This window comes from Grampus griseus (genome assembly GCF_964374135.1).
Source record: "Grampus griseus genome assembly, chromosome: 4".
In the NCBI taxonomy this organism is placed as follows: Eukaryota; Metazoa; Chordata; class Mammalia; order Artiodactyla; family Delphinidae; genus Grampus; species Grampus griseus.
In genome coordinates this window covers 12,786,021-12,858,109 of record NC_138997.1, presented here as the reverse complement: position 1 = coordinate 12,858,109, position 72,089 = coordinate 12,786,021, and the positions used below count along the sequence as shown (strand labels likewise).

Here is a 72,089-nt window from a genome sequence, read left to right as displayed (position 1 = left end):
AGAAACACCCCTAGGAAAATCAAAATCCTATCTATTTCACAGATAGTTTATCTGTTTCACAGATAGCTCAATGTGATCCACAGGAGCAAACAAGTACGAACCCCTCCTGGAAGAGAAATGAGTTGGTTCATTCCACCTTGAGCCAAAGTATCACCTGTTACACACAAATCCAAATATAGTACCTCCTGGCAAAGAAAGAGCAGAGGCAAATCTGGTGGACACCTGAGAGCACTGCCCCAGCAACTTGAGCTCAAGTTTTGCTTGTTATGGAGACAGATACACTGAAAATCCAGGCAGTGAAGAAATCATGTTACCTCAATTTTACAGAGTTCTTTGAAGATGAATTTTAAATCTCCTGATATGTCTTTTTGTTTGTCTTTGTTTTACTTTTTATTGTAGAATATTCAAACATGCACAAAATAGAAAGAATAATATAAAAAACTCCCAGTGTATCCATTACCCGGCCTCAGTGATTACCAACAAGAATATAATTTTAAAGTTTTACATATAGTTTTAAACAAAAATAAGTTTCATACATGACAAGATTCCCCAAACTATTTTTCAGGTTCAGTGAAATAATGTGAATTTTAGTTCATCCATGTTACTCGTAAAGAGTTAGTAAAAAAAAAAGAAAACAATTGGCAGGTTTTTTCAGAATGAAACTCTCAGGGTAAATAAATCTTCGTGAGGTGGCCAACGATGAAACTGAGCATGTTCAGAATTCACTTTTATTAGTCCAACTATGGAATGGACAGACTTTCAGGAACACATTAGTGCTATAAGTAATCTCACTAGAAGCTGATGAAAAACCCAGAAGTTCAGTTTATTAATTTATAATAAAGGATACTTGTGAAGCAATCTGGAAGGTTCTGGTCATTTCACTTCTAGGAAAGTCTAATTGAAAACTAAAATTTAGGTTAGAAGTTTGCTCAGCAAGAATAGAATCAGAGTAAAATGAGGTGAATGAAGTTAAGGAGAGCCTCACCCTATTGGGGTGATCAGATGGACTTTTCCCTTGCTGGGGACTACTTCAGTAGGTCACTTATGATGCTCAGAACACACCTTCCCCAGTCCAGGGCGGGAGAACACTAACAAGGGCTTTCTTTCAAACTTTTCCTAAAGCGGAAAGTTACTAATTTCCGCTTTTTTCCCATTACTATAACACTTCACTATGAAGATATCCAATTTCTAAGCTTGTAGCTTACCTACCTGAGTAGCATTTTAAATGAATGTCTTCCAGTGGAAGGAAACTCCTAGCCCCGTTGCTGACGTTTAGGAAGCAATCTACTTAGAAACTATTGTTGCTGACGTTTAGGAAGCAATCTACTTAGAAACTATTGATTCCTGGGTGCGCCACCTACCATCCCTCAGGTCATTTAGACTTGACTACAGGCAAAACACAAATACAGATTTTTCCTGTTTTTCCAGCTTTCAGAGAAAGGACTCTGGCGGTTTTTTTCTGGGATTGTTAAAGAAAGACTAGCCTACAACTCAATCTCTATGGGATGGCTTCCCAAAGAATCAAAGTTCTCGCTTAGATTTTCAACTTGAACACCAAAAAAAATTTTTTTCTCATCTTTTTACAAGCTTATTGATTCTATTAATATTTGTTTCTCTATAACATTAATAAAACATACTCTTTGTTTCTCCTTTGTGCATGCACTTGCTACCAATTTGTTATTCCTATCTTAGCTTTTCCTTATCAAAGGGTTGAGAATTTAAACAATTTCAAAGAGCTCTCAGATAATAGGTTTAGAATTTCTGTTTCATTAGCTCTCTGTCTCTCACAGTAAGTAACAAATGAGACACTTTAGTTAACAGAGCCAGAAGTTTTGGACTTCTTTCATTTGTTCTAAGTGGCTTCCTTTCTAACCCAACCCTAGCCAATCAATAAGAATTTGACTAGATCAAACAGCCTGTCCACTGACTTTTATTTATTTATTTTTTGGCTGTGCCCCGTGGCATGTGGGATTGTAGTTCCCCGACCAGAGAGTGAACTCGTGCCCCCTGCATTGGAAGTACTGAACCGCCAGGGAAGTTCCTGACATGAATTCTTAAAAATCAATTCCAACCCAAAGAATAATATTGGAGAGCACTCCATCGTACCCTTAAGGGCTGCCAACACATTCTGTCTGGCATTTATAAAGAGCAGTTTCCTTTTCTGCTAGTCTATTCCAAGACGGTTGGCTAGTAGACCATGTAGTAACAAATGGTAGAGATGCTGAGGAATTTCTTGGGCTATAGCATTATCAGTAAGAGCTCCAAAATAATGACATTTGGTTATCTTTATGCAAATATAATGTTGGATGTAAATAATTTCACCAAAAATAATTCACTTCTTAGTTTTGAAGATAAAAAAATACCCTGGTGAGTTCCACAAAATCTAAGGCAATCTATTCTTTTTTTTCCTTCAGGTTTATTTACCTGTGTTTATTTTCTTATCTATATAACTATAACCACTATTTGGATTGGATTGACAAATAATTTCATTGAAGAGCCCACCTGCAAAATAACAATAACATTATCTGACAATACCAGAGCATAATATGTTTAGCTCAGACTGGCTTACACATTGAGCGTAAATGTAGAGCTTACTCTTCACGTTTTTTCCCCTTAAAAAACATTAAGTGCCGCCTTGTGAGTGGGAGGATACTATCTTGCAAATGAAACCTTGCAAGTAGTACTGGGCAACATGAGGAATGACCTTTCTATGTTATTTGTTTGACAAGTTTGCTATTGTTCTATGTAGTTATAACAACTGATTATAACTGTTAAGGTTTTTATTGAAATGCATTTTTGCTTCAGGGAATTTTAATTAACGATTGTGTTTTTGTGGGATGAAGCAATAGAAAGCGGACAGTAGAAGGAACAGGGAAAAGAGTCCGCGAGAGAGAAAGCAAAGAAAACAAAGGAGAAGAGACAAGGAAACTGAAAAAGAAAGAGTGGAATGGGGGAAAGCAGAAATTTGCTTAGGAAAAAGAGCAAGATGGAGAAAAAAACATTCTGAGAGAATGGGAGTAGTTTGGTTGGTTCTCATGGTAGTAAGATTATTTCTGGCAACAGGACCCCAAGCACGCTCGAAGATAAAAGGCCGCCATGTAGCTGCAGTGATACATTTTCAATTCCCATCATATCCTCTTTACACTTGTTAACTTTTGCTCGTATTAATTTTTTCCATTGCTGCTACCCAAAGCTGCTGGTCTTTTCTTTTCTCTCACTTTCCTTTCAGTCTTAAGATAATGAGACACCTGATCCTGTACTGTCATAAAGCCAGAAAAGAGGAGAAAACAGATGTTTAGGTGAAAGAACGAGGTTTCAGGAACATAATCCGGACCATCAGGTCATCTCCTAAGCTAACAGTACTGCGCTGCTAGGCTTCTGTCATGCAAGGCCTTTGTAAGTAATATCTCCAAGGAAGCAGTAGTTTAAATGCCTTGCCTATGGCTCCCCAGTGAGCAAATAAGTCAGAAATAGAACCCAGACCTCCTGACGTCAGATTCAATGTTCTTTCCACTTCACGATGCCTAAAAATACAAACAAATAAAAAACTCCCCAAAGCAAATAAAACCTTATCCACTTGCAAGTTGCACCTTAGAAGCCTGGCAAATAAAACCTTATCCACTTGTAAGTTGCACCTTAGAAGCCCGAAGTTTAGTAAGATTGATTTTTAAAATTCTAGCTTTTTAAATATAAGACACCTGACTTTGTAACAAATCAATCCATTTAAATGTATTTTCCTAAATAAAATGTTCTTAATATTCATGTTTAGTCTAATAACCTAGTAATACCCTATAATAATAGTTTCCAACTGTAAGGACCCTGAGGAAATTTTCTTCTATCACTTTTAAATAAAAATCTCTTCAGCTGAAATGAGATCTTTTTTGTGGCTTTATTTATACATTTGAATGACTTCACTATATTCTGTCAGTGCCACCCCTCCAAATCTGTCTTGTTGACTCTAGATCTCATTTTAAATCTCACTTTCCTGGGGCAGCATTCTCTGACTCTTCCGAGTAAGTTATCCACCTCCACCCACTGCATTTATTACTTCTAAAGCACCTGCACTTTCCATTCACAGCCCTTGTTATGATAGTAGTTACACAATAATATGAGTAATTATTGTTTAATGTCACCCTTGCCTTCCAGACCATAAGCACCATGAGGGCAGAATTTGTCTTGTTCACCAATATATCCCTAGCACCTATCAGAGTGATTGACACATAGTAGGTGTTCAATAAATATTTATGTAATAAGTGAATTTCTCTTGTGGGATGGAGCAATAGAAAAGGGATAAGTGTGTTTCTCGGTATAACTGCATGAAGTTTTTGCTTACCTAGTTTAAGAAGAATAACAAATAATAATAGTCCTCTTTTTTCTGTGCCTACTGTTTACAATTCACTAGGTTAGATGTTTTGTGTGCATATTCTCACAACAACCCTAAGAGGCAGCAACAATTTTAAATCATACTTCTGATGAGGCCACAGATGTTCAGAAAGATTAAGTAACTTGTCCAAGGTTACCTAGCTAGTGGTTGAAGTTTGGCTGATATACGAACTTAGGAAATAAAAATGCAAAGAAAACATTATGCCTTTTTTTTTTAAAGAGTAATCTCTTCTTCTGTTTTTGTTTTGTTTTGTTTTTGATTGAAGTATAGTTGATTTCTCTCCTGTTTTTTCATTAACGTTATACCAACACTGGGGAGGTGGTGGGAAAGGGAAATGCCTACCTCCATTAATAATCATTCAATGTCAGATTTTTGCCCTTTGCTTCCTGTTTAACAGGTTCCAAATTTGTCATTCCTACCTCCATGTATTACCTATATAACTATTCAAAATGGTATCTGAGGGAATTCCCTGGAAGTCCAGTGGTTAGGACTCAGTGCTTTCACTGTCATGGCCCGGGTTCAATCCCTGGTCAGGAAACTAAGATCCCGCAGGCCACTCAGGGCGGCCAAAAAAAAAAAAAAGAAATGGTATCTGAAAGAAGATGTGGTACATATATACAATGGAATAATACTCAACCATAAAGAAGAATGAAATAATGCCATTTGCAGCAACATGGACAGACCTAGAGATTATTATACTAAGTGAAGTAAGTCAGAAAGAGAAAGACAAATACCGTATGATATCACTTATATGTGGAATCTAAAATATGACACAAATAAACTTGTTTATGAAACAGAGACTCACAGACATAGAGGACAGATTTGTGGTTGCCCCAGGGGGTGGGGGAGGGAGGAATTGGAAGTTTGGGATAAGCAGATGCAAACTATTATATATAGGATGGATAAAGAACAAGGTCCTACTGCAGAGCATAGGGGTCTACATTCAATATCCTGTAATAAACCATAATGGAAAAGAATATGAAAAATAATATATCTATGTATCTATATTTATATCTATATCTAAATCTATCAACCCCCAGACATGGGAGTGAAGGGGCTTCCAGATGATTCCAGTGTGCAGCCAACAAGCTTTCCCAGCTGAGGCCACAGACATGGTAGAGAAATGACAAGCCAACCCCACTGTGCCCTGTCTGAATTCCTAACTCACAGAATCTATGAGCATTACAAAATAGCTCTATGGTAAGTCACTAAGTTTTGAAGAGCTTGTTATACAACAATAACTAAAACAGATGGATTGCTAGATGGATAGAGGCCTGGAGAAATGACCAGATAGATATGTGATAAAGCAAGTATAGTAAAATATTAATCGTAGCATCTAGGTGGAACATGCATGGGTGTTCACTGTACAATTTTTTCAATTTTTCTGTATATTTGAAAATTTTTACAATAGAATATTGGTAAGGGAGAAAAGAATAGGAACCGCTGTAAATAATAGAAAAACCACTAGCTAGCATTTATCATGTATTATGTGTGTGAGGACCTGTGCCACGCACTTTTATATTCATTATCTCACTTAATTTTCTCAGCCCCATATTACTACTTTCTGGTGCTATTATTTCCTCCATCTTATAGATAATAAATCCGAGGCTCAGAGAGGTTAAGTCACTTTTCTGTTGTAACAATGCTTGTAAATAGTAGAGGTGGAATTCCAGTTTGGGTACCTGTGATTCCATAAATGATGCTCTTAACTCCCTCAGATTTAGAGCACTGTCATTCCAGTCTACCCTCCATCCATTTCTTTGATACAAAGATAAAGTTAAAACTACTCAAAACAAACAAACAAATAAAATGGTATCTGAATTTCTACAAAGAGATAAATACTTTTGTTGCTGTTTGTTTTTTCCTAAGAGTACGAAGAAAAATAGGGAAGGAATTAATAATAGTGAATGAGGTTATAGGGAGAACCAAGAAGGCGGTTAGGAACAACGGAAAGTGTTGTGTATCTTTTAACAGTAATATACCACATTATAACAATGGTGATTGGTTTATAAAATTAGTTTATAGTGTAATTACTTTTACTCACACGGAAGAAGAAGCATTTTCATATTTGCCCATAGGTACCTAAATAAACAACAATAAATACAGTCATGAATAGACTCAACCAAACTTTTCTTTACCTTTCATACTGATTCCTTTTTTTGAGGCCTGCCCAAGAATTCCAAGTCATCCCCACTACTTGATCTCTATAAACTGTGAGATCCCTTGAGATACGAAGAACAGTATAACCTTGTTGAAAGAGAGGTAACGTATTATATGGTGGAAAGTAGCTATTTATTTGGCCAAACGTGAGTGCTTTTCTGTATGGAATTACTTTTTATTTTTGGTTTGGAATTATTTTTATTCTTCAAAATAACATTGCTGAGAATCTCTTAAACTCTACCACTCACTACTCACTGAGTAATTTTTCCTTTTATTTCCTTTGAAAGTTATAAACAAGTTCTTAATGAAAGCTATATATGCAGTAACAGATACTCAAGGATAAAAGCTTTTCTACATGTTCTATTTATTTCATGGCCCTGTCTAGCAAATATAAGACAATACAATATAGAATCCAAACCTGAATACAAGCATCATTTCAGAAATTAGACAACACGGCATAAAAATGAAAGAAAATCGAATTTATTGAATGCCTATTGCATGCTTAGCTCAGGGAGAAGCCCTTAATTTTGTTACAGTTTCATCAAAGCCCTAGAACATTTTCCCGTTTAAAGAACAGTCTACATAGGTCACTACCAGGAGAAAGATGATTAAAGAAGACCTCCAAGCTGACCTCACTACAAATGAGAGGACTAAAGAAGTACAATAGAACTTAGCTTTAATAAGGCCTATTATTACATGGATCAATTGACAATTCCACAAATATAACAACTATATCTGGAAAGCAGTCTGGTATTTTTTTTATTGACTTTTAAGGCGATTATGGGTAATCCCCATGGATTTTCAACCATGTCACCTTCTTTCCCATCAGTACCATCACAATCGCCACTTTAGACAGATTTCATTATATTTTAAACTCAAGATAAGTTTATAATCCAGTATTTGGTAAGTCCATTCTTTCTGTTCTAGTCCCTTCCTCTCTAAGGGTTTCAAATATTATGGATTTATGTCAATACCTGATTACTAGATTAAATTACTAGCCTATTGGAGACTTGATTATTTTCCTGATTAAATGAGGACCACTTAAGTGTGTGAAACCTACAAGCAACCTTCAAATCAAGACATCTTTTCATTAAGGCAGCCTTAGCAATATTTCAGACTAACATCCTAAATTTATTTTACCATCATCTGTATTTCACTGGAAACCACGAACAGAGTAAAATTTTCCCCTTTAATTGGCTGTTTTACTTAATTACTAGATGCTCTCTTGCCAGATGTATGATGGGACCAGAGAAATGGATTAAATTGTTACATATGCTGGGGGAGCAAAGTGAGTGTGCTTTGGATCTCATTTGTTTAAGCTGGGGGATGTAAAGAGTGATTCAAATTTTCCTTTTAGTTGTGTTGTGTATTCTTGTAGATATAAATAGATAGAAACCATCTATTAACAATGTTGTCCAAAGTTAAGAAAGATCATCATCTCAGTCATGAAGAACACAAATTCTCAGAGAATACAGTTCTACCCTGCAATTTTAAAAAGGCCTTTGAAGATGTCCCTAGCTTTGGCAGTATTCCAGAACCAGCTGGATCAGAGTGATCCAGCTTAATATAGAACACTGCAGCCCTGAAGACTCATGAAAGCCAGTATAGTGTCTGGAGCAAATGAACGTGTGATTAATGCTGATGAATCCAACCTTCGCTGGGAGACATCTGTCAAGATTTCTTGAGGAATGAGATTGTGTGTCTAAAAAGAATAGATCAAATAACTAGCCTCTGAAATACATAAGCATTAACACTATTTTTAAATTTTTTTTCTTTACCTTGAGGCAAAGATCCTAAGACATAATTAATCACCAGTCTGTGTGTTTGATTATTGATAATATATTAAAACCCAGCAATGGACTTAGTTCAGTTATTTTTGGTTAGCTCTTTTTTTGCATCTCAGATAGAGAAAAACAACAGATACTTCTAACTGATCTGTGCTTGGTGATCACAGTTATGATTATATTTTAATGAAGTAGGAAGCATTTCATTAAACAATCTAGATAGCTAAAATGCTAAAGGTTCATTAATTCATTCAAAAAACATTTATTGAGTGTCTGTTCTATGACAGACACCGTTCCAGGTAGAGATGTAACTACTGTTAAAAGTAAACTGTTTCCTCATGGAGTTAACGTTTTAGTGTATCTGATGGGCAATAAAACAGGTACATACAGTATTTCAAGTGGTGATAAATGCCATAGAGATTGATAAAGCAGGTAAGGATAAGGGAGTAATGACATGATGGGATGGGGTAAGAGCTTTTGGAGGGGGTGACATTTAAGTAGACTGCTGAGTGATACAAAAGAGTGAGCCACACAAACATCTGAGGAAGAGAATTTCAGGTAGAATAAAAAGCGAAAAATGAACAAAAAAGATCTTGAGACGGAAATGCATTGAATTTGTTTTCAGAGCAGCAAGGAGGCAGGTTTTACTGGAGTGAGATGAGCTAGAAGGAGAGAAGTCTGATGTCAGATCAGGGAAGTAGCCAAAGACAAGATGACAGGCTCTGTAGCCCACAAAGAAGTCTGGCTTTCATTCCAGTATCCAGAAAGTCATTGGAAGGTTTCTAATATGGGTAGGACATAATTCCACAAGTTACCCAAACTTTAAAAGGTAAAAGTAGAATCAGGGAAGCCAGTTAGGAGAAGATGGTGGCTTGAATCTAGGTGTGGTAATGGTAGATACAGTAGGAAGTTGTAGAATGCTACAATAATTTAGGAGTGGATCTGAAGGTATTTGCTTGTGGCTTAAATATGGAGTGTCATTTTTAAGATAAAGAGGAATCAAGAAGGATCCCAAGATTTTTGCCTTAAGCATATGAGTGAAGATGCTGTTAACTGAGATGCAGAGGGGGTCAAGGTAAACAGGAGAGCAAAGGTTCTTAAGGAAAATCAGAGTGACGCTTGATGATGTAAATATGTATAGCATGAGAAATAAGAAATCTCTAAATCTTAAGTGCCACAGCGTAAAGATCACATTTATACAAAATCGGGACACTTTAACATTACTTATGTTTCTAGAAGGGAATAGACATGGGTAATGGGAAGAGATGCTTTCATTTTCTAAAATACATTTCTGGGCATGTTCAAGGCTTTTTAAAAAATCTTGTTCATGTATTATTTTTATTTAAAAATTTTAATATGTCAAAAATTAATAAGAATTAAGTAGTTAATGAGAGATTATATGGTAAACAGAATGAAAATTCAATTGCATTTACCTGCTTAGAGAGATTTTAAAACTATCCAACCTCTAAACACTTTAATGAGCCTCAGAAGCAGACAGGTGCATCTTTGGCTCTCCCTTCTAACTTGACATTTGGCATTAACGTCACATTGCTCCTTAGATTAAAGTTTGTTTCTTTCCCCAGCTATGCCTTCTGCTGTTCCACTTGTAGTATGATATGCCCTGCCTCAGGCTCTAAAATGGTTTATACACATCTATCTCAAAAGCATTTGTCATCTGTCCTAATCCAGTGCCTGCTTAAGACCAAAACCAGCTGGCCTCGATTAGTCAAATGAGGCTTGTTTGTTTGCTCTTTGGAGCTGGGTAGAAAATACGAGGGTATTCCAACGTGCCGTATTACCTGATGCTTCTGACATGAAATCAGTCAGCATAGTAGCTGTTATGAAGTCACTCTTTCTGTTAAGATAAGAGAGTTGCCAAAGCTCTCAGGGACATTTTAGCAGATTTCTATAGAGAAGGGATTAGGGCCTCTATTAATATACTCAGTCCCGGGATTCCTGGAACATGGGTTATTCTGCTAATCTTTTCCACTCACATTCTTCCAATGAGTTACCCTTCTCTCCACAGTGGGGTCTTATTTCAAGGGCGTTCACTAGCTCACTTATAATGTCAACTTACTATTTTTAAAATGTGATTGTCAAATCATTAATTCACTTTAATGCCAGCTTTATTGAGGGGTAGCTTTAAAAGTACAATTCGAGAAGTCTTGACAAATATACACAGTTGTGAAACCACCGTCACGTTCAAGATACAGAACAATTCCATCACCCCCTAAAGGTTCCTCCATTGCCCCTTTGTAGTGAATCTTCTTCCTGACACTCCAGCTTCTGGCAACCACTGATCTGCTCTCTGTTGCTGTATTTTTGCCTTTTCTAGAACTTCATATAAATGGAATCACATAGTGTGTAGTTTTTTTGTGGATGGCTTCTTTCCCTGAGCATAATGTGTTGAGATTCATCCCTGTCTTTGCATGTTTAAGTAGTTTTTTCCTTTTTAGTGCTGTATTTCATCATATGGATATACCATATTCTATTCATTCATTCACCAGTTAATGGGTATTTGAGTTGTTTAGCTTTTATAAACTTATAAAAAGGTGCTTACAAATTTTTGTGTGGACATAGGTTTCTGTTCATTTGGGTGGATACCAAGAGGTAGGATTGCTGAGTTGGATTTAGATCTACTACTTTACTATTTGTTTTCTATTTGTCCCATTTGTTTCCAGCTCTTTCACCCCACCCTGTCCCCTGCCGCTTTCCTGAATTCTTTTGGATTAATTATTTTTAGTATTCCATTTTGTCTCCACTATCGGTTTATTAGCCTAAGCTTTTTGTTTTATTTTCTCACGGTTTCTCAAAGGATCTACAATATGTTTTTCTTGTTTGTTTGTTTGTTTGTTTTTTGCGGTACGCGGGCCTCTCACTGTTGTGGCCTCTCCCGTTGCGGAGCACAGGCTCCGGACGCGCAGGCTCAGCGACCATGGCTCACGGGCCCAGCCGCTCCGCGGCACGTGGGATCTTCCCGGACCGGGGCACGAACCCGCGTCCCCTGCATTGGCAGGCGGACTCTCAACCGCTGCGCCACCAGGGAAGCCCTACAATATGTTTTTAAACTTATCATGGTGTTCATTCAAATACTATTATACCACTTCACACGTAAGAAACTTAAAAACAGTATTCTTCCATTTCCCATCTTTCTTTGTGCTTTTTTTGTCGTATACCTGACTTCTACATATATTATACACTCTGCAATGCACTATTGTTATTTTTGCTTTAAACAGTCAATAGTCTTTTAAAGGGATTTAAAATAAAAGAAAAATACCTTTTATATTCCATCTTTTACCCATGTCTGGGCATCTTTACTTTTTGTGTGAATCCAAATTTCCATCTGGTCTCATTTTATTTTTGTTTTTCCTGTTACTTTTTTTTTGTAGTGTAGGTCTGCTGCTGATGAATTTTCAGTTTTTATTTACCTGTATTTCATCTTCAATTTTAAAGAGATTTTCACTGAATGTCAATTCCAGGTTGGCAGGGTTTTGTTTTGTTTTTTTCCCTTTCAGTACTGTAAAGATATTGTTCCATGTCTTCTGGTTTGCATGGTTTCTGACAACAAGTTCCTGTTGTCTTTATTTTTGTTCCCCTATATTTTCTTTTTTTCTCTCTCTCAGGCTGCCTTTAAGATCTTTGTCTTCATCAGGACTTGTCAGCAATTCATTTATGATGTGCTTTGGTTTTCTTCATGTTTATTTTGCTTGGGTTTTGTTGATGATCTTTGATCCATGGGTTTATATTTTTAATTAATTTTGGAAATTTCTCAGCCATTGCTTTTACAGTTTTATGTGCTTCTCTTACCATTCTGAGACACAAATACGTGTATGTCAGAACACCTGATACTGTCCTTTCTGTCATGATGCTCTCTCTGTTCATTATTTTCTGATCTTCTTTTCCTCCATGTTTGTCATTTTGGATACTTTCTATTGCTGTGTGTTCAAGTTCACAAATCTTTTCTGTGGTGTCTAATCTGCTTTTAATCACACCTAGTATAATTTCTATTCAGATATTATATATGTAATCTCTAGAAAGTTCATGTGGATCTTTAAAAATCTTTTCCATTTCTCTCTGCATCATGTTTTCTTTTACCTCCTTGAACATATAGAAAATATGTTCTGATGTTCTTATCTCCTAATTCCATCATCTCTGTCATTTCTGGGTCTGTTTCTGTTGATTGAATTTTCTCCTGGTTATGGGTCATATTTTCCTGCTTCTTTGCATGCCTAGAAATTTTTGATCGGATGCTGAACTTTGAGAATTTTACACTGATGGGCGCTATATTTTGTTGTATTCTTTTATGTAGTATAGGAATTTGTTCTGAGACACAGTTAAATTACTGGGAATTAGTTTAATCCCTTCAAGCTTGCTTTGAAAGCTTTGTTAGGATGTGTCCAGAGCAGCCTTTAGTCTGAGTTCCAAGTTTTCTCACTCCTAAGGTAATATCTTTCCAATCACTCTATCCTATCTGTATATTAATAGATTTTTCTGCTCTGGCTGGTGGGAACACAAACTATTCTCAGCTCTGTCTGAATCCCAGGAATTATTTGGTTTGCTGATTTCTGATGGTTCTTTCCCAAGCTATGAGTAAGTAGTTTCTTCTCACACATGTGCAGATCAGTAGCCAGCCAAAAGGTCAGGAGAGCCTTCTGCATATCTCTGGAGCTCTCTCTTTCTCTGTGCAGCTGACTCCTGTCTTGTAAATTTAACTGCCTTGACCTCCCAGAACACTGATCTCTGTTTCTTCAGTGCATTGAGAACTCTGGGCTCTCCTTTGGTTTCACTCCCTGTGCTATGGTGTGGAAAATGCCTCCAGACCTCAGGCTGGGGCAGTTATAGTGTTCTCCTTGTTTGTTTTCTTCTATTGGGATGACAGTGTTACACTGCCAGTTGTCCAGTGTTGAAAGGCATTGTTTCATATAGACTGTCCATTTGTTAGTTAAGATGGAAAGTAAACTTGGTCCCTGTTACTCCATCATATCCAGAAGTCTAAATCCCATTCAAACTTTTATTGCTACAAAACAGGTCTCTTTCTGAAGCTCTGACAAACTCAAATATACAAGCCTGTGCACATATACACGGCCCTTGTGCATTTCATTACTTTGAAATTAGTTTGTGGCTCCCTCACAGTATCTAAAAAGCAAAAATTAATTGCTGCAAAAGAGGGGAACATTAACAAGAATAAGTAAAGAAAAGAGAATTAAAGATAATGGTGGCTTCGCTTTGTTATACAGCAGAAACTAACACACCATTGTAAAGCAATTATACTCCAATAAAGATGTTAAAAACAAACAAAAAAAAGAGATAATGGTAGCTTAACTGTGCAACTGGTTAATAGTTTTTCTTTACCAAATAGCTGATGTACTTCCAGAACACCAAGCCATAGCACCAAACTTGGTCTCTGGTCTTTTTTTCTGATCACATGTCTAGACTGTTTCTCAGCCTCCCTTGGAGTTACATGTAACGATGTGACTGAACATTTGCCAGTGAAAAATGAGGAGAAGAGGTAAGTGCCACTACCAGGCCTAGGCCATGCAAACCTCCCATACACAACCCACTGTGTCTTTCCATTTGTTGGGGTGTCCCTGAAAGTCACATATGGAAGATGGCAAAGGTACAAGAAGGACAGAACCAAATTACCACTTGCAGTAAAGCTGTAAGGTTGTCCACTTATCAGAAATCCCTATTTTGACTTTATGTGAGCAAGAAAATTAAAACAAAACACATCATATTAAAGACACTGATTTGGGGGAATTTACCTGGCTTAAAAAGTGTTCTATTATACCTCAGATATGCCATCACTGAAGAGTACCTGTAGTTAAAAATTTTTTATTAATCATTTCTTCCTGAAGATATACCAGAATATTTTCTACACAGATTGTAACAGGGTTAAATTTTAGATGAATCATTAGTAATGTAAAGAAATAAAATCTCCTTTCCATAGAAACCCCTAGGTATTATCAATTTTAAGATAAAGAGGAAAGTTCAGAAGTATTCATAATCCTGTGGTTTGCAATCTGACTTGTGGTTCAAGGCAGAGGATAACTTAAACCCCCAAAAGCCCACCTAATCTTGCCAGAGAAGATATAACCAGAGTGAAGAAGTGTTTTTTTTCTGTGCTGTCACCTTTAAGTTATACTGCTACTAATGTGTCTTATCTTACAGATGGTCTGCTAAACTGCCTAGTATTTAAGATTAAAGTCCTATGGGATGTTTGAAAACTCCAGATTAGAGTTAAATGGTCCTAATATTTTTCTAAACTGTCTCTCCAATTGAGCTTTGTGTCTAGGCCTCCAGTCCCACATTTAAAAAAATGATTTTTATTATCAAGCATATCACTCTGTTCCTATTAATCACATAGTAAAAGGCTCATTTCATTTCAATCCTGGACCCATTCCTCAGTGACTGGAGGAGGCATCAAATTCTAAGCTAATGAACTAGAGTAATTATTTAAGCCACTTTCTTACTTATGCTGAACACCACACAAAACAGCTTAGAAGGAAAATTACAGCTTTGTCCTTGACACACACATACATGTACATAAGTGCTTTTAAATGCTGCTATAAAGTTTTTTTGTTGTTGTTGTTGTTTTGCGGTACGCGGGTCTCTCACTGCTGTGGCCTCTCCCGTTGCGGAGCACAGGCTCCGGACGCGCAGGCTCAGCGGCCATGGCTCACGGGCCCAGCCGCACCGCAACATGTGGGATCTTCCCGGACCGGGGCACGAACTCGTGTCCCCTGCATCGGCAGGCAGACTCTCAACCACTGCGCGACCAGGGAAGCCCTCTAGTTTCTTAATGGCTCTTGAATCTGTCCACTCATCACACTCATCCTATCACCCTGTCATGCAGTTACAGTAAAATATGTATCCCTTCTCCTATTGAAAACTAATCATGTCCTGGATCTCATTCATTTTTGCCTTTTTTGGTTTGTTTGTTTTTATTTTTGTTTTTGCGGTATGCGGGCCTCTCACTGTTGTGGCCTCTCCCGTTGCGGAGCACAGGCTCCGGACGCGCAGGCTCAGCGGCCATGGCTCACGGGCCCAGCCGCTCCGCGGCATGTGGGATCCTCCCGGACCGGAGCACGAACCCGTGTCCCCTGCATCAGCAGGCGGACTCTCAACCACTGCGCCACCAGGGAAGTCCTGCTATAAAGTTTTTATTTAACTATTCCTTGGGACTTACAAGTGAAAAACAACTTAGTTACATAGGTTATAAAGTAAACAAATCGCACCGGAAGGAAAATGCAGTTTTGAAAGGATACGCTCTGAAGATAAGGTCAAATTGAGGATGTGTCTTTTTCTTTTTGGGGCCGTGGGAGGAAAGAGGTTGGAGGGAGAAAATAAGAGAGACTGTGAATGAATTATAAAGGAATCACATCATGAAAATATGTTACTGAAAGAAAATAAGAGCACACTGAAGATTGCATCCTTAATACTGAACACAAATTTCCTATAACTCCCGTATGGAGTGAATGAAATACTAAATTAATCAACTAGTAACAATGGAAAATGATGTAATTTGGATTCCCCTGTAGTACACAATAATTAGCAAGGCTGAATAAGATATCCTTACCCCCAAATAATTGGGGAATCATTCAGATAAATCAGCAGTTAAGTAGATTTTAAAATTTTAATATTACATTTTTATCGGACTGATCTCATCTATTTTCAACTATCAATTAAATAGTTATATATGTTTAAAATTTTATAAAGTAGTTCAGACACGTGAGTATAAGATTAAGAAAACTCACCAATCCAGGGTGGGCCCAACCAACTGTGTAGAATGTTACTGTTTAGCAGCATAGAAACAAGATTTTATTTCTACCTTCTCAGACATTAAAGTAATTAAAACAATTCTGATGACTGATTCTAGTTGTTTTAACCTCTACTTTATAATGTCAAGCAATCCCTTTGCTTTGAACTCCTGTTAGGAGGGGAGGAGAGAATCTAAATGTTTCAAAATCTAAGAAAAAACTTTAATTTGATTTCATTTAAAAAAACACAAAGATGAGAGTAAACAGAGCTAATGAGGTTCCCAATTTATGAGTATTATTGTGTTAAAGGAATAAAAACTTTAGGAAACCATAAGTATATTATCTTATATTCTTTAAGAGTTTTATTTTTAGTGTTTTGATTGGGATTTGTCTAGTCTACATGTTCCAAACAATTTTTAATACGCCATAAAGTAAAGGAAATAACTGGTCTTTTATCTAATTTGGACTTCAGAACGCTCACCGTGAAAGAACAAGTTCCATGTCAAAACTTGCTTATCAGTAGGAGGAACTGAGTACCTTGAAATAACTACAAAAGGAACTAAATCATAGGTTGTTGAAATTGGAGATGCTGTTTCAACCTGAGATTGTAATTTGATCAATTATCTGCATGAATGCACAACTCCCAAGTAAAAGATATCTAATTTGAAAAATTAACTACAAAAGCTCATGTGGCAATCAAACCTGGAAATAAAAACTGCAAAGTGAGTGGGAATAGTTGAGACTTGCTCAAGAAGAAAAAAACTGAGTGCAATATTTCCATTTGGGACAAAGAGCAAAGTCAAAATACAGACAAATAGATTAACTATTTTAGAGGAAGGACATAGTGAGTGAAAAAAGCACTTTTCCTTTTAAAATGGAGTGCTATACATTGACAGCTAAAAATCCTAAATGATTTCTACATTTTAGTAGACGTAGGTCACAACAGATCAGTACTAAAATTGGGTTTCTAGAGTGTTCATTATGTGACTCAATTGAAATATGAATATCCATTGCTCAGCTGCTCAGTATTACATGTAAGTTGACCGCTTGAAAACTAAAGTTCAAAGTTATTGTTCCTGTGAACATTTAAGACCTTTCATCTCAAGCAGTAAGTTATATCATAAGGTAATGTAAATAATGTCTTTACATTTTAAGGGAATGATAATGAAACAGTTTCCTCTTGAGAAAACCTAAGGATCTCAAAAAAGAACCTCATTTCTTCATGGAAGCACATAGATACAGCTTGTGTTAATCAGCGTTCTTCAGAGAAACAAAACTAATAGGATGTGTGTGTGTGTATTTATTATAAGGAAGTGGTTCACATGATTATGGAGGCTAGTAAGTCCCAAGATCTGCAGGGTGAGTGAGCAAGCTGGAGACCCAGGAGAACTCATGGGGTAGTTCCAGTCCAGAAGCCAGCAGGCTGGAGGCTCAGGAAGAGCCAACGTCCCAGTTGAGACAGGAGGAACTCTCTCTTTCTCAAAAAGGGCAGGGGCAGCCTTTTTGTTCTATTAGGCCCATCCATAACAGGTGGGGCAGTCTGCTTTACTCAGTCTATTTAAATGCTAATCTCATCCAAAAATACCCTCACAGAAACAGCCAGAAAAATATTTGACCAAATATTTGGGCACCCTGTGGCCCAGTCAAGTAGAAACATACAATTAAATCATCACAAATATGACGACTGGAGTCATTGGTCACACTTTCTCCACTCAAGGGTCCCCTGCATTGAAGAGGTAGTGCGTGGAGGAGTTATAAGTGTCATGGGCTAAGTGTCAAAGTGCCTGTGTTAGAATCCTGTTTCCATAACTTATTCCCTGTGTGACCTTGAACAAGCTAATGCTATGTGCTTCTGATTTTTGATTAGCAAATTAGGGATAATAAGAGTCCTTACTTCATACTGTTATTATTGTTGTAAAGATTAAATGAAATGAGATATCACATGTGAAGCACCTAGAAGGATAACTAGAACACAGTAGGAATTTGCCAATAATATATTACACAAAATTCCTTGAAATAAAATTCTTCTTAAAAATCATTCCTTCATGTATTTTTCCTTTTCTACTTGACTTTTTCAGCTTCATACATAAACCCATGATTTTCACCTATTCCAACTGTTTTTCCTGTTAAGTGTTCAGTAGCACATATCATAAAACTTTGCTAAACCTTTTGACACAATCATAACACAAGTATATCTTATATGTATATTGATTAACCAGCATTGAACGGTTATTAACTGCCATCAAGAGAATACAAAGAAAAGTAAGAAGAGTAAAATATGTTCCTTTTTCTCAAAGAATCTTTAGCCCAGTTGAAATAAATTAATAAATGGGACTTGAAAAAAGACAAAAAACAATTCTAGATGTTATTATAATACAACAGGGACAAGAATTCCCGTTGTGTTAGAGGGGAACAAGGATTCCCAGCCTTCTCTCTTCCTCTCCATCTCAGAAGAGCAAAACTGTTTGCAAAACTGAATTTTGGGTTTTGTTTATGTACAGTAAGGAGAATGAGTAAAGCAAACAGAAAACTTTAAAAAAAAAAAAGGCAGACAAGTTGGTAGATCAACATAATAAAGAGTAGGGAAAGGGACAAAGAAAGAAAGTGAGGAGAAACAAAATTCTTTGGGCTGAGTGTTCCAGGTGAGTGGGTAGTAGTGAGACAAGGTTTAGAGTTGCTATAAAGTGCAGGGTATTTATATGGATAGGCTGGCTATTCTTTTAAATTTCTTCCCATCTTTTCCTGCTTTTGGTTCACCCCTTGTTTCATCCTACTCTTTGATTTTGCCAAAGCCTGAGCTCAAGTTTTGAGACCTTGCTCTACTCGCATTTGTCCCCTCATTTCTTTGAGCAGGCTCCTGGCCGGACTCCCTCCTGGCCCAGAACTGTCACTGATCTGTGTTATTGAGTGAACCATCTCTGCTGTGACCCCAGAAACAATCTTCTTCTTATGGCTCCTTCTCTAGGGCCAACAGCCTGGGCTGGGAGAGGAGTGCTCAGTCCTCACCTGCCAAGCCGTGGCCTCAGGTCTGTTGAGTGTCAGAAAATAAGAACAAAAGTTAGTTGGTGCTAATTACTTAATACAATTGTACGAAATTTTCTTACGTATTACTATGAGGCAAGTAGCATTTAGGGTGATTAAAGGGGAGAGAAACCGAGGGGCAAGAGATTATAAGAGTCAACTGGCGAATTACAAAGGCTTGTAAAAATAACTGCTCTGAGTCAAAGAGATGCCTAAAAAGAGAACCAGCAAGCTCTGGTAACCACAAAGGTAAGGGAGGCAAAATATAATTGGGACAGTCACAGTGACTTTGAGATCTTATAATAGGATAATGGCAGGACAGTCATGAAACTGTCAAATGTGATGGTAGAGAGTGCTAGATTTGAGTGGTAGACACTGATACAACAGCATTTGTGTTTGCCAAGGTCAGCTTGACTCAGAGATGGTAATATCTTGCTGAATTGGAGTTATGTTGGAGATGGGAAACAAGACAATTTTTCTGAGTATCTTCCTAAATGTTTGCTGAAACTATAGGATGAAAATTGCTCCCTTGGTAGAGAGAAAGTAAAAACAATTTAATCGCATCAATGCAATGCCTCTAAAGAGACATCCAAACAACTCCTGATTTATGAAGACTTTTTTAAAAAGATATGATGGTTTCTACAACTCCCACAAAGAGAAGAAAGTAAAATTAACTCTAAGTTGACCTTTTTGCAGGTACTGTCACATAAATGTATTTCTGGACTTCTTAGTTGAAGGCAGTTTTCTTGTTTGTTTTTTGTTTTTGTTTTTATAAAGGAAATGATTGGCACTTACTGTGTGACTTAATATTTATTTTTATCATATTTCAAGAATAAACTGCTCATGCCTAATAATGTCTCCTACAAAGTTCAATAATCTACGTTGGGGAAGGATCAATTTCACAAACTAAGTCAAAGTTTCTGCCAAGTCAGGACCAACTTTTCTGAAGTGCTGAAAATGATTCAGGGCATCACAGGACTGAGTAAACTGTGTGCTAATTAAGGTAAAAACTGCAACAGTTTAAATCTTGTACTCGGGTTCCAGAGCAATATGACAGTAGCAATTTTATTTTTTTTCTGTTTTTCTGACATATTTATTGGAGTATAATTGCTTTACAATGGTGTGCTAGTTTCTGCTGTATAACAAAGTGAATCAGCTATATGTATACATATATCCCCATATCTCCTCCCTCTTGCATCTCCCTCCCACCCTCCCTATCCCACCCCTCTAGGTGGCACAAAGCCCAAGCTGATCTCCCTGTGCTATGCAGCTGCTTCCCACTAGCTATCTATTTTACATTTGGTAGTGTATATATGCCCATGTCACCCTCTCACTTCTTCCCAGCTTACCCTTACCCTCCCCGTGTCCTCAAGTCCATTCTCTACATCTACGTCTTTATTCCTCTCCTGCCCCTAGGTTCATCAGAACCATTTTCTCTCCTTTTTTTTTGGATTCCATATATATGTGTTAGCATATGGTATTTGTTTTTCTCTTTCTGACTTACTTCCCTCTGTATGAAAGACTCTAGGTCCCTCCACCTCACTACAAATAACTCAATTTCGTTTCTTTTTATGGCTGAGTAATATTACATTGTATATATGTGCCACATCTTCTTTATCCATTCATCTGTGGATGGACACTTAAGTTGCTTCCATGTCCTGCCTATCGTAAACAGAGCTGCAATGAACGTTGTGGTACATGACTCTTTGAATTATGGTTTTCTCAGGGTATATGCCCCATAGTGGGAGTGCTGGGTCATATGGTAGTTCTATTTTTAGTTTTTTAAAGAACCTCCATACTGTTCTCCATAGTGGCTGTAACAATTTACATTCCCACCAACAGCGCAAGAGGGCTCTCTTTTCTCCACACCCTCTCCAGCATTTATTGTTTCTAGATTTTTTGATGATGGCCATTCTGACTGGTGTGAGGTGATACCTCATTATAGTTTTAATTTGCATTTCTCTAATGATTAGTGATGTTGACCATCCTTTCATGTGTTTGTTGGCAATCTGTATATCTTCTCCAGAAAAATGTCTATTTAGGTCTTCTGCCCATATTTAGATTGGGTTGTTTGGTTTTTTTTTGCTACTGGGCTGCATTAGCTGCTTGTAAATTTTGGAGATTAATCCTTTGTCAGTTTCTTCATTTGCAAATATTTTCTCCCATTCTGAGGGTTGTCTTTTCATCTTGTTTATGGTTACCTTTGCTGTGCAAAAGCTTTGAAGTTTCATTAGGTCCTATTTGTTTATTTTTGTTCTTATTTCCATTTCTCTAGGGGGTGGGTCAAAAAGGATCTTGCTGTGATTTATGTCCTAGTGTGTTCTGCCTATGTTTTCCTCTAAGAGTTTGATAGTGTCTGGCCTTATATTTAGGTCTTTAATCCATTTTGAGTTTATTTTTGTTTATGGTGTTAGGGAGTGTTCTAATTTCATTCTTTTACATGTAGCTGTCCAGTTTTCCCAGCACCACTTATTGAAGAGGCTGTCTTTTCTCCATTGTATATTCTTGCCTCCTTTATCAAAGATAAGGTGACCATATATGCATGGGTTTCTCTCTGGGCTTTCTATCCTCTTCCATTGATCTATATTTCTGTTTTTGTCCCAGTACCATACTGTCTTGATCACTGTAGCCTTGTAGTATAGTTTGAAGTCAGGGAGCCTGATTCCTCCAGCTCCGTTTTTCTTTTGCAAGATTGCTTTGGCTCCTCAGGGTCTTTTGTGTTTCCATACAAATTGTGAAATTTTTGTTCTAGTTCTGTGATAAATTGCCATTGGTAGTTTGATAGAGATTGCATTGAATCTGTAGATTGCTTTGGGTAGTATAGTCATTTTCAAATGTTGATTCTTCCAATCCAAGAACATGGTATATCTTTCCATATGTCTGTATTATTAATTTCTTTCATCAATGTCTTATAGCTTTCTGCATACAGGTCTTTTGTCTCCTTAGGTAGGTTTATTCCTAGGTATTTTATTATTTTTGTTGCAGTGGTAAATGTGTGTGTTTCCTTAATTTCTCTTTCAGACTTTTCATCATTAGTATATAGGAATGCCAGATATTTCTGTGCATTAATTTTGTATCCTGCTACTTTACCAAATTCATTGATTAGCTCTAGTAGTTTTCTGGTAGCATCTTTCGGATTCTCTATGTATAGTATCATGTCATCTGCAAACAGTGACAATTTTACTTCTTTTCCGACTTGGATTCCTTTTATTTCTTTTTTGTCTCTGATTGCTGTGGCTAGAACTTCCAAAACTATGTTGAATAATAGTGGTGAGAGTGGAAAACCTTGTCTCGTTCACGGTCTTAGAGGAAATGTTTTCAGTTTTTCACCATTGAGAATGATGTTGGCTGTGCTTTGTCATATATGGCCTTTATTATGTTGAGGTAAGTTCCCTCTATGCCTACGTTCTGAAGGGTTTTTTTCATAAATGGGTGTTGAATTTTGTCAAAAGCTTTTTCTGAATCTACTGAGATGATCATATGGTTTTTCTCCTTCAATTTGCTAATGTGGTTTATCACATCGATTGATTTGCGTATATTGAAGAATCCTTGCATTCCTGGGGTAAATCCTACTTGATCATGGTGTACAATCCTTTTAATGTGCTGTTGGATTCTGTTTGCTAGTATTTTGTTGAGGATTTTTGCATCTATGTTCATCAGTGATATTGGCCTTTAGTTTTCTTTCTTTGTGACATCTTTGTCTGGTTTTGGTATCAGGATGATGGTGGCCGTGTAGAATGAGTTTGGGAGTGTTCCTTCCTCTGCTATATTTTGGAAGAGTTTGAGAAGGATAGGTGTTAGCTCTTCTCTAAATGTTTGATAGAATTCACCTGTGAAGCCATCTGCTCCTGGGCTTTTGTCTGTTGGAAGATTTTTAATCACAGTTTCAATTTCAGTGCTTGTGATTGGTCTGTTTATATTTTCTGTTTCTTCCAGGTTCAGTCCTGGAAGGTTGTGCTTTTCTAAGAATTTGTCCATTTCTTCCAGGTTGTCCATTTTATTGGCCTGTAGTTGCTTGTAGTAATCTCTCATGATCTTTTGTATTTCTGCAGTGTCAGTTGTTACTTCTCCTTTTTTATTTCTAATTCTATCGATTTGAGTCTTCTCCCTTTTTTTTTCTTGATGATTCTGGCAAATGGTTTATCAATTTTGTTTATCTTCTCAAAGAACCAACTTTTAGTTTTCTTGATATTTTCTATTGTTTTCTTCATTTCTTTTTCATTTATGTCTGATCTGATCTTTATGATTTTTTCCTTCTTCTAACTTTGGGGTTTTTTTGTTCTTCTTTCTCTAATTGCTTTAGTTATAAGGTTAAGTTGTTTAATTTGATTTGTTTCTTGTTTTTTGAGGTAAGATTGTATTGCTATAAACTTCCCTCTTAGAACTGTTTTTGCTGCATCCCATAGGTTTTGGGTCATTGTGTTTTCATTGTCTTTTGTTTCTAGGTATTTTTGATGTCGTCTTTGATTTCTTCTGTGATCTCTTGGTTATTTAGTACTGTATTGTTTAGCCTCCACATGTTTGTATTTCTTACGGATTTTCTTCCTGTAATTGATATCTAGTCTCATAGCATTGTAGTCAGAAAAGATACCTGATACAATTTCAATTTTCTTAAATTTACTGAGGCTTGATTTGTGACCCAAGGTATTATCTATCCTGGAGAAGGTTCCATGAGCACTTGAGAAGAAAGTGTATTTTGTTGTTTTTGGATGGAATGTCCTATAGATATCAATTAAGTTCATCTTTTTTAATGTTTCATTTAAAGCTTGTGTTTCCTTATTTATTTTCATTTTGGGTGATCTGTTCATTGGTGAAAGTGGGGTGTTAAAGTCCCCTACTGTTATTGTGTTACTGTCAATTTCCCCTTTTCTGGCTGTTAGCATGTGCCTTATGCATTGAGGTTCTCCTGTGTTGGGTGCATAAATATTTACAATTGTTATATCTTCTTCTTGGATTGATCCCTTGATCACTATGTAGTATCCTTCTTTGTGTCTTGTAGTAGTCTTTATTTTAAAGTATTTTGTCTGAAATGAGAATTGCTACTCCAGCTTTCTTTTGATTTCCATTTGCATGGAATACCTTTCTCCATCCCCTCACTTTCAGTCTGTACGTGTCCCTAGGTCTGAAGTGGGTCTCTTGTAGACTGCATATATACGGGCCTTGTTTTTGCATCCATTCAGCCAGTCTATGTCTTTTTGTTGGAGTATTTAGTCCACTTATATTTAAGGTAATTATCGACATATATGTTCCTATTACCATTTTCTTAATTGTTTTGGGTTTGTTTTTGTAAGTCTTTTCCTTCTCTTGTGTTTCCTTTAGAATTTGGAAGTTCCTTTGGAATTTTGAAGTTCCTTTAGAATTTGTTGTAAAGCTGATTCTGTGGTGCTGAATTCTGTTAACTTTTGCTTGTCTGTAAAGGTTTTAATTTCTCCGTCAAATGTGAATGAGACCCTTGCTGGCTAGAGTAATCCTGGTTGTAGGTTTTTCCCTTTGATCACTTTTAATATGTTCTGCCACTCCCTTCTGGCTTGCAGAGTTTCTGCTAAAAGATCAGCTGTTAACCTTATGGAAATTCCCTTGTATGTTATTTGTTGTTTTTCCCTTGCTGCTTTTAATATTTTTTCTTTGTATTTAATTTTTGATAGTTTGATTAATATGTGTCTTGGCATATTTCTGCTTGGATTTATCCTGTATGGGACTCTCTGTGCTTCCTGAGCTTGATTGACTATTTCCTTTCCCATATTAGGGAAGTTTTCAATTATAATCTCTTCAAATATTTTCTCAGTCCCTTTCTTTTTCTCTTCTTTGTCTGGGACCCCTATAATTCGAATGTTGGTGTGTTTAATGTTGTCCCAGAGGTCTCTGCAACTGTCCTCAAGTCTTTTCATTCTTTTTTCTTTATTCTGCTCTGCAGTAGTTATTTCCACTATTTTATCTTCCAGGTCACTTATGTGTTCTTTTATCTCAGTTATTCTGCTATTGATTCCTTTTAGAGAATTTTTAATTTCATGTATTTTGTTGTTTATCATTGTTTGCTCTTTAGTTCTTCTAGGTCCTTGTTAAATGTTTCTTGTATTTTCTCCATTCTATTTCCAAGATTTTGGATCACCTTCACTATCATTACTCTGAATTCTTTTTCGGGTAGACTGCCTATTTCCTCTTCATTTGTTTGGTTTGGTGGGTTTTACCTTGCTCCTTCATCTGTTGTATGTTTCCCTGTCTTCTCATTTTCCTTATATTCCTGTGTTTGGGGTCTCCATTTCGCAGGCTGCAGGTTCATAGTTCCTGTTGTTTTTGGTGTCTGCCCCCAGTGGCTAAGGTTGCTTCAGTGGCTTGTGTAGGCTTTCCGTTGGAGGGGACTGGTGCCTGCATTCTGGAGGATGAGGTTGAGTCTTGTCTTTCTGGTGGGCAGGACCGCATCCAGTGGTGTGTTTTGTGTGTCTGTGAACTTATTATGATTTTTGGCAGCCTCTCTCCTAATGGGTGGGGTTGTGTTCCTGTCTTACTAGTTGTTTGGCATAGGGTGTCCAGCACTGGAACTTGCTAGTCGTTTAGTAGAGCTGGGTTTTAGCATTGAGACAGAGATCTCTGGGAGAGCTTTCGCCATTTGATATTACGTGGAGCTGGGAGGTCCCTGGTGGACCAATGTCCTGAACTTGGCTCTCCCACCTTAGAGGCACAGGCCTGACACCCAGCCAGAGCACCAAGACCCTGTCAGCCACACAGCTAGTTGGGCCCCAAAGTCTCCGGTCAGGACTCGGTGGCATGGCAGTAACTTCCACTCACTCCCCCACCCCACCTCCCTGCGGCAGCAGCGGGGGCGGCTCCTTGGTTCCTTTCAATTATGAGCAATTTTATAATGGAGAGTCCGTTGCTGGGTTTAGCTTTGAGTTATTTCTTTTCATGATCTATGACATTCATAAAAGAATATCCATTTTAAAAGATTTTCAAAATGACCTTTATTACATGTCCCTATGTGCAAAGCTTTGTTGGGTACTTTTGCTAAGGGGTGTTTTTTTAAATACCGTTCTTTCACAGTGTAAACAGGAAATATTTGGAGTGGGTACATTAGTCAGAGGATGGAACTGGGGAAAGTATTTGGGGATGGAGGCTTATCATGGAAGTATAAAGTGAGAGAAATGACATTTCTTGGCTCAGTTCCCAGTATTGTTTGCCAGACACGTTTTGCCTGTGAAACAAGCAGCATTCACACCCGATAGTACCACTTTCTAATCAACTGGTAGTGAATTTAAGTTTATAAGTGACAGTGTTTTGGAAATTAAAATTCCAAAGGATTAAGTAAAGTTAACCTTTGATACACTTGCCAAAGGCAAACATAAAGAACAGAAGCAACACTGAGGAGCCTCACTAGTTTCACTCCTGTCATTGTATAAAATGAATAAGCTTTGCCAAAAGCAAAGTTGTCCTTACTCTGTTTTGAAGGCTAGCACAGCTCAGTCTAAGACAGTGAATGTGTCCCAAAATAACTGGCAGTGAGTTGTGAAATTGTCTTCATCAACGGGGTAAGGGTCATTTGGGCAGTGTTGCCAAATCATAAGGCTAGTTTTCCATGTCCCTAAACCTCAATCTTTTAAAGTTAGGCTACAGAAGAAAAAAAAAAATGTGGGAAATAAATTAAATCCAGCTGTGATCATTCTGCATACCTCTACATAACCCTAGTGGTGTTTAAGAGGCTCCCGGGTTTCAAGGAACATGTTATGAAAATCACTGCAAACTCTTTCTTGTTTATGTTGAAATTCCCAGGAAGAATTTGAAACTTCAGTAACTCTGAGGAAAACAGGAAAAGGGGTCTTTGGTCAACACTTAACCTCAGTTGTAGCTTTCAGTGGTAGAGTATCAGAAGAAATGACATGGGTCATCTGTTGGAAGAATTTGGGGAAGGATGTTTTTATATTAAAATATAACATATTCTCTAAAATTGCTAGCTAAGAGGACCTCTATTGTAGTAACTAGTAAAGAGCTGTGAGAGTGGGGGGCGTAGACATTGGAATGTAAGAGAGAATCAGCACGTCTAATAAGTTAAAAATTATGTTAGTGAGGACAAGAAGGTACACTTTTTTTTTTTTTTTTTTTTGTGGTACGCGGGCCTCTCACTGTTGTGGCCTCTCCCGTTGTAGAGCACAGGCTCCGGACGCGCAGGCTCAGCGGCCATGGCTCACGGGCCCAGCCGCTCCGCGGCATGTGGGATCTTCCCGGACCGGGGCACGAACCCGTGTCCCCTGCATCGGCAGGCGGACTCTCAACCACTGCACCACCAGGGAAGCCCAGAAGGTACACTTTTAGACATGGGAAAATACTGTCTGTGTCTAAAGAAAATCTACATGAGGTAGCTTTTAAAAATCAAAAGACTAGGAAGCTTGTTCACATTAAGCCCTGATCCTGATTCTGAGCTCCAGCCCTGTTTCTGTTCCTTGTTTCATTCCCAAGCCAAGGCATAAATGAAGGGTTAAAGTGATTCTTCTAAATTCTTCACAGGAGGGAGTTGAAACACCTAAGACTTTGATTTAAGAAACTTTCTAATTTTTAAACTTATAACCAGTTAGGTAACTGTCCAATTAATTGGTTTTTCATATATATAAATATTTATCATTTTTAATAAGTTAGAAGTCACCATGAATCAGACTTTCTGAAATGCTGTCGGAAATGTTTAACATGTTTCCTTTTCGCTTTTTCTCAAACTGACATGGGAGAAGGCTATCAGAGGGAGGTTCCAAAGTCTTCCCCTCACTCTCAGGGCTGCTACTGAATGAGGAGGAGCTGCCTTGACTAAGGACCGTATTCCTTACATGGACTTGAGCAGCGTGCTCTTCAAAGATCTGTAATTGCTTGTGTCGTGCCAGCTCAGCACTGGCTGTTCTCAAGGGAAAAAGTTGTGAAACTTCACAAACCTGAGTTAGGATTAGAGATCATAGCAGCCAAGTCATAGTTCATGGTCGAGGGCCGACAGCTGACACTCAAGGAAGTCAGGATGGAGGGCATCTTATTGATATGGATTGCCAGTGTAAGAAAGGAGACGTTCTCCCTCCCAACTCACCACACCCATTTAAAAAGAAATTGATTGGCACTGAAGATTTGAAATGCAGAAGAGAAAGTTGCTGGGATAAGGTTTAAAAAAAAATCCACACTTTGGAACAGAAAAGAAATAAAACAGTTAAATCAGTGATGAATAAAAATAAAGTTGGGGGGCTTCCCTGGTGGTGCTGTGGTTAAGAATCCGCCTGCCAATGCAGGGGACACAGGTTCGATCCCTGGTCTGGGAAGATACCACATGCCGCGGAGCAACTAAGTCCGTGCGCCACAACTACTGAGCCTGTGCTCTAGAGCCCGCGAGCCACAGCTACTGAGCCCGCGTGCTGCAACTACTGAAGCCTGCGTGCTTAGAGCCCGTGCTCCACAGCAAGAGACGCCACCGCAATGAGAAGCCCATGCACCGCAATGAAGAGTAGCCCCCAGTCACCGCAACTAGAGAAAGCCTGCACACAGCAACGAAGACCCAACGCAGCCAAAAATAAATAAATAAAAATTTATAAATAAATAAGTAAATAAAATTGGGGATGAAGAAAATCATATGATGTGAAAATGGAGGAAGAAATTAGAAAAATACAATATAAGAGACAAGGTAATGCTACAAACTTAAAAACTGCAATAATTCAGTTTCTTACTATGTTTGCCTTTTAAGTATTAACTAAATTTGAAATATTTCTAATGATGGTCAATTTAATATTTTTACTGGCAACTTAAGTTCTTGGCTAAACTTCCTAGAGCTATTTATAGACAATTTTCCCTCTCCTGCCTATAAAAATACATCACTGTAGTATTTTTAACAGCAAAGCCTGTATGAGACAATTTACTTTCATGACCTGTCAGATTCTTGTGGCTGCTTCGAAGTAGCCTCATTTGGAAACCCTTGTTTGTGGATTTTTTTTGGTCCCAAATTGGTGTCATTTTTTACTAAAAAAAAAATGTAGTAGTGTATTCATTAAGCATTCACTACATACAGCTACAACTTCATTTTATATAATTTCACACCACTGCAGGTATTTTGGTTACTTCCAGAAATAATTTTTAGATCTAGGTGACCCTGAAGAAGGATCTGCTTTCTCTTTAATACAAACTAAAGCTGCTGCTATGTTATTTTTCTTTAAACTTCCACATGGTTTATAAGTAACAAGAAGTAGGGAGCAAAAAAAGAAGTACGTTTTTTATAAAATGAGCTATAGGGAGGGGGGTGTTTTTGAGAGGTTGTAAAATACCATTCTTTACCTCCAGCCAGGAATATACTCACATCATATAGATCAGAAATGGCAACTAAGTTTCCTTGCATGTGCCAATCAGTTGTCACTGATCACTTGCTAGTTGCTGCTTGGAGAATCATATGGAGAAGGGTGTAGAAGTTTAGTTCAGGCTCAGCAAGAGAAAGTGATGTGATTTTGAAATCTTCAAGAATTTTCTCAAAAATGTTAATGAGTTTAGATGAATTATGGTTATTTTTGGCAAGAAGAAACGTTCTTGTCAGTAAGCAGCACAGAGATGCTTACCTCCACCCACTACTACTACTAGAATACTACTAGTATTCTTCTGGATGAATAAACTAATTTTTAAAAAATTAAAGATCTCCAAGGCATTTGGAAGAGCTGTTATATTAGTTACTCATAGCTTAGCGGTAATTAATTAAATAATCTAAGCCCTAGGTGAGGTCAGTTGAGCTGTGGGAATGAAATGGAACTTGATTATGGGAGAAGAGGAGTGATAATTTGTGGGCAGGAGACATCAGAAGGCTTCCTAAAATGTAAAATATTTTTGAGAGATTTTGGCTCTCTCAGTTGCCAGTGTCTTCTCTAGGTCACTGATGAAAATGTCAAATAGAGCCTGGCCTTGGTTTGACACCTGCTAAACATTATTTATGTCTTAAGACCACATCAAACCATTTGTAACCATTCTATTTATAAGTTTCCTGAGCACCCTTCTGAGTTTCCAGATATAAACTATAGCAGTGTTCTTGGCACTTAGCTGATAGATTTGCCTGAAAATACAGTTCTCTGATTTAGCATAAGAATCTTCTTTTCATGGTTTTACTTTCCTCTGTAATTCTGGGATGGTGGAAATTGTATGTGACAAAGTTTGAAAAGACTTGTATTTTAGCTCTAGAGTTCTAGCTCTAGTTAATTGTGTAATTTTGTACAAACTGGTTAGTCTCTTTGGACCTCAGAAATGAACGTTAGCCCAGATCAGCATTTCCCAACTGATGGGCCTCAAATTCCAGAATGTCCTATCTATTGACAAGGGCCTGCAAATAATTATGCAGCCCAGAATTGTCTGACTGAGTACCGCTACCACATGTGAAAGGTTGTGGAGTTACTGTCTCCAAAGAAGACTTTTGAAAAGGGTGGAAAACACCGCCATAGGTTATGAACAAGCTTCTCTCTCTCTCTCTTAGCTTTTAACTCATGGACCCCTCCTCTATATTTGACAAGGATAAGAATAATCACTTCTATTTTATAGTAAAATAACCTTGAGGCATAGAGAAGTATAATCAATTAAGTTCTCCCATATTATATGATGGCTTTTTCATTGATGTAGGAATTGAATGCTGTATTTTGAGTATGTTTGTTTTCCTCAGCTATGTGCCACATATGATCTTTATTATATTTGGCTCCTTTCTCTGATAATAATTAAACAAGCATGGATTTGTGATTACGTATTTGATTTAATTAAAATATCCTTTGGGTGATAGATTCCAATGAGAAGCAGAAGCAGAGTATGCAATGAGTTATTTTCATAAAAGATGCAATTTGACTTTTGCCAGAATTGACTGGTGGAGCCTCACTGTCAGCTAACATGAGCTATGGAAACTTGGCTCTCTGCAGAGCTAGCCACGTGGTGCCAGATACTCTTTTCACAGTGCCAGGAGATATCTGTGATGTCAAAACCCACAGGATAGCTGAGTTCAGAATGTAGGCTATGTACTCAGCAGGACACCAAAGAAAGTTGCTTGCGTCATACAGACAAACTGTATTTGGAACTGACGTCTTTGAGAGATCAAACTTCCACTGATATTTTAAAAACTTTGAGCTTCACAAGTCCTCACAGGGAGAACACATGTCGGGAGCTACAGACACACTTATGTCGGGTGTCTTAATTGATGACTGCCAGGAATTGTGGCATTTCTTAATTGTATGTAGAAAGATACACATTTTCCATTTCCAAGAGTTGGTGAGGTTAAAAAAAAATCTAACCAAAAAATATGATGTTTCCATCTTAAAAGTGGAGGTTTAGTGGGATAACACATAAATTCAATGATTCTCTCTTTCAGACCCCAGACCTTATGCTACAGGTAAGGACACTGTGTGTTTACTTCAAGGGATTCATGAACTTGCTTAGGCAAAGAGCCTTAACTGTTGGTTGATTAAATAATATATTTTGTCTATTTGTACTGCTATGTACACTACTGTGGCTAATACAATATTAATTCATTAAAAGGTATTACTGACATTATGTCTTTTTACAGTATTGTTTTTATGTTTATATGCGTGTGTGCATATATATATTTATTTAATCTATTGATCTTAAGAGTTCAAGAGTTATCACATGGGGGTCTGTGATATTTTGCTTGTCAAGGGCCCTCACTTTGAAAAGGTTGGGATCCACTGTCTTAATGGATTTCAGGTAGAGTGACAGCTGATGGAGAGGTATTTTTGGCAAAGGGGCTCTCTGGCTGTAGCTGCCTGTATGGTAGGATAAAGGGCAAAACGTGTCTTAAGAAGAAGCAATCTTAACTAGTATTCTACAGGCCACAGACTAAATTTTACTTGTAAGAATAACGCTTAGTGTGAGAAGTGATTTCTCTCCCAAATCCAAGGTGTCACCTTATTTCTAAGTTATGGGACCAAAATAACAATAAAAACAACAGATTCTAAATGTTTTATTCGATCTCATGATCCCAGGTATTATCCATCTAAATCACTGGTATTTTAAAGTTAGTTCAACTACATAACAGATATTTGCTCTAAGAGGAAGAAAATGATAAAGTATTAGTTAGAAGAAATATTAAACTGCTGTAGGTATAGGGGTTATGCTTGAGTGAAGCTAGTTATGGCAAGTGAGATGGCTGCCGCCCTCTAGTGGTTAGTGGTTCTCTCTCTCTCCCTCTCTTTCCCGATGTCTCTCTCTCACCTCAAGTGCCCGAGACATTTCCCTGAGAAGTTTCCTGTTTCCTGTTATTCAATCAAAGCACCATAAAAAAAAAAAAAAAAAAAAAAAGAGTTTGCAGTCTATTGCCACTCTCATCTTCAAATCCCAAGAGATTTTATCCCCCTGGCTTAAAGGCACACTCATATATATTTATATATATATATAATATGTATATATATGTGGGTTTTGCTTGTCGCTATCATGGATTTTTACATTTAACCAAAAATATTTGTTGAATATCTACTATGAAACTACCTGTATGCGACTATTCACAGAAAAAGTATGAGATAATTCTCACCCTGAAGAAACTTTTAATATAGGAGAGGATATGAACAAACATGAAATTTTTTTTTATCATGAAGGCCAAAGAGTTTTATTTACTAGAAAAACAATTCTTTGGTTTTACATGCTTGACTCACTGGTCATTGAGATAAGATGATTTTCAGTGTTTAGCAAAATTTTTAAAAAGAAAATTACAGTGCTAGAGGATGCCCATGTTACAAAAATTGGCATAGGTGTGTGTGATGGGGGAGGATGAGGACACAGTCCTAGCTGTGTCCCTTATTTACACCTCTTCTTAAACTGTCATATTTACTCGTTGCCTTGCTTGTAAGAAGACGAAAGACTGGTAAGACATCGCTGATAATTTTCATTCCTTTTCCAGGTCAATAAAGGACATTATAGGACTAATTGTCACCCTAATGCCGTACTTAGATGTGAGCACATTGTCTTGTGCATGAGTATCCAGAAAATGTCTAGCCTCCCAGTGCATTTATACCTCATGATTTCAGATTCCTTGCTCTCTAGGGATAGTTGTATGTTAAGAACAGAAAAGGAGGTCTTATAAATGTTTCTATAAGTATGTTCAGTAAATTCTTATCATGCAAGTAAAAGAATATAATTTGTACTAAACATTGCATTTGATTGTGGACCCACACATTATAGGACTATGTAATGGCAGTCAGATAATACTAATAAAAGGTATTCTTAGAGATTTAAAATTATTCCTAAAGAGTTTTAAAAGTTTGCCCATGTGTAGAATGAGTCTCTTTTAAATTTTAATAGGCTTAAAAAGTTTTCTTTTTAAAACTAAGACTATTTGGGGGGCATACATTTAAAAATATTTGAAAAAAATTGATTTAGAAGATAACCTGACTTGGAATGCCCTCATGTAAGATTTCTGAGGAACTTAGTTGATTTTATAGTATAAATATGAACAGATCATATGATATCACAGGAAAAATATCTAATGAAGACATCAATTGCATTAATATAAGTATGATATTCAGATCAGTACTGTTCTCTGTCCTGGGCAGGTACGTGTGAGATACTGTGTTCTATTCTGGGTGTCAGAGTTTAATGATGTCAACTAATCACAGAGTTTTCAGAAGCAGGAAATTTTGGAAGTTGTATGGAGAACAGCTAAACAAACTGGGGCAAAACACTAAAGATGATATTTTAGCTCGTTTTAAATATATGTAAGACTGGGCTTCCCTGGTGGCGCAGTGGTTGAGAGTCCGCCTGCCGATGCAGGGGACACGGGCTCGTCCCTCGGTCTGGGAAGATCCCACATGCCGCAGAGCGGCTGGACCATGGCCGCTGAGCCTGTGCGTCCGGAGCCTGTGCTCCGCAATGGGAGAGGCCACAACAGTGAGAGGCTCGCGTACCGCAAAAGAAAAAAAAAAAAAAAAAAATATATATATATATATATATGTAAGACTATGATGTAGAAGGAAAGAAAATGAAAGAGGAAACAGATATTGAGTCTAAACCTATAGTTTAAAAATTCCACTTTTTTCTATATAAAATATGTATCAAATTCATACCTTTCTTTCTTCTCACTTAATATGTCTCCTAGATTTGGCCCAGTCTCTTTATTCTCAATGTCATTACTTTAATTTGGATTATTGCAATAAATGTGTATCTGGTTTTTACAGCTCACCCCTGACCTCATCCATCTTAATGCTGTTACTAAATGATTTCTCTTAAAATATTGTTGGTGTCATGGAACTACAATTCTAAACTATGGCTGACCTTTAAGCGGCCCCATTCACAGTTTATGCTGATTTCACCCTGATCTTATTTTCTATTATTTCTGATGGGCCATCTACTCAACTTAAGTTTGTTCCTCCACTATCCCACATATATGTCATGTTCTTTGTCAGTTCCATAACTGACAAAGTTATATCTTTCATTTTCCCACTCCAAACCCTCTGTCCATAAATTTCTCCCTATGCATCCAATTCTTATCTATTCTTTGAGAGCCATTACATGTCATTCTTTTCTTGAGGTCTTCTTAAACTAGTCTAACCATAATAATTTTGCATCATAATTCCCATAGTGTATTTTGACTGACATTTAATACTTTTAAAATAAGGCATAGTTACAAAATAATACTTATTCCATGATATTGCTCATCATTTCACTCTAGTCAAATTTTATACTGTCAAGATAGATTTTTTCAGTGATGACCCTGATTCATCCATGCCTCCTTGTACCTGTGGCCTTGGAGAGACTCCAAATGGATTTGGCCATTTGACATTTGGCCAAAGAGGCAATAAGCAAGTGCAATGTAAAAAGAGACTTGAAAAATGTTGTGCCCTGGAGCTTGCCTCCTCTTGCTGCTCTTTGGCACCCTGAGACCAACCATGTGAAAGAACTTAGGTTACCTTGATGGAGACATGTGGCCCGGTCAACCTTGCTCCCTAATCCAGGGTCAGTACCAACTAAACGCCAGTATCAACTGCCAGACATATGAGTGTGGCTGCCCTAGAGCCACTAGCCCCCAACCAACCCAGCCAACATACTGCAGCTGCGTGACTGAGCGCAAGCAAGACCAACAGAAGAACTGGCCAGTAGGCATTGCCGACTCATAGAATTGCTAGGTAAGGAAAAAAAAAGATTGTTGTCCTAAGTCACTACTTTTAAGGGTGGCTTGCTTTGCAGCAAAAGCTGCTGGATATATAATAATAGTTCTTTATCAGTCAATTTTTACTTGGGTTCTAGATCTGCCTCAGCACCTAAACTGTGAGTTATCTGAGAGCAAGAACCATGAAATCTTTTCTGAAATCTTCAGGATTTTAGCTAATTGACAATGTATAGACAATTTGATTAAAATTTTCCTCTAATAATTTTAATTTTTTTTTTTTGCATCGTAAGGATGAAATTACCAATCTTTACACACAACGACATCACCTGCATTTTCTAATTTTAGGAAGGATAAAATTGTTTTAAAATATAAAATTCATGATAAGTATAACCTTGGATTAGACCTTAGATTTTTTTAAAATTTCTATAAAGAATGATACTGAGACAATTAGCAAAATCTGAATACGGACTGTATATTAGATAATAGTAATTTATCAGTGTAAAATTTCCTCGATTTTATAATTACATTATGGTTATATAAGAGAATGATTCAGTAAAAATAGTAGTACGAAATTTACTATTATTAAATAAGTATATATGGAGAGAAGAACAAGAAGGGGGTGAGACAGAGAGACGGAGAAAATCTTTTGGCAAAATGCCAAGAATCTGGTGCGTCTTAGGTGAAGGGTACAATGGGATTCATTATACTATTCTTGTATCTTTTTGATATATTTGGAATTTTTATTCAAAAAAAGAGGTAAGAGCCACTGCTCACCAAGTAATTTAAACATTTTAACTTATAAAAGGTATAGGTCACTGCTGTTTAAAATGGAAAGTCTGTTGGACACTAAGAATAAGCTGACAGTTACTCCATCAACTCCACTGTCATCACTCATTATCCTAAGGAATTTGTTCTTTAGTCCGTGATGAAGGATTGGAGAAGGAACAGCAGACCATGTGCAATGAATGCTGTAGACTGGGTGGCTAGAAATAAGCTTGGGGATCTTCAGGCTTACCAGATCTTGTAATATATGCAAAAGTTACCAGTAGATTCTAAAAACAAATGCTTTCCAACATTATTCCTGGAAATAGTGTAGCACTGACCTACTATTCTACTCTAAGAGGATGTCCCACTGCAGTGAAGAGCTGCTTACTTTGCAATTAATAAATGATACAAGAGGAGCGAGATTACACTACAATTTTTTTTCCTTTGGGTAGGAGATACAGAATTGAAACTTAAACCATTTAATGATTTCCTAAATGTTCAGAGTCCTTTTCTCTGTAGACTGAGCTATGGGATCATCAGGAATTTAACACAATGACCCCTGTTAAAATTTATCTGAAATTCCTTGACTTCTTTACTATTGTATATATGTATAAATAATAAAAACCTTCATTTGCTGGAAAAACTCTGGAATGCTACCAACTAATTTGATATGTTTACTATTTCAGGAAAATTTTTTACGATAGGAACTTAAATCTTTAATTACAAGATGTTATAGATACTGTTTTATTGAAATACACAATGAAAACAAGCAAAACAGTCTGAAATTAAACTCCAAATGTTTAATTCCAAATGCTGTTAAGAGGGTGAATATTTCCTTTAGGCATTTTAGGCATTGATTTAAACATCTTTTGCAAAGTATTGATTTTAGTAAGAAGTATATTTTAAAAATCTGAACTAATTTTATGTTTATGTTAGATTGAACTCAATTAAAAATAATGGCCTTTTTCCTAGATATTCTTAGATGAAAGCATTGAATTAAAACAAAGGGATGTTGGGACTTCCCTGGTGGTCCAGTGGTAAAGAATCTGCCTCCCAATGCAGGGGATGCGGGTTCGATCCCTGGTCGGGAAACTAATATCCCACATGCCGTGGTGCAACTCAGCCCACACACCACAACTACTGAGCTCACGCACCTCAACTAGAGAGCCCGCTGCCACAAACTACAGAGCCCATGCCCTCTGGAGCCCGTGCCACAACTAGAGAGAGAAAACCCGCACGCCATACCTAGAAAGAAGTTGCAATGAAGAGCCCGTGCACTGCAACAAGCACCGCAACAAGCACCACAACAAAAGGTCCTGCATGCTGCAATGAAGACCTGATGCAGTCAAATAAATAAATAAATATTAAAAAACAAAAAAACAAAGGAATGTTAAGCTTTGCTGCAATTGACACTATTTGGGAATAAGAGATAAATACATAGGCCAGTAGCCAAAGTATGGGTTAAGTAAGGATCAAAGAGAGAAGATTGTGGTTAAAATAGAACTTTCTTTAAAAGCATGCTATGCTTTTCATTACCGATGGAAAATAAGTTCACAGCCAAGATAAAATCTCCCTGTTCGTTATCATCTACACAGTGTGCTAAGTTCAAAGGCAAATGGCCCTAAAAGTGCTGGAATCATCACTTGGCATCCATTAACAAAATCATGATCAAGACATACTGGCATGAGAACCCCTTTAACATAGACAAGTCCAAAATATGTAGCTCTAGTAAGAATAACAAAGAATTCGTGTACAAAGAGTAAAGCTCCCTTAAGAAAAAAATAAAATTTCCCACTTAGATTGTAAAAATATTTACCCTATAACTTGAACTGGGGGTAGAGGCAAAAAAAAAATTTCTCTTGAAATGCCCAAAAATCCAATTTCTTGTATGGTTTTGTGATATTTTTCCCCTTGCATAAATGAGATAACTGGGCCATAATGCTTATTTTAAAATACATTTTACCTTTTCTAACTGAGCCCAGATTCCACATACTTAACTATCCCTGGTTCAACTCCATTCTTTAGCACTCCATCTTGTCACTGGTTGGAAGTGATGAGGTATGCCCTGGTTTCTTCCTATTTATAGAGCAGAGGCAATGAACCGAAATGACAGATGTGGCTTATGTTAGTTAGGGCTTAAGTGAAAGTCTTATGCTCTAGGCTTGTGTGTGAACCTAAAGAATGAGGAGTGGGCTCTTCACCAACTTCTCTTCTCCTTTGCTTATCAATTTTGATTAATCAACCATATATATACTTAGGAACTGGCAAAGGTAAATTATCTTCTCTTACTTACTAAATAAGAACTTCTAAATAATTGTAAACCTCTAAATAAATGAAGCTTAGCACATCCTTGTATCTGTTATTCAGGAGCTTTTTTCCTCCGTGCAGCCTGAATCATTAATTGTTCAGTTGTTTTTTAAAAAAATTGTTTATTTATTTATTTATGGCTGCATTGGGTCTTTGTTGCTGCACGTGGGCTTTTTCTAGTTGCGGTGAGTGGGGCTACTCTTCTTTGTGGTGTGAGGGCTTCTCATTGCAGTGGCTTCTCTTGTTGTGGAGCACAGTCTCTAGGTGTGCGGGCTTCAGTAGTTGTGGCACGTGGGCTTCAGTATTTGTGGCTCGCAGGCTGTAGAGCGCAGGCTCAGTATTTGTGGTGCATGGGCTTAGCTGCTCAGCGGCATGTGGGATCTTCCCAGACCAGGGCTCGAACCCGTGTCTCCTGCATTGGCAGGCAGATTCTTGACCACTGCGCCACCAGGGAAATCCCAATTGTTCAGTTTTAATATTTTATATTTACTTAAGAAGAAATGGTGACCTATTACCCTCTTTAAATTTGTTCATATCCTACTGGGCTTAGAATACCATCCTTTAAATGAAAGAATATGGGTTCTATTCATCTCAATTGATTATAAATCTTAAAAAGGTCAAGTTGGTCTCTGGATTATGCTATTCATTCATTCATACAACAGATATTTCTTGAGTATGTGCCACATGCCAGGCCTTTACTAGCACAGCATAGAATACATAGTAAAGAATACACATTCCTCACTCTTATGGGTTTGATATCTTATGTAGGATAAAACCAAGTGTGTAGACAATTATGATACAGCACTATAAAGAAGTATAAGTTCTAGGATGAGGTTAAGTTACAAGGTGCTATGAAAGCATATAGAAAAGCAATACAACTCAACGTTTGACACTGGGAAATTTCCCAGAGAAAATAATACCTGAAATAAAAACTGAAAGACAAGTAGGAGTAAGGATCTGAAGACCAAATATGAAGGAGGGGAGGGGCAATAGAAAGATGGAAAAGCATTTCAATGAGAGGTACCAGCATGAGCAAGGCCCCAAAGGTTAGAGATAGCATGATGTGAGCCTAGACACTGGGACGGAATGAGAAGAGATGTGGCTGGCGATGTCAAATATTGAAGATAATTTCCATCCTTGTTAGGATTTCAAGCTTTGCCATGAAAGCAATGAGCAGCCATTGTCGACTTTCAAAGTAGGAAACAGACAATATAAAAATCACACTGTCTGCAATTGGAAATGGATCAGAGCTGGGAAATACTGTTAAGAATATGATTAGGAAGATGTTGCAATGATCTCAGCAAGAATGATGGAGATTTAAATCAAGGGATGGAGAGAAGTTGATAGATTTGGGGGAGATTTAGAAAGTGGACTTTAAAAGACTTGGTAATTAACTGGTGAGAGACAGGGAGAGAGAAAGACAGAGAGAATTAAAAAATAATATGCACAGTTCTTGTCAGGGCAACTGATGGATGGTAGAGATATTAATAGTTATAAATGTGATATGGAGAACAGGAGAGAAATTCACCTTCCAGATTAAGATTTGGAAGTCATCGGCATATAGACTATAATTAAAACGGTGAGCTATGCATATAACCATGTGGGGTATGTGTAGGTGAAAAGAAGAGGAGGCCTGAAACATAACCATGAAAGAGACCAACATTAAAGGAATCAGTTGAGTGAGATGAACCTGCAAAAAACAAACTGAGATGGATAACCCAAAGAGACATGAGGAAAATCTAGGTCTATGGTGTCAAGGAAATCAAAAGAAGCCAGTGTCACCAATGCCAATATCATATGGAATTAAGTCATATGAACGCCAAAGATTATCTTTATACTTATTAATGGCCCATACCTTGAAGATATTGCTTTCCCAGCCTTTCCCTTTGACTACCTACTTGGCCACATCTTAAAAGAAATATTGGAAGTTAAAAACTACGTATTCTATTAGTGAGTATATTAATGATGTCACTGTAATATGTGTATTGTAAGTTTAAAAAAATTGTAGTACTAAAAATAGAGTTAACATATGACCCAGCAATCCCACTCCTAGGCATATATCCAGAGAAAAGCATAATTCGAAAGGATGCATGCACCCTGATGTTCATTGCAGCACTATTTACAATAGCCAGGACATGGAAGCAACCTAATGTCTATCAACAGAGGAATGGATAAAGAAGATGTGGTACATATATACAATGGAATATTACTCAGTCATAAAAAGGAACGAAATTGTGTCATTTGCAGAAACGTGGATGGACCTAGAGACTGTCATACAGAGTGAAGTAAGTCAGAAAGAGAAAAACAAATATCATATAATATCACTTATATGTGGAATCTATAAAAATGATACAGATGAACTTATTTGAGAGCAGAAATACAGACACAGATGTTGAGAACAAATGTATGGATACCAAGGGGGGAGAGATAGTGGGATGAATTGAGAGATTGGGATTGACATAAATATACTACTATGTATAAAATAGATAACTAATGAGAAACTACTATTTAGTATAGGGAACGCTATTCAATGATCTGTGGTGACCTAAATGGGAAGGAAATCTAAAAAAGAGTAGATATATGTATATATATAACTAATTCACTTTGCTGTATAGCAGAAACTAACACAACATTGTAAAGCAACTCTAGTCCAATAAAAATTAATTTTAAAAATAGTAGTAATCATTTAAATTTCAGCAACATATTTTCCTTCCCTTTCCAGATCTGAAGTTGTAATCAGGGGTGCATAATGTATTAAATTGTTAGTTAGGAATTAATTTGGTTATGAAACAGAGGGGAAAATCCTTGTGTGGAGCAATAGAGTTATTAGGCTAATTATTTAGAACTCAGATTTTGGACTCAAAGAGAGGTGGGTTTGAATATATTGCTACACATTTAGTAGTTATGTGACACTGGATAAACATCTTAAGTTCTCCAGCCTCAGTTTCCTCACCTGAAAATTGGAGATAATAACAGTATGTATCTTTAAGTGTTTTTGTAAATACTAAACGTGATAATTTATGTAACATGATTAATACATTAATTAAACAGTTATTTCTTAGTAACATCATTGGCCTTATTAACAGATTATAACTGATTGAGCTAAATATCAAATACTCTGGTGATTTTTGCTCTGGTGCTTGTGTTTCATAAAAATTACAAAAACATTTGTATGAAAATCAGTGAGGAAACAGCAGACTTGTACCAAATATAGATCAGATATGATCGGGCGTGTTCAGGGTGGTATGGCCATAGACAACAATATAAATCAAAGGACCTAACAGACATATTCAGAACAGTCCAAAAGCAGCAGAGTACACATTCTTTTCAAGTGCACATGGAACATTCACCAGGATAGAACATGTCAGGCCGCAAAACAAGTCTTAACAAACTTAGGAAGACCGAAGTCATATCAAGTATCTTTTCTGACCACAATGGTATGAAACTAGACAACAGTAATAGGAAGAAAATTGGAAAATTCATAGATATATGGAAATTAAAAACCCACTCTAAACAACCAATAGGTCAAAAAAGAAATCAAAAGGGAAATCAAAAATATCTTGAGACAAATGAAAATGGAAACACAATATACCAAAATTCATGGGATGCACCAAAAGCAGGTCTAAGAGGGAAGTTCATAGCAATAAATGCCTACATTAAGAAAAAAGACAATCTTAAACAAACAAACTAACTTTACACCTCATCGAACTAGAAGAAGAAGAATAAACTAAAGCCAAAGTTAACAGAAGGAAGGAAATAATAAAGATCAGACTAGAAAGAAATGAAATGAGCCTAGAAAAACAATAGAAAAGATTAATGAAACTAAGAGTTGGTTTTTTGAAAAGATAAACAAAGTTGACAAACTTCAGTTGGACTAACAGAGAAAGAAAAAGGGAAGACTCAAACAAGTAAAATTATAAATGAAAGAGGAGACATTACAGCAAACACCACAGAAATACAGAGGATCATAAGAGACTATTATAAACAATTATATGCCAACAAATAGAAGAAATGGATAAATTCCTAGAAACATAAGACCTACAAAGACTGAATCATGAAGAAATAAAAGATCTAAATAGACCAATGATGAATAAGGAGTTTGAATCAGTATTCAAAAATCTCACCAAAAATAAAATCCCAGGACCTGATGGCATCACTGGTGAATTCTACCAAACATTTAAAGAAAAATTAATACCAACCCTTCTCAAACTCATCCAAAAAACTGAAGAGAACACTTCCAATATCATTTTACAAGACCAGATTTAGTCTGATACCAAAACCAGACAAGGACACTACAAGAAAACAAAATTACAGGCCAATATCCCTCATGAACATAGATGCAAAAGTCTTCAATAATGTACTAACAAACTGAATTCAACAGCACAGTAAAAGGATTATACACCATAATCAAATGGGATTTGCTCCAGGGATGCAAGGATGGATCAACATACATAAATCAATAAATGTACTGCACCACATTAAAAGAATGAAGGATTAAAAATCATACGATCATCTCAATAGATACAGGACAATCATTTGACAAAATTCAACAGCCTTTCATGATAAAAAACTCTTAGCAAGACAGAGGACCTTCAAGATGGCTGAGAAGTAAGAAGTAGAGATCACCTTCCTCCCCACAAATAAATGAAAAATACATCTACATGTGGAACAACTCCTACAGAACACCTACTGAATGCTGGCAGAAGACCCCAGACTTCCCAAACAGAAAGGAACTCCCCACGTACCTGTCCATGTGGCTGACAGTGTCTTGGTGCTCTGGCTGGGTGTCAGGCCTGAGCCTCTGAGGTGGGAGAGCCATGTTCAGGACACTGGACCACCACAGACCTCCCAGCCCCATGTAATATCAATCAGCAAGAGCTCTCCCAGAGATCTCCATCTCAACATGAAGACCCAGCTCCAATGAATGACCAGCAAGCTCCACTGCTGGACACCGCATGCCAAACAACTAAAAGAGAGGAACACAACCCCACCCATTAGCAGAGAGTCTGCCTAAAATCATACTAAGTTCACAGACACCCCAAAACACACCACCAGACATGGTCCTGCCCACCAGAAAGATCCAGCCTCATCCACCAGAACAAAGGCACCAGTCTCCTCCACCAGGAAGTCTACACAACCTATTGAAGCAACCTTACCTACTAGGGGAAGACATCAAAAACAACGGGAACTATGAACTGGCAGCTTGTGAAAAGGAGACCCCAAACACAGTAAGTTAAGCAAAATGAGAAGACAGAGAAATACACAGAAGATGAAGGAGCAAGGTAAAAACCCACCAGACCAAACAAATGAAGAGGAAGTAGGCAGTCTACCTGGAAAAGAATTCAGAGTAATGATAGTAAAGATGATCTAAAATCTTGGAAATAGAATGGAGAAAATACAAGAAATGATTAACAGAGACCTAGAAGACCTAAAGAGCAAACAAACAATGATGAAACCACAATAAATGAAATTAAAAATTCTCTAGAAGGAATCAATAGCAGAATAACTGAGGCAGAAGAATGGATAAGTGACCTGTAAGACAGAATGGTAGAATTCACTGCCACAGAACAGAATAAAGAAAAAAGAATGAAAAGAATTCAGGACAGTCTCAGAGACCTCTGGGACAACATCAAATGCACCAACATTCGAAATACAGGGGTCCCAGAAGAAGAAGAGAAAAAGAAAGGGACTGAGAAAATATTTGAAGAGATTATAGTTGAAAACTTCCCTAATATGGGTAAGGAAATAGTCAATCAAGTCCAGAAAGCACAAAGAGTCCAATACAGGATAAATTCAAGGAGAAACACCGAAGAAACATATTAATCAAACTATCAAAAATTAAATACAAAGAAAAAATATTAAAAGCAGCAAGGGAAAAGCAACACATAACATACTAGGGAATCCCCATAAGATTAACAGCTGATCTTTCAGCAGAAACTCTGCAAGCCAGAAGGGAGTGGCAGAACATATTTAAAGTGATGAAAGGGAAAACCTACAACAAAGACTACTCTACCCAGCAAGGGTCTCATTCAGATTTCACAGAGAAATTAAAACTTTTACAGACAGGCCAAAGCTAAAAGAATTCAGCACCACCAAACCAGCTTTACAACAAATTCAAAGGAACTTCTATATGCAGGAAACACAAGAGAAGGAAAAGACTTACAAAAACAAACCCAAAACAATTAAGAAAATGGTCATAGGAACATACATATCGATAATTTCCATAATGCAAATGGTTTAAATGCTCCAACCAAAAGACATAGATTGGCTGAATGGATACAAAAACAAGACCCATATACATGCTGTCTACAAGAGACTCACTTCAGATGTAGGGACACATACAGACTGTAAGTGAGGGGATAGAAAAAGATATTCAATGCAAATGGAAATCAAAAGAAAGCTGGAGTAGCAATTCCCATATCAGACAAAATAGACTTTAAAATAAAGATTATTACAAGAGACAAAGAAGGACACTACATAATGATCAAGGGATCAATACAAGAAGAAGATATAACAATTGAAAATATTTATACACCCAGCATAGGAGCACCTCAATACATAAGGCAAATGCTAACAGCCATAAAAGGGGAAATCGACAGTAACATAATCATAGTAGGGGACTTTAACAACCCACTTTCACCAATGGACAGATCATCCAAAATGAAAATAAATAAGGAAACACAAGCTTTAAATGATACATTAAACAAGATGGACTTAAGTGATATTTATAGGACATTCCATCCAAAAACAACAGAATACATTTTCTTCTCAAGTGCTCATGGAACATTCTCCAGGATAGATCATATCTTGGGTTACAAATCAAGCCTTGGTAAATTTAAGAAAATTGAAATCGTATCAAGTATCTTTTCCGACCACAATGCTATGAGACTAGATATATCAATTAGAGGGGAAAAAAACTGTAAAAAATAAAAAAACATGGAGGCTAAAAAATATTCTATTAAATAAGCAGAGATCACTGAAGAAATCAAAGAGGAAATCAAAAAACACCTAGAAACAAATGACAATGAAAACACAATGGCCCAAAACCTATGGGATGCAACAAAAGCTGTACTAAGAGGGAAGTTTATAATAAAATCCTACCTCAAGAAACAAGAAAAATCACAAATAAACAACCTAACCTTACACCTAAATCAATTAGAGAAAAAAGAACAAAAACCCCCCCAAAGTTAGCAGAAGGAAAGAAATCATAAAGATCAGAACAGAAATAAATGCAAAAGAAGTGAAGGAAACAATAGCAAAGATCAAGAAAACTAAAAGCTGGTTCTTTGAGAAGATAAACAAAATTGATAAACCATTTGCCAGAAGCATCAAGGAAAAAAGGGAGAAGACTCAAGTTAATAGAATTAGAAATGAAAAAGGAGAAGTATCAACTGACCCTGCAGAAATAAAAAGGATCATGAGAGATTACTACAAGCAACTATATGCCAATAAAATGGACAAACAGGAAGAAATGGACAAATTCTTAGAAAAGCACAACCTTCCTAGACTGAACCAGGAAGAAATAGAAAATATAACCAGACCAATCACAAGCACTGAAATTGAAACTGTGATTAAAAATCTTCCAACAAACAAAAGACCAGGACCAATGGCTTCACAGGCAAATTCTCTCAAACACTTAGAGAAGAGCTAACACCTATACTTCTCAAACTCTTTCAAGATATAGCAGAGGGAGGAACACTCCCAAACTCATTCTATGAGGCACCATCACCCTGATACCAAAACCAGACAAAGATGCCATAAAAAAAGAAAACTACATACCAATATCACTGATGAATATAGATGTAAAAATCTTCAACAAAATACTAGGAAACAGGGCTTCCCTAGTGGCGCAGCGGTTGAGAGTCTGCCTGCCAATACAGGGAACACGGGTTCAAGCCCTGGTCTGGGAAGATACCACATGCCGCGGAGCAACTAGGTCCGTGAGCCACAACTACTGAGCCTGTGCATCTGGAGCTTGTGCTCCGCAACAAGAGAGGCTGCAACAGTGAGAGGCCCATGCACCACGATGAAGAGTGGCCCCCGCTCGCCGCAACTAGAGAAAGCCCACTCACAGAAACAAAGACCCACACAGCCAAAAAAAAAAAAAAAATACTAGGAAACAAAATCCAACAACACATTAAAAGGATCATACACCATGATCAAGTGGGGTTTATCCCAGAATGCAAGGATTCTTCAATTTACGCAAATCAATCAATGTGATAAACCATATTAACAAACTGAAGGAGAAAAACCATACGATCATTGCAATAGATGAAGAGAAAGCTTTTGACAAAATTCAACAACAAAATTTTTATTTATGATAAAAACTCTCCAGAAAGTAGACATAGAGGGAACTTACCTGAACATAATAAAGGTCATATATGACAAATCCACAGCCAACATCGTTCTCAATGGTGAAAAACTGAAACCATTTCCTCTAAGATCAGGAACAAGACAAGGTTGCTCACTCTCACCACTATTATTTAACATAGTTTTGGAAGTTTTAGCCACAGCAATCAGAGAAGAAAAAGAAATAAAAGGAATCCAAATTGGAAAAGAAGAAGTAAAACTGTCACTGTTTGCAGATGACATGATACTATACATAGAGAATCCAAAAGATGCTACTAGAAAACTACTAGAGCTAATCAATGAATTTGGTAAAGTAGCAGGATACAAAATTAATGCACAGAAATCTCTTGCATTCTTATACACTAATGATGAAAAATCTGAAAGAGAAATTAAGGAAACACTCCCATTTACCACTGCAACAAAAAGAATAAAATATCTAGGAATAAATCTACCTAAGGAGACAAAAGACCTGTATGCAGAAAATTATAAGGCACTGATGAGAGACATTAAAGATGATACAAACAGATGGAGAGATACACCAAGTTCTTGGATTGGAAGAATCAACATTGTGAAAATGACTATACTACCCAAAGCAATCTACAGATTCAATACAATGCCTATCTAACTACCAATGGCATTTATCACAGAACTAGAATAAAAAATTTCACAATTTGTATGGAAACACAAAACACCCCGAATAGCCAAAGCAATCTTCAAAAAGAAAAATGGAGATGTAGGAATCAAGTGCCTGAACTTCAGACTATACTACAAAGCTACAGTAATCAAGACAGTATGGTACTGGCACAAAAACAGAAATATAGATCAATGGAACAAGATAGAAAGCCCACACACATATGGTCACCTTATTTTTGATAAAGAAGGCAAGAATATACAATGGAGAAAAGACAGGCTCTTCAATAAGTGGTGCTGGGAAAACTGGACAGCTACATGTAAAAGAATAAAATTAGAACACTTCCTAACACCGTACACAAAAATAAAGTCAAAATGGATTAAAGACCTAAATGTGAGGCCAGAACTATAAAACTCTTAGAGGAAGACATAGGCAGAATACTCTATGACATAAATCATAGCAAGATCCTTTTTGACCTACCTCCTAGAGAAATGGAAATAAAAACAAAAGTAAACAAATGGGACTTAATGAAACTTAAAAGCTTTTGCATAGCAAAGGAAACCATAAACAAGATGAAAAGACAACTCTCAGAATGGGAGAAAATATTTGCAAATGAATCAACTGACAAATGATTAATCTCCAAAATATACAAGCAGCTCATGTAGCTCAATATCAAAAAAACAAACAACCCAATCCAATGGCCGGAATCTAAATAAACATCTCTGCAAAGAAGATATACAGATGGCCAACAAACATGTGAAAGGATCCTCAACATCGCTAATCAATAGAGAAATGTAAGTCAAAACTACAGTGAGGTATCACCTCACACCAGTCAGAATGGCCATCATCAAAAAGTCTACAAAGAATAAATGCCGGAGAGGGTGTGGAGAAAAGGGAACCCTTGCACTCTTGGTGGGAATGTAAACTGATACAGCCACTATGGAGAACAGTATGGAAGTTTCTTAAAAAATTAAAAATAGAATTACCATATGACCCAGCAATCCCACTACTGGGCATATACCCTGAGAAAACCATACTTCAAAAAGAGTCATGTACCACAATGTTCATTGCAGCACTATTTACAATAGCCAGGACATGGAAGCAACCTAAGTGTCCACCAACAGATGAATGGATAAAGAAGATGTGGCACATATATACAATGGAATATTACTCATCCATAAAAAGAAACGAAATTGAGTTATTAGTAGTGAGGTGGATGGACCTAGAGTCCGTCATACAGAGTGAAGTAAGTCAGAAGGAGAAAAACAAATACCACATGCTAACACATATATATGGAATCAAAAAAAAAAAAAGAAAGGTTCTGATGAACCTAGGGGCAGGACAGGAATAAATATTCAGATGTAGAGAATGAACTTGAGGACACAGGGAGGGGGAAGGGTAAGCTGGGACAAAGTGAGAGAGTGGCATGGACATATATACTACCAAATGTAGAATAGATAGCTAGTGGGAAGCAGCTGCATAGCACAGGGAGATCAGCTCGGTGCTTTGTGATCACCTAGAGGGGTGGGATAGGGAGGGTGGGAAGGAGACACAAGACAGAGGGGATATGGGGATATATGTATACATGTAGCTGATTCACTTTGTTATACAGCAGAAGCTAACACAAAAATGTAAAGCAATTATACTCCAATAAAGATGGTTAAAAAAAAAACTCTTAACAAATTAGGTATAAAAGGAATGTACATCAACATAATAAAGGCCATGTATGACAAGCCCAACGCTAACATCATACTCAATGGTGAAAAGCTGAAAGCTTTTCCTGTAAGATCAGGAACAAAACAAGGATGCCCAGTCTTGCCACTTTTTTTTTTCTTTTTTTTTGTGGTACGTGGGCCTCTCACTGTTGTGGCCTCTCCCGTTGCAGAGCACAGGCTCCAGACGTGCAGGCTCAACAGCCATGACTCACGGGCCCAGCCGCTCCGCGGCATGTGGGATCTTCCTGGACCGGGGCACGAACCCTTGTCCCCTGCATCGGCAGGCGGACTCTCAACCACTGCACCACCAGGGAAGCCCTTGCCACTTTTTTAATTCAATATAGTGGTGGAAGTCTTAGAGCAATTAGGCAAGAACAAGAAAAAAAGGCATTCAAATTAGAAAGGAAAAAGTAAAAATGTCACTATTTGCAGATGACATAATATTATATATAGAAAACTCTAAAGCATCCATAAAAACTGTTAGAACTAGTAAAAAATTCAGTAAAGTTGCAGGATACAAAATCAGCATATATAAGTCAGTTGCATTTCTATAAACTAAGCATGATATATCAGAAAGAGAAATTAAGAAAATAATTGCACTTACAATAGCATAAAAAAAAACCTAGGAATAAATTTAATCAAAGATAGGAAATATCTGTACACTGAAAACTATAAAATACTGATGAAAGAAACTGAAGATACAAATAAATGGAAAGATATCTCGTGTTCATGGATTGAAAAAATTAATATTGTGAAAATATCCATACTACCCAAAGCAATCTAGATTCAATCAAATCCTATTAAAATTCCAATGACGTTTTCCACAGAAATAGAAAAAAATTCTAAAATTCTTATGAACCACAAAGACCACAACTAGCCAAAGTAATCTTGAGCAAGAAGAACAAAGTTGAAGGCATCACACTTCCTGGTTTCAAAATATTCTACAAAAAAAGCTATAGTAATAAAAACAGCATGATACTGGCATAAAATCAGACATATAGAAAAATGAAACAGAATAGAGAGCCCAGAAAGAAATCTACTCACTTATGGTCAACAGATTTTCAACAAAGGTGTCAAGAACTTACAATGGGGAAAGGACAGACTTTGCAATAAGTGCTGTGAGAAAACTAGTTTTCTACATGCAGAAGATTGAAATTGGACCCTTGTCTTACTCCATATGTAGTTAGAAACTTAAATATAAGACCTGAAACTATAAAACTATTAGAAGAAAACGCAGGGGAAAAGCTTCTTGACATTTGTCTGGGCAATGTGGTTTTTTTTTTGTATATGACCTCAAAACTGCAGGCAACAATAATAGACAAACGGGATTGCATCAAATTTAAAAGCTTCTTCACAACCAAGGAAACAACAGAGTGAAGAAACAACGTATGGATTGTGAGAAAATATTTGCAAACCATACATTTGTTAAGGGGTTAATATCCAAAATATGTAAAGAACTCAAACAACTCAATAGCAAGAAGACAAATAACTTGATTAAAAAATGGGCAACAGACCTAGATAGACATTTCTCAAAGGAAGACACACAAATGGCCAAGAGATATATGAAAAGATGCTCAACATCTCTAATCATCAGAAAATGCAATTCAAAACTACAATGAGATATCACCTCACTTCTGCTAGGATGTCTAGTATCAAAAAGACAAGAGATAGCAAAGGCTGGCAAGGATGTAAAGAAAAGGGAATCCCTGTATACTGTTGGTGGAAATGTAAATTGGTACAATCATTATGGAAAACAGTATAGAGACTGCACAAAAAATTAAAACAAGAACTGCCATATGACCCAGCGATCTCGCTTCTGGGTATATAACCAAAGGAAATGAAATCATGATCTTGAAGAGATATCTGTATTCCTATGTTCATTGCAGCATTATTCACACTAGCCAAGATATAGAAAAAACCCAAGTGTCCATTGATGCGTGAATGGATAAAGAAGATATGGTATATAAATACAATGGCATATTATTCAGCTATGAGAAAGAAGGAAATCCTGCCTTTTGTGAAAACATGTATAAACCTGGAGGACATTATGCTAAGTGAAATAAGCCAGACAGAGAAAAGCAAATACTGTATAATCTCACTTATACATGGAATGTAAAAAAATAAAAAATGTTGAACTCATAGAAGCAGAGAGTCAAATGGTGGTTGCCAGGGTCTAGCAGGGAGGGGAAGAGGTGGGGGAAGTGGGAAGATGTTGGTCAAAGGGTACAGAGTTGCAGTTACGTTGGATGAATAAGCCTAGACATTAATGTACAGGCATGATGACTAAACTTAATAATACTGTATTGAACACTGGAAATACGCTAAGAGAGTAGATTTTAGGCGAACTCATCACACACAAAAATGGTAACTATGTAAGGAGATGACATGTTAATTAACTTGACTGTAGTAATCATTTCACCATGTATTTGTACATCAAATCATCCTGTTGTACAGCTTAACTATATATGGTTTTTATTTATTTTTTCTAATTTAATTTCTGTTGGAGTATAGTTGATTTACAATGTTGTATTAGTTTCAGGTGTACGGCAAAGTGAATCAGTTATACATATACATATATCCACTGTTTTTTAGATTCTTTTCCCATATAGGCCATAACAGAGTATTGAGTAGAGTTCCCTGTGCTATACAGTAGGTCTTTATTAGTCATCTATTTTATATATAGTAGTGTGTATATGTCAATCCCAATCTCCCAATTTATCCCTCCCTCCCTTGTCCTCTGGTAACCATAAGTTTGTTTTCTACATCTGTAACTCTATTTCTGTTTTGTAGATAAGTTCATTTGCACCCTTTTTTTTAGCTTCCATATATACGGAAGCTGTTTAATATATTTTCCAGACTAAATCTTAGTTAACATACAGATAGCATTTTAATATTTAGATATTATAAAGGAATTTTTTAAAACCTAAGTTTAAGAATGGAAGGTTTTAATGTCTAAACCGTCATAATGAAGTATAACTGGGAACTCATAACACTGAAGAAATGTTATATGATGCTAACTCTAAGCATCACAACGGGATCCAAAAGCTGTAAGTGCAGGAGTCTAAGAATGATTTATATTTATCTTGTTACTAACCACAAACTACAGGACCGAATAACTAATGTAATGCATTGAACAAAGACATTTTATGGTTTTACGAAGATTAAGATTTGGACCCCATGCAGCCACATTGTTGTAATATGTTTCTTTAACAATGTCTATATAAAACTTTTGTTTGTAGGCATGACAGGCAAACTACAACTCACTGGAGTTTCAAATAGTAGCTGCATAAATATTTGTTGCATGAATGTAAGTCCTAAGTAGGTAGGTAGGTAGGTAGATATAATTGAAACAATTTCTAGTATTTTAGGTCTGTTTATATTTTCTTGATTTCTTCATTCCAATTTATGTTGTTCATTACAGTGAATTTATGTTTCATCTTTTTCTGCTAGTGAAGTAACTTTTAACATCCTAAAGACAAGTGCTTTTGAAAATGCATTATTGGCACTGCTTTTCCTCCTAATGCCTTCTATTTATGTTTCATATCAGAGCTTGCAAATTATTTTTTGTGCTTTGATTTTAACAACTCTATTGTTAAAAGTAAGCAATATATTGTAAGTTCCATTTTATAGATAAGGAGACAGATTCAGAAATATTAAGTGAGATAAATTTTCATTAGAACCAAAATCTTCTGATTCTCAGACAAGTTTTTTCCTAATAACAATCTAGGTCAGCATTTCTGTAAATTCAATTGTGGTGATGCTTCTATTGGGTCAGCCAAATGTTTGTTCGGGTTTTTGTAACATCGTACGGAAAAACCTGAATGAACTTTTTTGGCCAACCCAATATATATGCATGTAAGATTTTCTAGGTAGCCATAAGAGAGCATAATTTGGATGAAAACCAGTTAGATTTTTATATACAATAGTTTTATGTGTAATTAGAAAGCAGCGAATATATTTATGCAGGCCTTTTCTTAAACCAGGAATAAAATGTCTTTAACCACTTCTATTTTTTTATTTTAAATTAATTAATTAATTTCTGTATTTATTTTTGGCTGCGTTGGGTCTTCGTTGCTGTGCGCGGGCTTCCTCTAGGTGCGGTGAGCAGGGGCTACTCTTCGTTGTGGTGCATGGGCTTCTCATTGTGGTGGCTTCTCTTTGTTGCAGAGCATGGGCTCTAGGCACGCGGGCTGCAGTAGTTGTGGCTCATGGGCTCTAGAGCACAGGCTCAGTAGTTGTGGCGCATGGGCTTAGTTGCTCCGCGGCATATGGGATTTTCCCGGACCAGGGCTTGAACCCGTGTCCCCTGAATTGGCAGGCGGATTCTTAACCACATACCTCGTCTTCTCCACCAGCCGCCCGTCCTCACAGAAGTCGTCTGTGGCTTTGCCCCGGAGGCCGTGTACTGTGTAATCCTTGGTGAGGTGAGCGTTGTACATGTCGGTGAGGAGCCTTCGTCCACGTCCCACGCCGAGCACAAGCACCCCAGGCGCCTGGGCATCCAGTCGGTGCCCCATGCCAATCTTCAGGCTGGTGAATGCTGGTCCACGTACCAGCGGATGGTCGATGAGGGTGGGCACACTGGTGGCTGTGAGGGTCAGCTCCTTCTCTTCACTGCCTTCCACGGGGTCCAGCAGGAAGCGAGCACGATGTTCAGAGGCAAGACGCTTCCCAGCACTGAGACCTTTCAAAAGCTGCAGCTCCACAGTATCGCGCAGATACTTCCACTTTAGCCCCGGGGCTTGTAGGCGGTGAAGAGCCTATGCAGCCACGCCAGGCTGGCTAACCCCATGCCTGAAGCCCGCGACCCGGGCTCGCGGAAGAGCTGAACCCGCAACCACTTCTATTTCTTTAAAAATTAAAATTCACTTATTTACTATATTGAGCTCCTCCTGCCTCTGTGCTAGACAGCATGCTACAATATACACACACAACAACGAGCACGCACACACACAGACACACCAATGTATCATAAAGTTTCCCTGCTCTCTTACTTCAGAAGCTGGTCTGTTACCACATCAGAAACCACATCAGAAAGAGGCAGATGGGTGGGTGCTGAACTGAGCATCAAAGGAACCTGATTAAGAAACTGGTACCGCCGGGCTTCCCTGGTGGCGCAGTGGTTGAGAGTCCGCCTGCCGATGTAAGGGACGCGGGTTCGTGCCCCGGTCCGGGAAGATCCCACATGCCGCGAAGCGGCTAGGCCCGTGAGCCATGGCCGCTAAGCCTGTGCGTCCGGAGCCTGTGCTCTGCAACGGGAGAGGCCACAACAGTGAGAGGCCCGCCTACCGCAAAAAAAAAAAAGGTACTGGAAAAGGAGATCTAATATCATAAGTCAGTCTGCTCTCCTGGCGTGGTATAATTTCTGCTCAGGGAAACAGTCAACAACAGCAGACAATTCAGGTTGAAGTGACAGGTGTGCAGGAGAGCAGAGAGATAGAGAATCAGCTGTAGGCAATATTCATGTGATTCCCTGCAGGCATTCACTGGAGGACTAAACGAGATTATATATGTAATGGGATTTGGGAAGGATATGGCCTAGTTTTAAATAACAACGAGTTTTTAAAAAAATTTAAATCCCATATGAGGAATTGTTTAACTTCTGTGTTGTGGACTTCTTTCTCCCTGAATCCACACCCACTAATTCTTTTACATATATTTTTCTTCTCAAAGTTAAAGAGTTATTTTTATAAAAAAGCTAAAAATCATTTGCTCACAACTGAAGAAAGCTACTCCAAAGGCTTGAGTTCCATAAACAAGGTATTTCTCTCTTTTTTTCCCCCCCTTTTGCGGTACGCGGGCCTCTCACCGCTGCGGCCTCTCCCGTTGCGGAGCACAGGCTCCGGACGCGCAGGCCCAGCGGCCATGGCTCACGGGCCCAGCCGCTCCGCGGCACTTGGGAGCCTCCTGGACCAGGGCAGAAAGCCGCGTCCCCTGCATCGGCAGGCGGACTCTCAACCACTGCGCCACCAGGGAAGCCCCAAGGTATGTCTCTTTATCTGGTGGCAGCAACTTGATTTCTAGGCATAAATTCTCATATAATGGTAACACAATATACAAAAGTTTTACTGTTATGGCATTGATTGTTGGGATATTGTTTAAAATTCTAACTACATGAGAATTCTGCTTAATGAGATCCTGTGAGAGATATTTTAATCCCCAGTGCTAGGAAAAGATGTACTTGAACTAATCAACCAGAATATTTAAATCTCATAGACACGGAATTTTTTTTTAATGGCCATCAACACACCTTTAATATACAACTCTCACAAAACAGATAGCACTAAAGTACAGTATAGACTGATCTGGGCTAGGTGGTGGGCCCGGCTTCTCTGGTAGTAATAATGTAAGTGGAATGGAGACTTCCGGGCACTATTTAACACTTTTGCAGCTCATCTGCACCATTCATGGACACTGAATTTTGAATTCATCATATCTAGTTCTAGGAAATCAAGGAATTCTGTGGCTAAACTCCAGCATTTGAGTAAGAACCTAAGATTTCCAGTAATTAACTTCACCCTTGCCCTCATCTTACTATCCTACTTTTTCTTGCCCTGATTTTTTCTATTCATTTTCTATTCCATTGTATGCATTATTTCTGCAAAGTGTCAATTATTTTTAATGATATTGTATGTGTGTGTGTGCATATATACAAAATTCCATTGCAAATCTGTGGGATAATAATTATGTTCATTTTATAATAAGGAAACTGAAGTCCGGACTTGCTGTATGTTTCATATGAACTAACTAGTTTCTAGAGAGCAATACATTCTTATTTCAGCAACAGTAAATGTTTAATAGAAATAGCCTCAACTTAGTTCTTCAGTGTGAGAAACTCCTTCAGGAAAGATGAGAACACTAAACAGCCTGTTGGTGGTAAATTATTTGCCCTCCATTCCATCCCCACCTCCCACCTCTCCAATCATGCAGCCCTGAAACTGCTGCTCTCTCATCGACACAAACTACTCTTCTCCAAGCATTGCCTCCACCTGACTTATTGCAGCTCTGATGCTCCCTAGCGGCCCAGCAGAGCCGTGGGTTTGATTCTTCCAAACCTTATAAACTTTACTCTCCAGAGGCCAGATTCGAAGTCTTTCTGCTCCTCATTCTATCTCCCAGATCATTACTGTATCCACCCACTGTCTCACAGAAACCCTACTCCTTTGAGGCTGATGCCATTTGCCCTCCATGACCAGCTCACTTTCTTTGTCAATGTCATCTATCACTGGACCACTCTCCGTTGTTCATCACACGCTGTGGCACCAGACTCACAGTCCTCTCTCTGTTCCGATTCCTGCCATCCCTGTAGATGGCTTCAATATCCACAGTGTTCTTTCAGTACTCTGGTTCTTCATTTCCTTACCCCCTCATCTCGATGGCCTTTTCTACTCCACCTCAGCCACCTCTTCCCATGGTCACACTGGATTTTTTAATCAACAAAATCACTGATATTCCAAATCAATGACTTAGATGTTGAGCAACCACAGCGCTCTCTCTCACCTTTCTGGCTTGCTTTTGCAACTATTCCCACCTTGGTAATCCCCTGACCTCTTTGGCCTCTCCAATAAAGGACCAATCCCCATATCTGTATCTTTCCCTCTAGGTTTAATTTTCTTCCCATTCAGTTTATTTTCCATGGTCGATAATTTTAAGAACAGTTTTGTCAATGCCACAAACTCTTGTTGCTCTGTCTTATCTCTTCTATCTGGCCAAAACCCTGCCAGTGTAATCCAACTCTTTACTTTTTCCGTATATTTATATGTACAACAGAACAACTATGGGAAAAATTCACAAGACAGCACATATCAGTACCACCAGAAATTTATGATCACCAGCTTCAACTGGGCTCTCAGCATGGCCCTGAAATCCTAGTGTGTTTTCCTAGGCAACTTGTTTTCTTGTTTGCTTAACTATTTCACATTTCTCAGTCTCCTAAATGCCTGTTATCCCATCTACCCTTTCAGCGCAGGTAATATCAAAACTATCACCTCCCTGTTACCTCCCAACCCTCACCTCTCCCTCAGCATTCTTACCTGATGCATCGGAAGAGAGTCCTCTTTTCTCATCTTGGCCAGTTTTCCGTGCCCAAGAATCCTTCTCTTGCCTTTCAACAATCTTACAGAATGGATTCTCCCTCTTAACCTGTGTCTCCAACCACTACTCTTAATGAGGATTTCTCATCAACATTTCAATTGGATCTACTCAGCTTAAAAGAAAATACCCTTTCCTCAACTACATGGCACATTTTAATATTAACATTTTCAGTATCATTAACAGTATTACTATCAGTACAATCTATAAAACTTTTTGAGGTACAGCCTCATCAACTTTCCTTTTCCTGTGCGCTAGAATCGAATTGCATGTAAAATAGTTTCAAGGTTACCTAGCACCCTACTGCCAGCAGGCAGCTCTGTGTCAAAAAGGGAAAAAGGAAACAGAACTACGAATTGTGAGAGTATAAGCTAAGAATTGGACCCAGGTTCCTGTCATTACTACTTATCCTGGTTGTATCTTAATAGTTACCACCTGAAAGCTTTCTGGCATTTCTACTTATTTTGTTTATACCTCAGTAGTTACCACCTGAAAGCTGTTTACTATCCAGTGAAGAAGAGGATATCCATGAAGGAACAAACAACTAAAACACTAAAATAAGTCAACAGTTCTTTCAAGGAGATTTCAAATGTGCCCCAGATCTATAAGGAGATGTTGGCTTGGGCTTGAAAAAATTTTTTTGTATTTTTTTAAAATTTAATTTTATTTATTTATTAATATAGTCAAAAAGGTAAGAGGGGAAGAAAATGGCAAGTACATTAAAAGAAACTACTGTTTTACCTTGATTTTCTGGAACTAGGGCAGAAAGAAAGGCTTTGAATATTACATGTCCAGAAAATATTGACATATATTATAAAATTAATATCTGTGCACACCAACCATCCCAACAAATAGAACATTATCCAGCTCTTGAAGGATATGTGAACAAATTTCCTTTTTCCCAGACATAATGTTGTTCTGATTTTCATGTTTATAATTTTTGTCATTTCCTTTCTTTTTTTGCTTGTTTTTTAAATTTTTGAATTTTATTTATTTTTTTATACAGCAGGTTCTTATTAGTCATCAGTTTTATACACATCAGTGTATAATATCAATCCCAATGGCCCAATTCAGCACACCACCATACCCACCCCGCATGGCTTTTCCCCCTTGCTGTCCATGCATTTGTTCTCTACATCTGTGTCTCAATTTCTGCCCTGCAAACCGGTTCATCTGTACCATTTTTCTAGGTTCCACATACATGTGTTAATATACGATATTTGTTTTTCTCTTTCTGACTTACTTCACTCTATATGACAGTCTCTAGATCCATCCACATCTCAACAAATGACCCAATTTTGTTCCTTTTTATGACTGAGTAATATTCCATTGTATATATGTACCACACTTTTATCCATTCGTCTGTTGATAGGCATTTAGGTTGCTTCCATGACCTGGCTACTGTAAATAGTGCTGCAGTGAACATTGGGGTGCATGTGTCTTTTTGAATTATGGTTTTCTCTGGGTATATGCCCAGTAGTGGGATTGCTGGATCATATGGTAATTCTATTTTTAGTTTTTTAAGGAACCTCCATACTGTTCTCCATAGTGACTCTATCAATTTTCATTCCCACCAACAGTGCAAGAAGGTTTCCTTTTCTCCACACCCTCTCCAGCATTTGTTGTTTGTAGATTTTCTGATGAGGCCCATTCTAACTGGTGTGAGGTGATACCTCATTGTAGTTTTGATTTGCATTTCTCTAATAATTAGTGATGTTGAGCAGCTTTTCATGTGCTTCTTGGCCATCTGTATGTCTTCTTTGGAGAAATGCCTATTTAGGTCTTCTGCCCATTTTTGCATTTGGTTGTTTGTTTCTTTAATATTGAGCTGCTTGAGCTGTTTATATATTTTGGAGATTAATCCTTTGTCCGTTGATTCATTTGCAAATGTTTTCTCCCATTCTGAGGGTTGTCTTTTCGACTTGTTTATTGTTTCCTTTGCTGTACAAAAGCTTTTAAGTTTCAGTAGGTCCCATTTGTTTATTTTTGTTTTTATTTCCATTACTCTAGGAGGTGGATCAAAAAAGATCTTGCTGTGATTTATGTCAGAGTGTTATTCCTGACCCCTACTAGTGACATAGAGGCATTTAGGTACCCCTGAGGAAGTATTACTAATGTATAATTGGGTGCTAGTGGTATATCCATATCCACTAAGAACCTCTTTCTCTCTTCAGATATCAAAACACTGTAACTTAATAATGTCATTTATAGCAAAAAATGCAGCCCAGAGTCATACCTTGTATTGGTTATTAAGTCTCTTTAGGTTCTTTTAATCTGGGGCTACTCCCAATTTTTCCTTGACTTTCATGGCATTGACACTTTTGAATATTAAGGCCAGTTATGTTGTAAAATATCCTGCATTAAAAAAGTCTTTCCTCGTAATTAAATTCAGGTATTTTTGGCAGGATTATGACAGAATTGATACTATGGTCTTCTGATTGGAAGGGGAGGGAAGGACAAGGTAAGAGAAAGAGGCAGCATTAGTTTTGTAAAGTTTATGGGTAGAGAATATATTCTCTGAGATAAGGAGTTCCAGGTAAATTCAGAATTTCTGAGATGTAGTTCTGAATTCTCCAATTACTCCAATTGTGTTCTCCAATTATGTGAGCTTAGGTGAATTATTTAACTTATTTGGAATATACTTAATAAAATAAGAACTTACTAGGTTCTCAAAGGCATTAATATGGTAATAGGTATGGAAAGTTCTAGTAGCCAATATTAAACATGACATTTTTACATCAGCAAAAACATTCACCATTAATGTCATAGATTATATAAAAACTCATTTGTAAAAGCAGTGACAACTATAGCCAATGTATATTGCCTCCTTAGGAAATTTAGAATTGGACATTAAATATTTAATTTTCCCTGTTTACACATACATGAACAATAAGGCTTATACTTACCTTGTCTGATTTACCCATATAAGAACAGATGCACAAATTCTAAGAATTCTAAATTCTTATGCCAGGGACATAACATAGTTTTAATTTTTATTTTCAAATGAAAAATAAAGACTTAAATACATGCAAAATGAAGATAAAACACCATTGTTCTTATAATACTGTGTCACTCTCAAGCCTCTATTTTGTTGGCAATCAAAATATTTTCACCATGTGAAAATAGACTGATCTAGGTTCTCCTAGAAACAGTGCTCTGACTATAGGGTGATAAAAATAATGGGGCAAAAACTGTCAGATCTCATAACATCGCCTCTTGAGTGATGAATAAGGCAGTATTTAATTGTCTAGAAGTCCTACAAGGCTGAATTGCTTTTAGACACCAGTGAAAATGAGATATATATATATATATATATATATAAATAATATCTTTATTGGAGTAAAATTGCTTTACAATGTTGTGTTAGTATCTGCTGTACAAAAAAGTGAATCAGCTATATGTATACATACATCCCCATATACCCTCCCTCTTGCGTCTCCCTCCCACCCTGCTATCCCACCCCTCTATGTCATCACAAAGCATGAAGCTGATCTCCTTAGGCTATGCGGCTACTTCCCACTAGCTAACTATTTTACATTTGGTAGTGTATATATGTCAATGCTACACTCTCCCTTCATCCCAGATTCCCCTTCCCCGCCTGTGTCCTCAAGTCCATTCTCTACATCTGCGTCTTTATTCCTGCCCTGCCACTATGTTCATCAGTACCGTTTTTTTAGATTCCATATATGTGCATTAGCATACGGTATTTGTCTTTCTCTTTCTGACTTACCTCACTTTGTATGACAGACTCTAGGTCCATCCACCTCATTACAAGTAACTCAATTTCGTTCCTTTTTATGGCTGAGTAGTATTCCATTGTATGCCACATAGATTTTTAAATGAAGTAGAGGGAAATGTTTTTACCTTCTGTAGAAAAATATACTGGGGTCAGTAAAATTCTCAACTACTAAGACATCACTTCTCAAAAAGCAAAACAAAAACAGAAATTCCCCCCCCAGCAAAAACACATGGAAATCTGCCTGGGGGGAAACATCACATCTGATTGTTTTGACTCACAACAGATTTTGAGTTCTCGAGTATTCTCTGCAGCTCTGCACTGCAGTTGTTGCTGGCAAATGGTAAAGCACTTTACGTTCTTAAGAGATAGCGAAGGAAGGAGACTCTATAATGCCTCTCAGGAATTTGTTCAGTACTTTACAAACTTTGCTGTCAGGAAACTATTCTTCATATTTAACCGAAATCCCACAAGCCAAAGATTAGACCCACTTCCTCTGATTTAGTCCTCAGTGGAGATGGATAACAGCTGATCACCATCTTCATCATATTCCTTTCTAAATTGGAAGGCTGAGGTCATTCCACAGTCTTCCCTTCTTCTGGGTAATGATCCCATTCATTTAACCTGTTCTCATATCACCTATTTGCAAACCCTTAATTATCTTAGTTTATGCCTGGGAATTCAAAGTTTTTCTTATCTCTAATACGTTGTATATAAGACACTTTAATGCACGTACCAGAGTTGAGAGTAATTTCATTCCTCTGTTACAACTAAGTTCTTAAGATCCTGTATCATATACACTTTTAAATAATATTCTGCATTTCTACTACGTCATTATCTGTCTTCTCTGTGATTACTCTCTTCTTTTTAGCTACGCAACACATTCTTAAATTTAGTGTAATTTTTCTTCTGTATTTGGATCACTTTATGAACATGAATCTTTAAACTGAATTCCATTTTTTCTGGCTAGGACAAAATATCTTATTGTCATGGCAAATATCTTATTCTAATTTGAAATTACCTATGATTTTAATTTATATGCTCTATATTCCATTAATGTGATCATCATATAAAATATGAAAATAAACCCAACTAGATTAAACTCTACAAAATATCTGGCTTCTAGGTCAGTGTTACCTTCGAGGACTGTTCATTTTTTCCCTAGGAAAATATTTCCACTGGACAGTAATATTAGCTAGGCAATCTTTGGGGGCAACACACATACATCTTCTGTCTGGGGGGTTAATCTGCTTTGCTGCTGCACCGAGTTTGTTCCTCAAGCATCATTTTCTTTGCCTTCTGTGGACAGATGAGAAATGGCTCGCTGTGAGCTTTTGCCATTGGCTTTGGTGTATGCTGGCCTGCTGTGCAGCAGGGTTTTGTCAGAGTATCTTACTCCTCTTGTGTGCTACCAAACTGTGGCTACAAGCTGTTGCCAACGAAATTCTTACCATAACCACAAAAAGCAGCCTGTGCAGAAAGCTTGCCTATAGTCTGACAGAAAAATCACTGAAAGGAGGAGTTGACGTTCATGCCAGACTGTATTTTTCTGGGGTCATAATTTCCATTCCCACAGTGATCCTATTCAAGTCAAGATGAATTACACCTATTCTAACTAGTTCTGTCATTCTGGTCTCCAGAAAAGCTAGATTGGTCCCACAGGCTATTTTTCCACAAAGCCATGCTTCTTATTATTCTTTTGTTCCTAAGGTGTTTGCCAGTTGATTTTCTAATGATTAAATTTAACTCTTTGGAGGCAAGAGTTGTTGAACTTTTAAACCTACAGTTTCTAAGGGGTATTTGGAAGGAAGAGGCATTAAACGCTTTATAATTTCTAAAGAGCCCCTTTCTTTTGTAGCAAGACAGGCACTGAATTGACTCTTACTGACAGGATTTACAGTTAACCAAAAATACTAAAGATTAGCATTTTAAAACCAAGGCAAGAAATCAATTCTTGATTTTTGTCTTTAAAAAACATATAACTACGGAATATGAAACTTTCCAGGGAAGTTCTCTTCCCTATTCCAAAGGCAGACTTACAGAGAATGCTCTATTTTAAAGTGATCATGAATTAGAGCAATCACCTCATTGCTCTAAGTTGAAAAATAGTCTGTATCTCGGGTTTCCCCAGTGGCGCAGTGGTTGAGAGTCTGCCTGCCAGTGAGGGGACATGGGTTCGTGCCCCGGTCTGGGAAGATCCCACATGCCGCGGAGCGGCTAGGCCCGTGAGCCATGGACGCTGAGCCTGCACGTCTGGAGCCTATGCTCCGCAATGAGAGAGGCCACAACAGTAAGAGGCCTGCGTACCGCATAAAAAAAAAAAAAGAAGTCTGTATCTCTTTGTGTTCAGTCAGACCTACATTTCACAAAATGACTTAAAGCAGTTTCCAAATTTAACACTGTTGAATTTTTTAAAATGAAACCATAATTCGAGGTTATAAGGTTTTTCTTTAGACATGTCTCATTTGAACTTACAGCTCCCTTATGAAATTGAAAATCATTCGTATCAATGGTTTTCAAAGTTGTTTGTTTGCATAGCCCCTAGAGGATTTCTATTCATTTTTTTAACAAATATTTTTTTGAGCAGCTTCTATGGACAGGTGCTATTCTATGTTTTTGGGGCACATCAGTAAACAAAAACCAAGATCCTGCCTTCAAGGAGCTTACAGTTTAGAAACAGATAATAAAGAAATTAAATAGTATGTTTGAAGGTGATGTGTGCTATGGAAAAAAAAAAGTAGAAGAGGAAAAATAGAGGTCAGGAATGCAAAAGCAAGGGAATGCATTGGGAAGTTTGTAATATTAATAAGATTTGAGCAATGTGTTAAAAGAGGGAGAAGTCAGGAATTCCCTGTTGGTCCAGTGGTTAGGACTCCGTGCTTCCACTGGAGGGGGCACAGGTTTGATTCCTGTTTGTGGAACTGATATCCTGTGAGCCATGTGGCATGGCCAAAAAAAAAAAAAAAGGAAGGGGGAAATTGGAAGATCACTCCAGACAAAGGAGAAATCCTGTGCACAGACCCTAATATGGGAGCTTGCTGGGCATGTTCAAGGGTGCTGGTGTTTCTGGAATATGGTAAGGAGTAGGGACAGGTAAAAGAGGAATTCAGAGAGGCAGTGGGAGGCTAGATCCTGAGGGAACTTGGCCGCCATTATATGGACTTTGGTTTTAACTCTGAGTAAGATGGAGGAAGAGGGCACTGGAGGGTTTTAAGACAGGAATAACATGACCTGAACTGCATTTTTTCTTCCAGTTTTACTGAGATATAATTGACATACAGCACTGTATATGTTTAAGGTGTACCACAAAATAATTTTTTTTTTTTTTTTTGCGCTACGCGGGCCTCTCACTGTTGTGGCCTCTCCCGTTGCGGAGCACAGGCTCCAGACGCGCAGGCTCAGCGGCCATGGCTCACGGGCCCAGCCGCTCCGTGGCATGTGGGATCTTCCCAGACTGGGGCACGAACCCGCGTCCCCTGCATCGGCAGGCGGACTCTCAACCACTGCGCCACCAGGGAAGCCCCCGCAAAATAATTTGACTTACATACCTCACGAAATGGTTATCACAGTTAAGTTTAGATAACATCTATCATCTCATAAAGATACAAACATTTTTAAAGGATCATTGTGGTCACTTTGTTGAAAATAGACTGTATAGCAGCAAAGGTAGAAGTAGGGAGACCTGTAAGGAGGGTATCGAACAATTCAAGTGAGACGTGATGGTGTCTCAGAAAAGGCTAGTGAGAAGTCTGATTATGGACTTGTTGGAAGGTGAGTCACAAGATTTCCAGATGCATTGAATGTGCAACATGAGAGAAAGGAAGGAGTAAAGGATGGCTCTGGGCTTTTGATGTAAATAAATCTATATACACAACATAAAGTTTGTAGATAAGCCTGAAGTTCAAGAGAGTGGACTGGGATAGCAATGTACAATTGAGAGTCATTGGTAATATGATAGACTGTTATTTAAGGCCATGAGGTTGAATGAGATCACAAAGGGTGTGTGTGTTGAGAACAATCAAGGATCAAGGACTGGGTCACATGGCGGACCAACATTTTGAGGTTGGAGTGAAGAGGAAGAAAAAACAAAGGAGGCTGGGAAAGAGAGACCAGTGAGGGAGAAAGAACACCAAGGCGATATGTAGCTAAGAGAAAAATTTATCTCAAGGAAGAAAGGTTAATCAATTACTATATTAAATCTTACTGATAGATCAAGGAAGATGAAGCCGAAATGATCAGTGGATTTAATAACTGTGAGAGTCATTAGTGAACTTTATAATAAACTTTTGGTGTAATGTTGGGTGAAAGCCTAACTTTGTAGCACTTCATAGGTTAAGGAGAGAATTGGAGAAAAGGAATCAGGGGAAGTGAGTATAGACAATTTTTGAGGCGTCTTATTAGAAATGAGAGCAAAAAATGGATAGTAGTTTTCAGAGTGAGGTTAAAAATAGTGTACTTTAAAGACAGAAAAAGAAAACCTCAACATGTTTGGATACTGATAGGAAATTTGGTAGATGGTAAAAAATTGATTATGTGAGAAGAGGTGGAATTGCTAGTCTCAGTTCTTGACTAGGGAGAGAGAGGGTGGGAGCTATGCCCAAGTGGCGGAATTGGTTTTCCACCATAGCATGATAGTTATCTATACTATCAGGTGGGAAAGCAGAGGATATGGTTACATTTATTGATGGGTGAATTTGTATGGTAGTGGGAGACTGTGGAGGTGTTGAAGTTACTGGTAATGACAGGGTCTAATCTATGATCCTGGAAGTTAATGGCTAAAGTAGGATGAAGTGCGAGATCATTGGAGGAGAAGAGTTTAAGAAACTGAATTCACTGACTGGATGAAATAATGTACTGTCACCTTTGGTAGGCATTACTGATGCTGTCTTTGCTTGTTCTCATTGCACTGTCCCTCAGATGAAATATACTTCTGTTGCCTATCATTAGGGGAGAGAAAAATTGTCATTAAACAAAAAAAGTCATCACTCTAGCTACTCCTACTCTACAATATATCTAAATTCAGAACATTCCAGCATGGGCCAAAACCTCTATTTCTAACACCACTCACAGAAATACGTATAAATCAGGGATATATAAAGTCCTACTGTGGATTTATGGTGCTTTGCTCAAATAAGGCTTCACTGACAGCAATATTTTCAGCCTTCCCTATATTTGGCACTCTCAGAAATGTTTACACCCTGGCACAATGTACATAGTAAAATTCAGTATGGCTGAACTGCTCACCTCACTTTTATACTGTGAAAGGGAAAGTGGGAGAGGAGAATTGGCATGACTCCTTGAGGCAGATCAGTTTTAAGGAAAAGTATATATGAAGGAAATTGATTCCCTTAAAACTTTCCATGTTCACACCCCACATGAGAAGTCTTTGTGTGCCCTAGTTTTCAGGTCACCAATATAGATAGTTGAAAATTTAAAACAATTTTGTTCATTAACACTCTGTCTGGAAAAAAAAACCTGTCACAGCTTAACATATTCAAGATGAATGGTTAGTTCAATTAAAGCAGAGGGCAAATGAAACAAAAAACAAGTTGGAGTTCTCCAGAAAGAAGGAACTTTATTTTCTTAAATGAATAACTATGTTATCTTTTAGATAACATTTCCACTGGGTGTCCATTCTTGAAATTTTATGACTCTGTATGGCGCTTGAATGGCTGGAACAGTAAATCCAAGGATGGCAATAAACCCATGCTCCAGAGCAGGAGAGACTCAAGGAAACTCGCCCCAACAGTAGTGGTTGACAACACAGATTTACTCTTGCAGAAAAGCCTGTATCCAGGGGTTTCAATGGTCTTCAAATACAGTTTAAGCAAACACCAACATGGGCATTAGAACAAACTGAAGTACCTGAGTATCCCAACAGGTTTATAGAGGCTGCAACACAGATGGAAGCAAGGCTATTTAGAATCTGAGTCATACAGATAATCACCATGAGGGAAGCTTATCCATGGGTAGCTGAGCTTCCAGTCAACAAAGCCAACCATCTGTAACTTGACTGAGAACTTATCTCTGTAGCTATTATCAAGATATGTCTTTCTGTAGAAGGAAAGGCTAACAATTCTCACTGATAAATGGAGAATATCAAGTGGAGACTATTTGCTTCAATTAAGAGATTTCTGGACATCCCAGGGCATATCTGCCTTCAGTGAGACCAACTCCTTCTCTTGCTGGACTCTGGTAATGGGTCTAATGCACATTCCACTTGAAAGTAACTGATGAACAGGCAGTGGCAAGAACCGCCTTGAGTTTAGCAACACTTGGACATTTTACTACTTTTAAGAGCATCTACATGAATCTGAGAATTACTAATACATATATTTGTACGATATTTTATTTATTCGGAAAAAAGTTAGTGTTTGATAGACTCCTTACTTAATTTCAAAACCTTCTATTGTCAAGTGGGTTAGAAATGGAAAGTCACTGTTCTAATCTAATTCCTTCTAACCTTCTTGTATTGCCTTGATTCAAGGAAGCCTCATTCCCAAATGGTCAATATTGAAGTATGTCATCTATATTCATGATTCTAAAACTGAGTTTTCTGAGAGATTTATAAGGAAACCTGTCTACATATTTGAAATGTGGTCAGCACATGGGCTCCTTGTAAACCTGATCTGAAGTTTTCATTTCAGAAAGAGACAATATGAAATTTGTGAAAACACAATTCTATGAAATGTTTAAAATCTTTGTATTAAAAAGTGTTTTGTCATCAATCCCTGGCACTTTCACCAAATTTTAAAAAAAAAGTGTTTTGTCAAGAGTTTCCAAGATAGGATTAAGACCTGAAGGTAAGGTCAGACACTATAAAACTCTCAGACGAAAACATAGGCAGACACTCTTTGACATAAATCACAGCAGGATCTTTTTTGACCCACCTCCTAGAGTAATGAAAATAAAAACAAAAATTAACAAATGAGACCCAACATAGGAGTGCCTCAATACACAAGGCAAATGCTAACAGCTATAAAAGAGGAAATCAACTGTAACACAATAACAGTGGGGGACATTAACACCTCACTTCACCAATGGACAGATCATCCACAGAAAATTAATTAGGAAACACAACGTTTAAATGACACAATAGACCAGATAGATTTCAATGATATTTATAGGACATTCCATCCAAAAACAGCAGATTACACTTTCTTCTCAAGTGCACATGGACTATTCTTGAGGATAGATAACATCTTGGGTCACAAATCAAGCCTCAGTAAATCTAAGAAAATTGAAATCATATCAAGCATCTTTTCCAACCACAATGCTATGAGACTAGAAATCAATTATAGGGGAAAAAATGTAAAAAACACAAACACATGGAGGCTAAACAGTACGTTACTAAATAACCAAGAGATCACTGAAGAAATCAAAGAGGAAATCAAAAAATACCTAGAGACAAATGACAACGAAAACACGATGACCCAAAACCTATGGGATTCAGCAAAGCAGTTCTAAGAGGGAAGTTTATAGCAATACAATCCTACCTCAAGAAACAAGAAAAATCTCAGATAAACAACCTAAACTTATTTAGGTTTAACCTAAACTTAGAGAAAGAAGAACAAAAACCCCCCAAAATTAGCAGAAGGAAAGAAATCATAAAAATCAGATCAGAAATAAATGAAAAAGAAATGAAGGAAACAACAGCAAAGATCGATAAAACTAAAAACTGGTTCCTTGAGAAGATAAACAAAATTGATAAACCATTAGCCAGACTCATCAAGAAAAATAGGGAGAAGACTCAAATCAATAGAATTAGTAATGAAAAAGGAGAAGTAACAACTGACACTGCAGAAATACAAAGGATCATGAGGGATTACTACAACCAACTATATGCCAATAAAATGGACAACCTGGAAGAAATGAACAAATTCTTAGAAAAGCACAACCTTGGGAGGCCGAACCAGGAAGGAATAGCAAATATAAACAGACCAATCACAAGCACTGAAATCGAAACTGTGATTAAATATCTTCCAACAAGCAAAAGTCCAGGACCAGATGGCTTCACAGGCGAATTCTCTCAAACATTTAGAGAAGAGCTAATAATTATCCTTCTCAAATTCTTCCAATTAAATACACCCAAAAATGTAGATCCAGGTCCTAAAAGCTAAGGGTGTGTTATACAAAAGAGTGAAGCTATAAGTAATACTTTCTGGACTACCCAGAAAATCAATGATAAAAATTTTTAAAAAGCTTTCAGGGTCTAATAACGGCCTTTATTTTGGAAACCAAACTAAGTGATTATGGTATGTATTAGCTAAGAAATGTGTGTGATTTTTCTTTCCCCAGTTTCAACCACTAAGGGTTATGCCCTCTGTGTGTTCTGTGGGTAGGTTATCTTTATTGGGAACCAGAGGTGAATGATTTAATCATTATTTCCTGCTAACATGTAGGCAGAAACCATATTTTATGTGAGTTTTTATCTCTAGAGCCTAGGACAGTACTTGACACCCGGGAGTAAGTGCTGAATGATTTTTCTTTAATGAATGATAACTTTTCATTACAATATTTCTCTCAGTCAAAATAATTACCCAATAGGTATGTTTTACTAACCAATTCTTTATAAAAAGTTGAGTATCTTTGTAAAGGGTCTTTCTTTTTAGAGAGATCCTGTAAGGTCTCCACGCAGACATGAGGAATACAAAGACTACCAAATTCTGGTAGTTCACATGAAAGAAAGGAAGAGGTATGGTGTGTTTATTCAGGCCAAACAATAATACCTAGAGACAAATGACAACGAAATTTTTTTAAAAGAGGAAAATAATTTTTTAAAAGAGGAAAATAACAAAAGTCAACATTAATACACAATTAATGATAGAAGAGCATTCTGTTATCTTTCCTAAAGAAACTTATTCTTATTTTTTCCTGTGAGGAGATACAGGATCGTCATGCTTGAATCCTAGATCAGCCATTTTCTAATTGGTGACCTTGGGTAAGTTACTTACTTTTTCTGTGATTTGATTCTCTCATGTGTACCATAGAGATTATAATAGTTCCAACTTTCTGGGGTCCTTGGAAGGATTAAATGAGAAAATATATGTGAAATATTCAGAAGACTGGACAGCCTCACATGTAGTAGATACTCAATAAAGTTAGCTACTGTTATTATTCCTGAAACAACAATTTAGATAAACTTACCAGTGAGCATTATTCATTAGAATCAAATGCTGAAGGAAACTTCTGAGCAAGTTAGTGCTTTACCATTTATGCAAATTCTTTTTTCAAGGACTGAGAATATAACTTCACAGCACTGCATCAGATTAACTTGGCCCAGAGAGAACTGAATACCCCACCATGCTCTGGACACAGTGGCATAGTAGAAGCTATGATTCTTTCCTTTCCTGCCTCCTCTGCAAACTATAAATACCTGGGAGACAAAGATGGGCTTGATTTAATTCACCTCTGAATTCCAGAGCCTATCACAGTATCTGGCACTCTGTAAATGCTCACTAGATGTTTACTGAATGGATGACTAGCCATCACCCCATTTTAGCTCTCTTTTGACTCTTCTCCTGAGCTCCAGAGGCACAAAACCATATACCAACTACGTGTCTCCACTTGGATGTCCCAGTTACCTCTGCTCACCAAGGTGATGCCTAGAGTGTTCCTCATTCTGCATTTCTGTCTTGGTGTCATGTAGCAGACACCTACAGCATGTGTTTTCCAAAGTATCACTGTTTCTTCACTGTCTCTGGAACTTGCATTTTCTCTCCATTGCATTGCAAGTTTCCTCGTCTCTTTGTGTCCTTGCCTTCTCCTGCCAGAGTATTCTTTCTAAAATGCAAATCTAACCGTAATGCTTCTTTGTATAAAATCTTCCAATGTCATCCCAAGAAGTTTGGCTAAAATTTTAAGTCTTTAGTATGGCATCGTAGGCACTTACTTTTTCTCCTCTCGATATCTAGCGTCCTCTTTCCCACACTCCAGCTCACCCAGACGTTTGGGTGACTTGCAGTCTCTGAACAGGTCCTCTACTTTCACAGATTCAAGATTTTTATATATGCTGTTGTCACTGCTGGGGGCATTCTCCCCTTCCCTTTACCTGGTCAACTCTAAAGTTCTGTATCATCTCCTGTGGGAAACATTTTCTACTCTCTCCATTTGGATTCCATTTCCTGTGTGCTCACCTCTAACACATTCCCAGTTGTATAACTGTCTCTTTACTTCCCTGCACCCAGTGTTAGACTGAATTCTTGAGGTCAGAATGAAAAGAGCACTAAATGGGGAGTCAAAAGAAGTAGCCTCTACTCTCAGCCTTGCTGTCAACTCTCATCTTACTCTAGACAAATTATGAATGATGCTGGACCTCAGCTTTTACTGTATTTATTACAGTGCTCACCTAGATTATCTTTACATGGAATTGCAATAATTCCATAGGGAATACTTTAAAAATACATTTATAATATCTTTTATTCTATTCATTTCTGCAAAAGCTGATTTCTGTAAGGCAAAGCCACCTGGGCAATCCTCATTGACTGTTAGTCACAATTGACAAGGAGACCAAGACCCAGCAACTCGGAGCAAAACAATGTAGTCAGGAACATTCTTCTGCTCTCTGCCATATAATTTCTTTTTTTTGGCTACGGACGCGCAGGCTCAGTGGCCATGGTTCACAGGCCCAGCTGCTCCGCAGCATGTGGGATCTTCCCGGACAGGGCCACGAACCCGTGTCCCCTGCATCGGCAGGTGGACTCTCAACCATTGCGCCACCAGGGAAGCTCTCTGCCATATAATTTTCACCAACTAAAATAAGTATTGTAGAGGCCAAAACCAAACAAAACAAAAACAACCAAGAGCCTTATAATATACGAGCATAAGGTACAAAGAGGCAAAGCCAAGAAAGGAAGCTAGATACAGGCAGAAATTTATCAGGATGTGCCTGTATGATAATTTAGGGATTAAGAGCAATACTTTTAAAGACAGACTTCCTGGGTTCAAATCCTAACTCTTTTATTTATTAGCTGTAACATATGGACAAGTTCTGAGGCTCATTTTCCTTGCTTATCAAATAGGGATAATAATAATAAAACGTACCCCATAGTGATGTTGTGAGAATTAAATAAATTAATTCATATGAAGTATTTATAAAATGCCTGGTGCCAGTAATTTATGAAGCTATAGGTATTAAGAGGAAATAAAGGACAATAACTTAATCAAACCATAAAATGCAGCCACTGCATTTCAAAACAAAAGCCAAACATGGTTTTCTGAAGAATTGATCTATGTAATCAGAGATTATTTGATAATATTGATTGAAATATTGACCAGAATCATCATTAATGTTGGCATTCTGCATAGC

The 72,089-nt window shown here is 37.5% G+C and overlaps 1 protein-coding gene across 1 annotated transcript; it reads right to left on the bottom strand.

Moving 5' to 3' along the window:
• Positions 1–27,727: 27,727 nt before the first annotated feature.
• LOC309821811 (pseudouridylate synthase TRUB2, mitochondrial-like) lies at positions 27,728–57,020 on the bottom strand (the record flags this gene model as incomplete). The annotated part of the gene is made up of 3 exons (XM_082653297.1): positions 27,728–27,983; positions 53,293–53,714; positions 56,988–57,020. The coding sequence occupies 3 exons, from the start codon at positions 57,018–57,020 to the stop codon at positions 27,728–27,730; spliced, it is 711 nt and encodes a 236-aa protein (XP_082509423.1).
• Positions 57,021–72,089: the final 15,069 nt, after the last annotated feature.